At 39.5% G+C, this 72,089-nt stretch overlaps 1 protein-coding gene and 1 long non-coding RNA gene across 3 annotated transcripts; one reads left to right on the forward strand and one right to left on the reverse strand.

The window, feature by feature from the left end:
- Positions 1-5,044: 5,044 nt before the first annotated feature.
- INSIG2 (insulin induced gene 2) lies at positions 5,045-25,967 on the reverse strand. Of its 2 annotated transcripts, none has more exons than XM_043488017.1 (6): positions 25,855-25,967; positions 18,530-18,924; positions 11,851-11,975; positions 8,491-8,657; positions 8,211-8,310; positions 5,045-6,882 (listed from the first exon to the last, which is right to left on the reverse strand). In XM_043488017.1, exons 2-6 carry the CDS (start codon positions 18,771-18,773, stop codon positions 6,841-6,843), a joined length of 678 nt encoding a protein of 225 aa, XP_043343952.1. In that variant the 5' UTR covers positions 18,774-18,924; positions 25,855-25,967; the 3' UTR covers positions 5,045-6,840. The 2 variants fall into 2 exon arrangements, with proteins under 2 accessions (XP_043343952.1, XP_043343950.1); XM_043488015.1 differs by lacking the exon at positions 25,855-25,967 and adding an exon at positions 25,429-25,698.
- Positions 25,968-26,008: 41 nt separating this feature from the next.
- LOC122453818 lies at positions 26,009-30,569 on the forward strand. The gene is made up of 3 exons (XR_006273189.1): positions 26,009-26,433; positions 27,496-27,652; positions 30,514-30,569. It is a non-coding gene; the product is annotated as an uncharacterized LOC122453818 (long non-coding RNA).
- The last annotated feature ends 41,520 nt before the right edge of the window (positions 30,570-72,089 follow it).

The raw sequence follows: 72,089 nt of genomic DNA on the forward strand, positions 1-72,089 counted from the left end.
CATTTCCGGAAGATCTAGGAGTGACATGTGATGACTACAAAGGGAATGGAAATGAGTTTCATTCAATGGCAGAAATTTCCAGGGAATAAATTTTAGAAACTTTCCTTCTAAAACAAACAAATTCAATACTTAGATTCTTTTGTCTGCTCGGTTGATCATCACAAGGAATTGGTCCACAATGACATTCTGTATGTTACGCAAAACATGTTTCAAAGAGAGACAAAATCCTGCGAATGGAGCAAACTCATGGAAACACGGTAGTACTAAATGAATTTATTAATTTCAAAACAGTAATAAAAGGAATGGAAATGTTTTCTATGTGCTCATTACTTTTAAAGCCCACCTTTGGGGGAAGCCACAGAACAATTGGCAGTTATAAATCCTACCATGGCAAAGCAGAACAGAACACTCTTGCACTGGCACAGAATTTTGATTTAAAATAAAAACTGTCCCTTGTTCACAAACATCCTCATAAACACCACAACCAGGGCAACAGTGAAAGGGAAAAATTGCCCATACATGGCAATCAGTTTCAACACAAGGCTCAATAGCCCAGTCTTTCACAAGGCACATCATTATCTATCTGATCTGCCAAAGCTGATCCTTAACAACATTGTCTTCAGAACAGTTGACATACCCTGGAAAAGTCTGTCTTGTAAATCACAAAGAAAGATGACAGGTTTCACAGATTTCATCAGTGATAAAAAGAAGGGAGGCATAAAGGAACTGATATCAGGATACTTACCCTTCCTGGCACAGTGATCTCAGTGAACTCAATAAATGTATTTCAAGGGGGAAAAAACAAAACTTCCATACCCCAATTTTTATTGAGACCAAGAAAGAAACCACTGACTTAACCCATTTATCTCAGTTCCCAGCTAAATTGAGTTTTTGAAATGTAAAGACAAATGATCAGGCAGACGGTAAGATTTTATGGTATAAAAAATGGTGAGGAAGATTGAATCAGGGGAGCAGACTGGTCAAGTTGTAGCCTCTCCCACCTACGCCAAATCCACAGAAACAACAACAAAAGATTTTCAAAAGGAAAAGGAATCCACTATACTACTAGGTAAAGAGAAGTATTCTCCGTGGACTAGCCACTACAAGGAATCCATGGAAGCAAGAAAACAACTGCGTGCAGACAGACAGAAAAACCACAGTTCCAACACTCAAGGAAAGGATGTGCTAAAAACGAAACCAGAGATGGCTAATGCATGGAGCCCAAAATACCAAGGGCAACAGACCTTGTGGGCTCGCAGTCCTCCTACAGAAGTAGCCACGTGGCCAACCCCTTCACACTTCTACTGGCCGCCTTGGACCAGACAGAGACACAGTATCTGTTCCCAGATGCAAGCTGTGTGAGCACCGAGTTCAGAGAGGCCTGGGAGCGGGCCTAGGGCAGACCAGGGAGCGCTCACACCCACAGACGGACTGGCACAGGCTCATCCTGCCCTTCCCTGCTCTCTGGAAGAGTTTAGAGCTTTAGATTAATTAATATCCTCAGCAAATCCAAGAATGACCACATACATACACCCCCAAAAAGCAGATCTTGAAAATTTAAATTGTCATCACTGAAATTAAAAATTCAGCAGATAGGTTGAACACTGAATGGGCATAGCTGAAGAGCCACTCACTGAGCCGGAAGCTCCAGTTAAGTAATTCTTCCAGAATGTAAGCACAAGAGAGGAAAGCTAAGGGATATATAGAAAACAGGAACATAAGATCAAAGATCTCCCAAACAGAAGAGTTTTAGAAGACCAGAGAAGGTGAACAAAGGAATAGTAACAACAAAGAGAGAAAAAAAAAAGTATCCAGAACTAAACAGACGATCTCTGATTGAACAGGATCAGCAGATGATTTACTCCTAAACAGCCTGAGTTTTTAGATCACCTAGGATGTTGAAACAACTAAAAATGAGGACATAAAGAGGGGAAAGGACTCTAATTAGAATTCCAATACCATCAAGCATTTGGATAAGCTGTTTCACTCAAATGGGCATTAGGACTACAGATGAGACCTTCCTTTCCACCCAGCCTCTGGGATCAATCATTTCAGTAGCAACCATACTGCTACCAACAGCTGGTCACCCAGGCCTTGGACCTCCACCCACTTCTGTGAATTATGTAAATACAGTTGTTCAGATCACATCGTGGACCTTGAGATCTCGAAATGAGCCACTAAATTCCTGTGACTACAAACCCCAAGCCAATCACCCTTCCCATCAAACAGGGTCTTTGGCCTCCTCAGACTTGCTGTCCCTTCACCATCACACTGTCCTCCCATGCTGTCAAGTTAGCACTGCTGATGCAACTTCCTTCCTCAGTTTGTCTGGATCCCACAATAAATCTCTTGATGTTGCATTAGGAGCCTCCATTAATCTTCCACAAAGTCTTGTGCCATGTCTACCAACAAACTCTCCACTAGACTCAATATACTCCATCACAAATGGCCTAACTCCTGGGCTACTAGCCCACTTGGACATGACACAATCATGTCAATTGGCTCTGCTGCAAACATCTATCTGATCTCTAGCCTATATATGGCCTCAGAATTCTCTGAAAAGTCTTTCTTTGCTTCAAGTCAGTTCCTAAGCCCATTCTTCATAGTTATATCCCAAATCTCCACCATTCTTCCAAAGTTCTCTAGTTGCCCCAGCTCCCCTCACTCAAACAAATGACAGTACATCATCAGTGTTAGTCACTCAGTCATGTCCAACTCTTTGAGACCCCATGGACTGTAGCCTGCCAGGCTCGTCTGGCCATGGAATTCTCCAGCCAAGAATACTGGAGTGGGTAGCCATTTTCTTCTGCAGGGGATCTTCCCCAACCAGGGATCAAACCCAAGTCTCCTGCACTGCAGGCGGACTCCTTACTGTCTGAGCCACCAGGGAAACCCCACATGATCAGGCTTTTCTCAAATATGTTTTGTGAGTTATTAGGATACAATGATATCCTTTGTTAAGGTAAAATAGGTTACGAAAAAACTATTTGTCAACATAGAACAATAAGGTATTACTTCCTGTTCTTATGAAGTCAATTATTCCTTTCAATTGCACTTCATCCTACCAGTTACCGCGCCTCAAATTCCCTCCTATTTATTGGCTTCCATATCACTCTTCTGCTTTCCTTCCCACTTCTGACCACAACCCTTTCAACTCCTTCACCAGCTTCTCTGCCCACAGGCCAGTATGCCTCAGATCTCCTTCTTTTCACTGTAACATGCTCCCTAGGTGATCTCATCCACGCCTACAGCTGCATTTATTACTGTCATATGCTGATGACTCCCTCATTACATCCAATAACACAGACTCAAATATCCAACTGCATATAATCATCTTTACCAGTTGCCCTCTACACATCTCAGCCTCAATATATCAAACTCTTATCTATTCATCTGCTTTTCTGCATTTCTCTTTTGGTTTATGGAAATACCATCCACTTACTTTTTCAAGAAAGGAAACTTAAGTCACCTTTCACATTTCTTCTTCCTAAAAACTTATACCCAAGTAAACAAGTTCACATGATCTAATCCAAAATGTAATTCAATGCGTTCCTCACTTGTCACTTGCAAAGTCATTACATCTCTCTCACCCAGAACCTCCACCTTGTATTACATGTATCTACACCTGTGAGAGGCAACCTGGGCTGCACATTAGAATCACATGGGGAACTTATGCAACTCCTAATACTCAGAGCACACCTCAGGTCAATTATAATATATTTAAGAGTCTCTGAGAGTGGGATTCATGATCAGCATATTTTTATAAGACTTCAGAGGACTCTAACATGCACTCAGACTTTAAAATTTCCAGATATGAGCCCACAGAATGAAAGTGCATACTGAATACTAACCAAGAAAAATGAAAACAAATTATAAAATGAAACAAGTAAAAGTGAAACTAAATAACTTCAAGGATAAAGGGAAACTTATGAAAAAGCACCTAGGGACAAGACATGTTAGTGTCAGTCGCTCAGTCATGCCAGATTCTTTGCAATCCCATGGACTATAGCCCACTAGGGTCCTCTGTCCATGGAATTCTCCAGGCAAGAATACTGGAGTGGGTTGCCATTCCCTTCTACAGGGGATCTTTCTGACCCAGGGATTAAACCCAGGTCTCCCACATTGCAGGCTGATTCTTTACCATCTGAGCCACCAGGGAAGCACCAAATAACCTCAAGGATAAAGGGAAAGTCATGAAAAAGTTCCTGGAAAGACAAGACAGATTACCTACAAAGGGAAGAAAATTACACTAATAGGAGACTTGTCATCTGCAACATTAGATGACAGAAGACAAGTTAAAAAAAAATCTTCAAAGTGGTGGGACTCGGGGGAGACTGTGAACCTAGATTCTATGGCCTGCTAAACTGCTCTTTAAGAATGACTTTTTCATACACACAAAGCTAAGACTCTACTATTCATGGACCATCACTTGCAGAATTACCTTACAAAGAACATTATGTCATTATCCAGGTAAGTGAGCCAAAAGGTTACATAAGTATTTAATGATGTTGACCAAACCTGGATTTCCCCTAGATGTGTGAAATAGATGCACCACAGAGAGGACCCAATGACCTCAATGAGAGTAAAGTAGTTTAGTGCAAACAAAATAAAGATTATAACAAAAGTATGACCAGGGTTCTTGCTAGTTACTTTTAATTATTTGCGCTTTCATAGAATTTAAGTTTCAGTTTTCAACTAGTCAACATTTGAAACCTTAAATAATAAATGCCAGGAAGCACTGCCAATACACCCGTATTAAAATACATTTACCATCTTCTTCCACTGCCAAGAAAAAAATATAATATACTTATCAAAATATCAAAACAATTTTATTTTTGTCAGAAATACCTTTTCTTGTTTTCTAGGTGATAGGAAAATAATTCAAGAACTTAAAGTAATAATCATTCAGTTCCTGTAATACTAAACTAATACTAGTTTCCTTCATTTTTCTTAATAAATTCAACCATGCATGTTAAATTTTATTAAATTAATCCTCAGTAATAAAATTCTAAGATTAACCACAAAGAAGAAAAAGACTCTTAACCAAGATGATAATTATATATTTAATACATCTTGCTTTAAACAGCAATTTCCAAAGTAAACACATCATAGACCTTATAACTTATTAAAGATTTATAGTGCTTACAAAGTTGATTCTAAAAATATACCTTATTTGTTCTAAATGAATAACATTATCTGGAAGATAGAATAATAAATTATAGTAGCATGTTTACCACCACTACAGTTAAGATTGTGTGCATATATTCAATATGCAATCTTAGGATTTTCATACTTTCAGCCTTAAAACATAAGAGCAGATTAAAGTTTGGCATATAAGATCTCAGTCTGATAGCGATGGTTTTAAAATCAAAAATGAAAAAACATCTAGTCGACATTACAAGAGCAGGAGCACATGCGCACACACATACACACACACACTCACACACACACACACACAGACACACACACACACTCTCCCTCGTTCAATCCAACACATAGCCAACACAAACAGACACATACAAACAAAAACACACACACTTCCAGAGTAAGCAGAAGATTTTGCCCTTGTGTATCAGATAAATGCCATCTATTTAAAAAAAAATAAAAATTGGGGAAAAAAGTTAACTAAGAGTATGTTTAAATCATACTTCAAAGGCTCCAGCTGTTGGAAAGATATGCATGAAACTAATATCAGGATCTTTAACGTGCACAGTATGCCATCCCAATTCAGTCTTAAATAATACATTCCTGAAGTATTCACTAATGAGTACATGAATACATAGGACATTATGTGCCCATCCACTCCCCAGATGGCAATCCGCTGACAATAAATCATATGATGCAGCCCAGTTCAAATGGTTTACTTTATAGAATCCAATAGATTATAGAACCCAAGAGAATTAGAAATTTCATTTGGACCTGTTTGGGATTTCTTATACATTCCATGTACAAAAGTAGTGGAATACTACATTGTAATTGACAGTTAATATCACTTAACACTGTGGCACTGCAGAAGGTCATTTTGTATTTCTAAAGCATATTTATTCCAGTTAAATTTTTCAATGGTCCCTACTTTTAATTTCTAGATTTAGACTCAAAACAGTTTAATGCTGATAAATTCTCCCACTTGTCACTTTTTACCTCCAGTAAAATCGGTAAAAACAAAAAATTACTTTGAACTCTCTCCACTAATTCAGGTTTGCAAATATTCCAAGGAAGTTCTTTTTCATTATCTATTTAAACACCCAAAGCTCTTTGAGATGACATTAAAATAGAAACTAACCACACATTAGGCACCCATAACTCACACTGCTGTAATTAGAAAATAAAAAGGCACAACAGTAAGTGAAAGAGAATATACCAGCTTTCCATTTGCCTTTTTTTTTTTTTTGGCTTTCCTCATATTTTATTTCATCAACTTTATAAATTGCTCAAAGCACTCTTATAGTCTGCATGACGGTAACAATTATTTTGGCACATCAACACTGTGGTACGATATATGGTATACCTAAAAAATTAATTTAAAAATGTCATCTATTAATCAACATGTTTTTAATGTAGCGTACATATATTTTACAGTTATTTAAGTCAAATACATAAAGGCTTGTACTTGATTTACAGATGAAGCAATCACAGATTGCAGTAACATATGTATGTGTGTATATATATGTGTATGTGTGTGTGTGTGTGTGTGTGTGTGTGTATGTGTATATATACACACCAATCAAGGGAAAAACTGCATCCTGGCAATTTTATAGTCCGAAGTTTTGTTGGTCTATCTATCATTTGCATGCCTTTTTCATCTTGCTTTTCTGTACAAAAGATATATTTCTGCCTTCTTCATTCTTGATGAGATTTTTCTGCAATAACTTTACATTCATACTGTAAAAATTAAAAGGTTAAAAGGTTAACAGAGTAAGTTGATTTTGAATAGCAATTACCATATAAACTAAAAAGGTCTAAATGTAATAGTTCATTAGCATATGCCCACTGTATTCCTCGAAGAATCTGAGAATTGCACAACTATTAGGATTAAATAACCATTATGATAGGAAAAAAGAAAATTCACATTCTAGCTGCTGCTGCTACTGCTAAGTCACTTCAGTCATGTCTGACTCTGTGCGACCCCATAGACGGCAGCCCACCAGGCTCCCCTGTCCCTGGGATTCTCCAGGCAAGAACACTGGAGTGGGTTGCCATTTCCTTCTCCAATGCATGAAAGTGACAAGTGAAAGTGAAGTCACTCAGTCGTGTCCGACTCTTAGCGACCCCATGGACTGCAGCCTACCAGGCTCCTCCGTCCATCGGATTTCCCAGGCAAGAGTACTGGAGTGGGATGCCATTGCCTTCTCACATTCTAGAGGCATAGCCAAAAGCAGGAAAAAGAGATTTCTGCATTACAAGCAAATGACAACAGTATATAATTTAGATCAATCCTACAATATAAAAGGAGGCAAAATTAAAAAAAAAAAAAAAGGAGGCGAAATATACTTCTTTGTGCGCTCACTAAGGTATACAAGCAAAGGAAACATCACACACTTAAGGACAGGACTAATATCGTAAATTCAGATATTTTTTCAAATAACTTTAAATTTGAAAAGAAAAAAATCTACTATATTAGCAAAAGCTTCAAATCAAAACAATATTTTAGAAATAGAGCTATAAAAATGTATACTCATAATTCAAAATAAAGTAAACCAATGGATTTAGGATAACTTGGAGATTAGGTTACCAAATCTAGCACTGTAAACCACTCAATTCTCTCAGCGGGCTAAAACGGTAAAAGTGACGGCACTTACTCACGGAAGTGCTGTGGCATCTGGACGCTACCCCTTACTTGACATCTAGGCTGGGCTTACCAACAACGTCCTCTTCCTTCTTAACTAAAGTGATCAAATATCTTGATTTGCTGAAATAGTCCTAATTTATATCTACTATAGCAACATTACTATAAATAGTGCCTCTTCTCACTTTTAAAACTGTCCCTTTTTCATGGAGTAGAAATGTATAGAGGAGTAAAATAATAAAAATTGGAGGATAAATCATATCACCTATCAGTAACATATTTTAGATTTTCTATCCAGAGGTTCTTTCTATTTTTTAATATACTTGTGATTAAATCCTTCCAAGTGATTTATTCCACTGCCCTTTGGAGAAAATTTATCTTACATCTCAAAAACAAAAAGGTGACTAAATAAGCATGAGCTTACCATTGCCAGTTGTCGACCAATGTTTCCCATTGTTATGCCTCCAGCAAAAAATATACATGGTAACCAAGAACGAACATAGAGAAAATCTGGAGATGTATATCTAGAATAACAGAAACATTTTTAACAACTCACAAAGGAAGTAAGCACAATGACACTATTAAGATAATTACAATGGAAGTAAGTTACTCTGAAAATTAAAGTGGCTAATGCAATTTTAAAATCTCAATTCCGAATTCACTTATCATTATTTTAGCAAACAAGTACCAAAAAGAATACTTACTGATAAACACCATTATAGACTAGCAGTTGAGTGACCAGAGTTGCCAAGAAAGCAATTCCTACTCCAAGGCCAAAACCACTTCTAGATCTATCAAAAGTCCACCACAATCCAATGGATAGTGCAGCCAGTGTGAGAGACAACTGTATGTTGTTATCAAAATCCACTTTCTGAGGTCAGTGTTAAAGAGTCATCTTAAAATTGTAAAGTAAATATTGTAAAGTAAAATAAACAAACAAATAAATTTTAAAAAACAAAGTATTCATTAAATTTGTTACAAAAAAAATTTGTAACTAAATAATATCATCTGTTCATTTTTCTAAAATAAGAGATGTTAATGATGAGACTGGAGTGCATTCAATTTTTTAACACAATGTACAAGACTAGACAGGATTAAAACTATGATGGCATGATACTTCACTAATAGATCTTACTGATGTGACATGCAATCTCTCCAAAAAATGGCACAGTATATACATTTCCAATTATCAGATCAGACCCATTATTTAAGAAATGCTTTCTTCGCAAAATATGTAACTGGAAGCTTCAAAATACAAGTATTGCTAAAGGCACACACTTTTGCTAAAATGGAAACCACTATTACTTCTCAAACAGGTTTAGAATTGTTTGAGAATCATACAGGAACTTGAAAATAGAAGAGTTGACAGCTATTTAACAGGGTACCACAGTCTCTATATGATTTACTGACAGACACATTTTATAATAATGCAGTTCAGAAACAAGAGTACCAAGGACACACTATCCCTTTCTATTATGTCAACTGTTCTAGTTTTAATTTGTTGAGGAGAAAGCCTTGAAGTGAACATTATCTTCCAACCTGCCAAGCTATTTTGGTTCCTGAGACTTTCTGGTATAGGACAGTTTGCTCAAATGATATTTTATTTCCATCACCTACTTAAGCATCTATTCACAAATATACAGCCCTTTTCTGCTCCAAAATCTCTGGGCAAAATGAAGCTTTATAAATTCAATTTTCTAATTTCTTTGCTAGAGGATTACACTAAAGGAATTAATTTCAACTATCATTAAAAGGGCATTATCTATGTCCCAAAGGCCACATCTTGGCTCTATATTCACTTCCCCAGAGGAGACTACATATCTTGCCAAACTAACTGGCCATGCTGCAACTACAGAGAAGAGAGAACAAGCTCCAAAAATGCATATAAAACTATTTTCCACTTCCTTTAACACTGTGCTGTATACCACCATCCCCTCTCTCCCACTCAACCAGTGGGTACCCTGAACACCCAGCCTGCTTATGTCTCAGCAGTCACAGACCACTCAAAATCAGTCCTTGTTTAGGCTTGATTTATAAAGAAACCTATAGTCCATGGGTATGCTTTCTGAAAAAGCTTTTATTCTTTAGAGGCTTTTAAACCTCCAACTCCAAAAAAATGCTTGAGTTCTCGGATTTCTCTATGTAATAAACACTCTTGTAATGAATGGAGTTCGACATTAACTGGGTTCTATCTTTGCTAACTAAATTAACTTTGTTATAAGAGTCAAAGCAAAATAAGGAGACTTCCAGGGAACAGGTAAAAACATCAATCTTAAAAATATTATAATGTAAAAAAAAAAATATATATTATAATGTGACTTTCTATAGTCTAAGCAACCTAATACTAAGTCTGTGTTATAAAATTTGTAAGCATTTTGGATTTTGCTTAAAGGATGAACAGAACAGGTGAGACGGCTATATTTAAGGATTTCATTTAGCGAGAAAGAAAAGAACCACCAAAGCAAAGAATTTAAAATAGACATATAAATCTTTCAAATTCCAGAAAAGGTTATTTAAATTTCTCAACTTAAGAAGAACTGAACTGTCTAGGCTAGAAAGGTCTAATCCAGCAGACAGAGATGAATTTACACACTTGTAGGGCTCCTGGGTCAGAAAAGGAAAGTTCCTAGACTCACCAGGATCTCCAGGGTCTGGCCTCGGCTCTGGCACAGCCTTGCAGTATGAATTACTTAGCCAAGTACCGAATCTCTAGAGCTTTCATTTCTCTTAATAAAGAAAACATGGAACTAGAAGATTTCTAAGTTTTCCTCTAGATATAATATTCTATGCGTCTGCCTTCTAAAGCCCTAACCACTAGATTTGTTTGTTATAAAATCCTAATTAAAGATTTCACAAAACTAAACATATTGAGAAACTCTTTTAAGACAACAAGAAAGGGAAAAATCAAAAATAAGAGCCACTGAGGCATTTTCCAGTAGCTTCACAGATCTCCAAGAACCAACACAACTGGGAACAGAAAGATAAGATGTGTTTTCAGAATCTAGGACTCAGCTTCTTTCCTTGGTTCCTCTTCTCCAGCTTCTCCCAAACAATCACCTTGATACTTTCTGTTAAAAGACACTGGAATCTCCTTGCCCCATGACACATCCTCTCTTCAGCTAACTAAGCCCAGAACAGAGTTCCAAGAGGAAACCTCACAGTCTGAGTCATAGGTCTTCTCTTTACTTCACCTTCTAAGCCGTATCTTCTAGAAAAGGGAAGACTGAACTAGCATTTCCCAGATCCTCTTCTACAGAGGGAAGCCAGGGACAGGGGTTCAGGTAGGAGGCAGAGAGGATGACAGGATAAAAACCTTATGAGGGCAAAAGCTTTTGTTCTTGGGGGGACATCTTTTGCTGGGGAGGGGGTAGAAGGCAGAGGAGAGATGGGAAATAGAGGTTACTTTATCCTTCAAGCCAGAACATTATGAAAACACTCATGAATCAGTAAATTAAAATGTCAGAATCCTTAAAATGATCAAACTTTAAGAATATGTAACTTAGGAAAAAGAAGTTCTTTTTGAACACAGTCTATAAATTGGTTACTTCTACTTCTGCCCCTTTTAAGAACATTTATGTGGTTTGTGGGTGTTGATTAACACCAACAAATGATAGTCTTTAAAAAAAAGAAAGTATATATACATATATATATTTCAAATTAAAAAAAAAAAAAAAACAAAAAAACAACTAGTACCTGAAGTCACATGTCCTTACTGGCAAATCTTAAATAAAGAAAGAAAAGAAATCCCTTTGAAAATGTACCTGTTTCAATGTTAGAGTTAGCAAAACTAGATGGAGGTAATTAAGTAACCTAATTGAAAGAAAAATAAGTAAATTTTTTTTCATATATAAAGTTTCTGAGTATATGGAAAAATATGGATTGAAGTGAAAGGCTGGACCCCACACTGTACTTGCACAGGTGCTTCAACAACGCGGCACGTGTTCTTTCTATGCCTAAGTGGGTATATCCCAACTCGACAACAGGGAGGGTGCAGGGTCTGCTGGGCCTTCGGCCTCTCGGAAGCTGCCCGGTCACGGCGCGTCTCGTCGCGGCAGAAAGGATACAGCGCTGGCGTGATTTATGCCAACAAAGACGGCCACGCACCGCATCACACTGGACCACTCTCTTTTAAACTTATGTGGTTCTCCCAGATGCCTGTCAATGCAGGGGTATAATAACCCAATCACAGCTGTGGGGGAGAAAAGCAAAAAATGAAGTCATCTCCAACAGTTAAGCCAAGGGTCACAACAACCATCATAAGCATTTGAAAGATTCTCTAGAAAAGCTTTTCAACTTACTTAACATTAATCATTGATACTATAAACTTACCTCCCAAAAGAAAAAAAAAAAAAAGTGAGGATAACATGACTGAAGACAGCACTGTAAATGATTACAACAGCAGTCTCAATTACAACAGACAAAACAGCATTTCATTGTACGATTGAGAATTCAACAGACTGGACTAGAGATGAGTCACACCACTGTTCTACTACTAATATCTCTGAGACTTGGGAACCATCAAACCAGTTAGCAAGTACGTAATGTTCTCTTTAAGCTATATAACCATGCAACATGCCATGAAATGACACAAATCTAAAGAGAAGCCTGAAGCGTAAACACGTACAAGCTCATCACACACGTACTACTAGCTGGCTATGGCCACACTGCCATAGGGAGGACCCTGTCCCCCCATCCAGTGTCTTGCCCTGACACTCCCTTCCAACCTGGCCCTCTCATGAGACTCTAGGTCAGCTTGTCAAAGCAGGGCAACTCACCACAGAAATCTATCCTAAGACTCATCCTGCAGAGGGAAAATGGAGAAAACATGGTATACGGAATCACAAGTTTTCAGTAAAAACTGAAATTCACTGTTAAAAAGATCAGAAGAAATCATTTTAGAATATTTCTTCATTTTGGAAAGAACATATTGAAAGCTAACAGTGCAATTAATTATGAGTAATTCAATTTTTAACTTAAATCCTTGTCAAACCTCAACATTTTACTCCTTTAGTGGGAGAGGATTTAAAATGCTAAGTTACTCATTTAAAAAAAAAAAAAAAAGAGTATTTCATGAACCAAAACATTTTTCAACAAGTTATGAAGAAAATGTACTTCTACAGGCTAAATTTAATAGGAAATATCTGGGCAGCTTTAGTCTGATAATCTTCCTAAAAACAGAATGTTTATGCTGCCATTTGGTAATAAAAACACAACTGTCACAATGGTTGAAAAGTATGCTTAAGATGTCCAGTATTACCTACAATGAATCATGAAATTATGGTACCCAAACTTAAGTGACCAAAGGGTTAGAAGCCCTTGCCTGGGCTGGTATTGGCTAGCTCTAGCCCACAAACAATGCATTCTATCTTCAAGGAAAAATAGAAATCGATTAATACAAAAAAAAATCACAGGCTAGCAGACAAATGGAACAGCATAGAAAACAGGCCACATGGCCACCATGCCATCTGGATTTGAGATGCTGCAATGATATATACATTTTCTAATCCACAAAACTGAACGGGCTCTCCCGATTAGGCTTTTGCTGAGGATAAATGGTTCACAGACCATCAAGACATGAGCAACACATTTCAGCAATGCAGAGCTCCAACAGCTACTAGTAAATTTTAAAGTTTCAAATTATATTCCTTTTTAAAAGGTTCTGCTCTAATATCCTGTGAGACTGACTGACAGCGTTTCCAAATTTCTACAAAGTTAAAGTGGCAACAAGCATGCCTAACAGTTGAAATACATCTGAATGAATACTAGCTCTTTTTTTGTTCTCAAGGGGTCATGAAACTAGCCGCTCAACGTGTTGTTCCCTGCTCTTGCTCCCTCTTCCCCTCCTTTGCCTGTTGCTGAGGATATCAACTAAGATCAGGCATTCCAAGTCAATTTTCCTCAGCAGCTGATGCCATAGGTAGAGAATTATCACATAGAGAGTACTGACATGTGTGGGCAAAGACATAAATAAGTAAAATTGACTATATTTTAATGCATGTGATGTCAGACTCACAAGTGAGAGACAACTGAGGAGAGAAAGTGAAAACACAAAAAGAAATTTAAACTGCCACGCTGCCAACCTTGGGATTTGCCAATAAAAATCAAATCCATCGAGTCTGCATGGTTCTCGGATGCTCACTGAGAGGGAGAATTCGAGGGAGCTTGTCACTTCCCATTAAATGTCTTTCTTCTTTCCTTTAAATAAAGGCCTGGCAGAGCCTGAGAGCAGCGTCTCCAGCACAGGAAGGCTGCGCTGCCGAGAGCTCGGCAGAAACGTGTCCGGGCTTCCTGTCCTCTTCCTCCACTTTCTTATTTTAACAAGAGAGACTAAAAATCATGCCTGTGTAAAACCATATGCAAACACAGATCTGCTTAATCAGATGGTTCTCTGCGGCAAAAATCACACTTCTTGGGATATACTTCAGTTATTTCCCAGTAACTAATTGTAGGCTACCAAGACCAAAAACAAGGGAAGTTCGTAAAACATCAAGTCATTATTTTTCATGGTGATGCGTTTAATGCAGCACTCCACTCAAAGAAAAAGTGGAGTCAAACATTCTTCAAGGAAAGGGAGCTGAACAAGCACCACCACGGAATGAGACACTCTCACGGAAAACGACGACAGTGTGTTCATCTAACAAGCAGCAGCAGAACCCACAACATGTCTGGTTCTTCATATTTGCTGGGGATTTGAACAGGGTAAATGAGTACGACGTGACTCAGTCCCCAGGTGACCACAGAAACAATCTGATCAAGTAACGTGTTGGCGCAGCACGGACAGGGCCCAAAGGTCCGGTCTCTCCTGCCATATGCCAGGGGAGGAGGGGGTAAGCCTGCTAGGACAGCAACACAGAAGAGGAGACCCTTAAGGCAGAGTGTTCGGCGGCTGGGTGGTCTGGACAGGGCTTTCTAATCAAAGGGAAGCATCTGAGGAAAAGCACAGACAACAGAAAATTCCTAGTATCATCTAGAAACTGGTAACTTTAGGCAGAAAGAGTTTTAGAGTAGAGGAATTCTCTGAGAAGGATACAAGCTGGCAGGGGTCATGTACCAAGTCACTTCAGTCGTGTCTGACTCTTTGCAACTCATGGACTGTAGCCCGCCAGGCTTCTCTGTCCATGGGATTCTCCAGGTAAGAATACTGGAGTGGGCTGCCATGCCCCCTTCCAGGGGATCTTCCCAATCCGGGAATGGAACCCATGTCTCTTACGTCTCCTGCACTGGCAGGCAGGTTCTTTACCACTAGCTCCACCAGGAAAGCGCACAGGCCATGCAAAGAGACTTTTCCCACAGTCACTGGGAAAATAACACCATCACACTTGTGCCAGATAGAGGGACAAATGTTCTTCCAGCAGTGAGGGTCTAACACAGGACAGGAAAGGAGGGGCTTGGGGGAGGGGGGCGGTGAGGGAGACAAAATCCAAGGCAGAAAAAAAAATGACTGAAAATTCCAAGCAGAGCGGTTGAGGGCCTAGACCAAGATGAGGCAAGGGAGAGATGGAAAACTTGGAATCCAGATGCGGGCCAGGAGAGAGAAAGGGAGGGGCCTGTAAGGCTCTCCAGTAACTGCGTGCGTCAACAGAAACGATGTTTGTTTTGCATTTTTAAATCAGATATTCACTTCATAGGCATGGACACAGTCAAGTTACTAATAATTTGTCAGTCAAGTTCTCCAGTTATTTTAGCCACATAATCTTTTTCCCTATTTTTTCTTCAGAAATACTCCTTTGTAGCTCTCAACCACATTCAAGTGGTTCTTAACTCCGATTCTAACACTCTGTGCAAGTTAAAAAAGTTAACCAACCTGAAATTCTGCCCATTATTAAACTGAAAACAGAGAACCAGGAAAAGGAGAATGGAATCCAAAGGAATTTACCAGGGTTCTCTACTAGCTGCCCCTCCCGAAGCACCACTAGTGAATTTCCCAGAACAGGGTTTACATGTACAAAGTGGTGATTTCGGAGAGGCTCCAGAAGGTAGCTGCTCGGTCTACAAATATTTATTGGACAGAAAAATCAAAGGATAATCATCAGTTTTTCTGATCTGAGATGATAAGAGCCAAGAGAACTTTGAAAATGCACACCAACATATATACACAAAAATATATGCATACCATATATACACATAAACTGTACACAGTTTCTCATAGCATTTACCGTTTTTAAACACTTTCCCTAAAATTGGAGCTGGGGTGTGGGGGAGGCAGCAATTATGTAAGAATCTATTTTCCATCTTTGGCAGCTTCCACAAACCTGATATACTCGTCCCCACCTACTAAACACCATGACCTACCCATCACCATCAAGAGTGGATTTAACTGGAATCTCTCCCTTCATTTGCCTGGGCACCTCATGGAATGTACCGCTTTCAGAAGAAACACTTAAGCAAGAAGTGTAAGTGTAAATACTCCACATGAAATGATATGCGGTTAAGCTGGTAACTGTGACAAGCCAGGGGTTGGGAAAAGGCAGGAAAGTGGGACAGAGTGACTGAAACATAGCATTACTGGTAGAAATCTTCCTTCCTAAATGTGAGTCTGTGGCAAAAGCGACCACATCACAGGGAGAGACGGGACCCCTGCTCCCCCCACGAGGGAGGCACGGCGAAGCCTCGGTCCAGCTCTCCTGCCCTTTCCCAGAGGCGCGGCACCGGCCAGTGTACTGACACCGCGGAACCTTCAGGCCAGGCGCGGGGCAGCCCAGAGGGGCGAGGGTAAGTGGCTCCCGCTGCGCCCTTCCCCAGCAGGCGATGCAGCGTGTCCCGAGGCCGTCCACTCCCTGCCCTGGATCCCTGGGCTCCCTGACACCCTCTCCTGTTTCCTCACCCCTCAAAACAGGCACCGTGCAAACCGCTCATTCCAAGGCTGCCCTACAGGCCCCAGTGGTGAAGGACAGCCCAAACACTGAAAGACGCTCGGTAAAGCAAGGCTTTTCCTCCTGGGCGGCTCCTTCTGTCTGTTCTCAAAAGACATGCTCCTCTAAGGCCTGAGCAGCTTCTACTATGGAGGGACAGCAGCTCCGCCACAGCAGAGAAGAAAGGAGGAAAAAGCTGCTGGGAAACTTTTTTCTTCTGAATGTAAATGAAAGGGAAAATACATGAGGACTGGTAGATACTGAATACAATAGAGAATAATAAAATATAATTCATGCTTTCTTCTCTTTGTCTATTTGAACTATCACCTGTTCTCTCAGAGAATAATAATAGCCCAGGGGAAATGAAGAATCATCACCTTTACAAGTTCTCTTTTAAGGTAAATACTATAATAGTGAGACGTCAGTATATAAACCATGCTGAAACCTTACCACAAAAATGCCTTTCTATCCATGCAATGGGATTATGTAAGTGTCCAATAAGTTTCACATGATCATTTTAAAAAGGTCTCACACCTAACTCCTCACCCTTGGCCCTCTAGCTCTAGGACACAAATCAAGGAAGATCTACGTTATATTGCAACGTAGTGATAAGTGTGAAATACCAAACAGACATTCATAAAAGAAAGAATTCTCTTCTACCACATGACTATGGCTTTCTTTTGCATCTATTACTTTAGTACATAAAATAGTAGTAATCTACTGGTCTCACTAGAAAAAGCCAAAGAGCTACCCATTATAGAAGTGCAGCATCAATACAACATTCTGATATGCTCCACTTTATCCGGTATGCATTTCCCACAAAGAGAGATCTAAACTAACAGAATAATGATTTTAATCAATCTGCCTTACTTCTCTTTAAGAATTTATTATTCTGAAAGTATATCTAAAAACAAGATATGAAGGAAAAAAACACATACAAAAATCTAAAAAATAAATGAGGCTTTAAATTTGTATAAAATTATAATCAACCCTTGAACAACATTGAGGCTTAAGGGCACCAACCCTTTGTTTAACTGAAAATGCGCCTGTAACTTTACAGTTTGCCCTTTGTATACACAGTTTTGCACCTGCAGATTCAACCAATCTCCGACTGTGTGATACATATTTATTTAAAAAAAAAAAACAAACCCACACATAACCCTTCACACTTGTGCTGTTCAAGGATCAACTGTCTTTCATTTTTCAAGTTTTCATCTACTTTAAAAACTAGACAATAACACACATCAAAACCTTAAAACCAGTGTCATCAAAATAATTTCAAATGAATTTAAATGAGATGGGTTGAAGAAAGAACAAAATTAAGAGGTTAATTAAAGAGGTCTTTCATCCCTAAGAGAATCAAGACTGCTTTTGGGACTGAATTTTTAAAGGTCATACGGGTCAGTCACATAGAAATCAGACACAAAAGAATACAAACTCTATGATTCCATTCATACTAAATTCTGGAACAGGTGAAAATAATCCAGATTCAGCCTGAGGCTGGTGGTAGGATGCAAAAGGGCACAAGAGAATTGAGAGGGTACTAGAAATGTTCTATGGAGAAGGAAATGGCAACCCACTCCAGTATTCTTGCCTAGAGAATCCCAGGGACAGCGGAGCCTGGTGGGCTGCTATCTATGGGATCGCACAGAGTCGGACACGACTAAAGTGACTTAGCAGCAGCAGCAGGAATGTTCTATAGCTGAACTGTGGGGGTGGTAACATGAATGTGTGATTCGTCTAAACTCATTAAACTGATCACTTAAAACAAGTCAACATGCTGTATTTAAAGTACAACCCAGGAGCGCTGACTTTTCAAGTATTCCCCAGACAACAGCCACAGTCATTTACCCCAATGTCTTTCTGGGCTACAGAGGCAGCCCTCACATACCTGACGCTGTGCCACAGCACGGCGGAACCCACCACGCTGAAGAGAAGATGCTTGTGATTACATCGGGTGGAAAGAGCGTCACATTTCTCTGAATCTGAAGTAAATTTAACACTAATGCAAGAAATACTCCAATAAAAAACAGCACTACTCCTCGAATCATCAAGTTCACACTCCGGCTAGTGACAGACGAGATATATGGACCACGCTTTTTGGGCCCAGGTGACTCTGTCTCTCCTTCTGCCATGGTTTCATAAGTTCAGTAAGTCGGCCAAAAAAACAAAAAAAGAGGAAGAAGAAATGGTTTCCCAGCTGAAAAAGCTAATTGTATGGACCAAAGCTGACTGGCGTTTCAACAGTACTGCATCTCCGTCCTAAAACAGGACCTACCAGAAATCCTGCAAGAGAGAAGAAAAAAGGAATCAATGTATGCCTAATAAATGACTATACAGTTTTCCTGATTTCTATACTAGTTCATTTTAAAGAACAAATAATGAAATGACAAGTTTAGATGCTTATTTAAATGAGTTATTTATGGAATAAGAAGACGTAAAAAGCATTTTTATATGAATAATGTAATAAAAAAAAAGTTCTAAATTTATATTTACTAGGCCAGAACTAGTGACCTTGCTTGCTCCACATCAGTGAGGAAAGCGGCTCAGGCTATGAGAGACACTTTTACTATTGGAGAAAGCACAAGATCAAACTCCAGGCTTCTGTTTCTTCTACCCAAATCTCCAAGCCCATGTAACTGAAGGGCTTGGAGATTCACGTAGAAATTTTTATACTTTATAAAGAACTTTACAGAAAATAGGCATATTCTGACTGTTAGTGTTTTAGTGTTCTCAGTAAAATGTGACTTGCTCATGAGGACGATCTCCATAGGGGAATAAAATGACTCTTTTAATGTTTAATGCTTAAATATGTGAATTTCTGCACAAAAGTGCCCTATAAAAAAACAGACCACCACCCGTTCACTCACATATACATCAAACACAGAAATCAGACCTGACCCACTGTCCCCAGGGCCAGAGTTGTGTCTCACCCCTGCCGTGACCCAGTTCACCTTTGTTGCAATCATGAGAGCTATTGTGAGAAAGCTGGAGTAGGACGCATACGAAAGGAAGCTAAGAAAACAAAGAATAACCTTTTGGCTAGATTCTAAGGAGTTCGAGGCACAGGGCGCCTGATTTCTAAAACCTAGAAAGAACTTTGCCAAGTACAATCACTCTAGGTATTCACTCACCATCACTCCCCGCCCTCGCCAAACCAAAGTGATCTTTCCTTTGTACCCAGAAGTGAGTTTTAAGAGCAGGCATGCATGCTCAATCATGTCCGACTTTTTGCAACCCCATGGACTGTAGCCCACCAGGATCCTCTGTCCATGGGATTTCCCAAGCAAGAAATACTGGAATGGGTTGCCATTTCCTACTCCAGGGGATCTTCCTGACCCAAGGATTAAACCCATGTCTCTGGAGTCTCCTTGTCTGTTTAAAGCAAATAACACTTGACACTATCCATGGCACTGGTGGTAAAGAACCCACCTGCCAGTGCAGGAGACATAAGAGACGCAGGTTCGATCCCTGTGTGGGGAAGATCCCCTGGGGTGAGGGCATGGCAACCCACTCCAGTACTCTTGCCTGGAGAATGCCCATGGACAGAGGAGCTTGGCAGGCTGCAGTATTAGGGTCGCAAGGAGTTGTACACACCTGAAGCGATTTGGCACACATGAGCTATCCTCATTTAAGTCTCACAACCCTCACAGGTAAGTGCAGTCATGTCCATTTACAAGCGAGGCAAAAAGCAAAGAAAGGCTGTCACTCAAGCTTCCACCCTTAGTAAGAGGGCAAAATGGAATTCAAATCCACGCAGTCTGTCTGGCTCCAAAACCCTCACTCACACCATCATGTCCAGCCTCCCAAACTCTTACAAAGTCCCCTAGGTGTTTTGTTTTGTTTTTTTCTATAAATACCAATTTTTTTTTAATGGGAAAGTACTACACAGACAATTTTCATAACTTACTATTATCCCATCCAACAGTGTATCTTGGGCATTGCCACCTCAGTACATAAATGATATTTTCTCTCATCTTAATTTAAAACAAATATGGCACTTCTAATAGCAACATTATGTTGACATGTATATTTGTTTTATGAAATACAAACTTTGTATGTACGTCTCACTCACTATCAAGTTTCATTGTGCCTACGAACCCAGAAAGGTACCTACGGAGCCCATACTGGGAGCTCCACAAATTCACATTTGTTTAATCAAATTGGGTTAGCTCTTTCTGAATCAAACTATACTGGGTTAAGCAAGTCTTTTGGAAGGTGAACCTAACCAAATATTTAATCATTTAAAATATCTTTCCTCTAAGCGTCCAAGTTTCAAACTACCTTACAAATGAATTTTGGAATAAAGCCCATGTGTACACTGTAGGGAGTATGGGGGAGTTTATTTTAGAAATAAACAGTATAAAAAAATGAGAACATCTGTAAGTACTAGTAACTTTCACAGCCTATCACTTCCATGCAATAAACACTGACAATAGACTTTTTTTTTTAACTGCTTCTACCACACTCAAAGCTCTATGCCCAACACCCGGGGGGCTGGAATTCTATCCTCAACCTCACAGACCTACTTAAGTCTACAGCATCACTGACCTCTATAGCTTAGTCACCTAGAGAAAACAGTACACATTACAGTTGATTCACAGGAAAGTGTCATGTGTTCTAGTGTTCAGTAGCTACAGAATTCATCATCATCATCACCATCATGACAAAGTACCCATTCATGGAGGGACTACATTATGCCAGGCACAAAGTAACTCTAACCTTCAAAATAATGCTACAGGTAGGTATTATCTTCCACATTTTACATGTGAAGATATAAAGTCAGAGACTTAGCAACTTTCCTATGGTCACATGACTGGCAATATTAGAACTGGAATTGTACCCTACATCTGACTGATGCCAAAACCCCTCCTCTATCTTATAAACCTTGAGTCCCATTCCAGCCCAACTCCTCAGACTTCTTTTTTGGCACATCTCTTACAGAAGGGGATTTGGTTACTGAAAAGATGGACAGACACTGAAAACAATCTCAACTGTAAACATTCTAATGACATTCAGTTCAGTTCAGTTCAGTCGCTCAGTCATGTCCGACTCTTTGTTGACCCCATGAACCGCAGCATGCCAGGCCTCCCTGTCCATTCCCAACTCCCGGAGTCCACCCAAACCCATGTCCATTGTGTCAGTGATGCCATGCAACCATCTCATCCTCTGTCATCCCCTTCTTCTACTGCCTTCAATCTTTCCCAGCACCAGGGTCTTTTCAAATGAGTCAGCTCTCCGCATTAATGATAAAATGACATTATTAATGTCAATTAATATCCAAGTAGAAAGATCATAAGAATAAATGTACAAACACCTTGTGATTTTCTTTAAGAGTATCAGATCAAGGAGTAAAAAGATATCTTAAAGAAAAAAACCATATGGCCAACTTCATACAATATTCAACCAACAGTCAACTCTTCATTTCCCAAACTTCAGTAGATACAATACCCCCTGCCTTCTGCTGTTAAAGCAGCTACTAGTGCACTAAGAGTAAATACACATTTTCAGTAACCCAACTGCTCTAGTAAATCACTTGTTTCTGTCTGAATTTTTCCAAAGAGGGAATTTTATGTCAAATAATATTTTTAAAAGAACAAAATAGCTTCAGTTTTTAAAACCTGTTTCCGGTGTAGTACACCCCATCTCACATCACTCACCAATTTTTGTCAAAGAGCAGGACAGGACAGGGCAGGACAATTTCTGGTTGCTTGGAACTGCCCTCAGCATTACAAAACATTGAGCAACCCTGGCTCGTGCCCACCAAATGCCAGCGCATGCCCCCTCCCCACTTGCAGAAAACTAAAAAAATGTCCTTACGTATCTCCAACCACCCAAACACCCACAGGGAAGCAAGGCGCTCCCACCGGGAGCCACTCACTGCCAGACTCCGTCCTCATTCTATTTCAAGGCTGCTAGAGACTTTCTACACTGTTTATGTTATTCTGCCACAGCTGTTTATTCAATCTTTCCTGAAAGTGCTTGTTTATAGTTTCCTACTTCACCACAAAAGTAGTTTTTTTTAAAATAACACAACACTGGTCTGATGTTTATTTGAAAAGTTTTTTTCAGCTACTTTTTTAAGACCAAAAAGCTAATTTTGTGACTACATAATAATACAATAGCATATAATTTCTGGAGACAAAAATAAAAGTTAAAATGCTTTAGAATCACACTATCCTAGAATTTAAGAAATGGAAGGGAATTGGGAGTTCATCTATTTCAGAGGGTATGTAAGTCTGATGCAAAACAAAAGCAAAGAAGTTGTGCATATAAGCATTCTTCTGAGAAGAGAGTTTGGACATTTTTACATCAAGTCCTCAAAAAAAATCCATGATCCAAAAGAAGTTAAGGATCAGTGATCTAACAGTTTCCTGGCAAAGCAAATGAGAACCAAAGTGGTTAAGTGAAGTGACAAGATCAAGAAAGTATATACTGGATCTTCCTATGACAAACAAGTATAGTGACCTCCTAGAAATGGCCAGACTGACTCACTCATCAAAGGGATAAAACATTCAACACCCTCTACTACACAACAATTACGTTCCTAAAAAAGCATGTTTATAATAGTCACTCTTTAGGGGAGTAGGTTATTTTAAAGCGAAAGCTCTTGAAATAAATTTTATTATTTTTTTAATACATTTTAAAGTTCGGTTTTCTGATTATTAATTGATAATATCTTCCTACAGTGTATCTATATCTTTAAATGTTACTATTACATCAGTGATAAATTTGATTCTGAAAAAATTTTTAAACACCTATATTTGAAAAATTTAGGTTACCCAAGAAATACTTTTCTGTTCAAGACGTCTCCGGTATAAAAATACCACTTAAAAGATAATACCTCAATAGATCCTCAACAATAATCCTAGTAAGTAGGCAGGTGTTTTTAAATCCTTAACCTTTTCTATTTTACAAAATAGCATAGGTTAAGTAACCTTCTGCGAGTATAAAACTGTTGCCAGGTAGTACCTGGACTGGCCCCAAGCACGCTGGCCGCTGGCTCCCTGTCCAGAGTGCTTCTTCAGCACAATTGCCTTTTCTAAAAACACCATACAAAAACAATTTAGTGCCACACAAGAAATAATTTTTAAAGCCATTTTTTAAGCAAAAAAAAACAAAACTTTTTTTCCCCAAAAACTGACAAAGAAGAAACTTCCACAGAACATGAAAAATTCTACTTTAAGCACCTGACCTACAATTTCTATAGAGTACGTTACTGAACAAAAAGAAAAATAGTTCAAATAGTTTGGATAGATCAATAACAAATCATCAAAACTGGGAAACATTACTCCCAGTCTATGGCTGCCAATCAATGGGTTATTATTACCATCAGATAAATAAAACGGTGTTGTAACTGATTCTCCGCTTTGTGGATGAAAATCAAAGTTTACATTTGCCACTGAAAAAACATCCGGGCAATAGGCATTTGAAAACAAACACACAAAATCTTCTGAGGAACCGATTAAGAATCAATTGTATTTTAACAAATGCAACACCCCCAAAACCAAACAAGATCATTAGCCTTCAGAGGAAGAGCAGTCACAGAAGTGTGTTTATTACCCTGTCTCTTCAGGTACTTAGGTCAGAAAGGTTACTAAATAATAAAACTAAATTACTACCTTCCACTTTCTTATCCTATGCTCTAGTAATTACAAAGGCATTCTCAGAATAGAATAAATGTCACAATTAGGAAAAACACAAATCAATGAAACTCTCCTTTAAAAAAAAGCATACAGATGTGATTCATAGGCTACGGACACTAAGAACTTCTAGGAAGAAAAACATGTTGGCCTTGAAGACCCTGCAGCTCATCTTTCCTATCAACATTAAAATCCAAACACAGAAACTATTAAGCAATATTTGCATCCCATTCCTGCTTTAAAATAACAAATCTCAGTCCATAAAAAGGTTACTCCATCGTTTCAGAATAATTTTCTGATAACGATGAAAATAAGCTCTGTCCTTAAAGTACTGAATTGCTTTCCACCATTGGTAGAAGCAACAGTTGTCAGTTTAAAAAGAATTAACCTCTTTTCCCAAATAAACATACATGATTCATAGTTTGGTCACTTTATATCAGATATGTACTGAGAACTGTAACAAAACACTACTCAACCTATTGTCCAGAGAAAGAGGGAACAGGAAGAGTACATGGCTATTAAAGGGGGGAAGGAGGGGGATATTAATGGGGTCCCTCCATTCATTTTCACTCAACTGTTCCCTATCAAGGCCAAATCCCACAATAAGAAGATACAAGCTGGCCACTGCCAGGCTGCCTTCATTCCTCCCGAACCCAAGGCTGGAGCCTGACTTCCCTGCAACCCTCAGTTCCACTGCAATACTGATCCCTGCCAGTCTCAGTGGCCCAGCTGTCAGGACTATTCATTCCTTCTTGAAGCATTTCCTCAATAACCCTACAGAATAGTCAGCTCTCCTTGGTATATTTTCCTAGACTATCTAGCTAACGCCATACTTCACTAACTTTTTGCCAATGCTAACTGAACACGGGTCGTTATCACTTAAGTTTTAGCACCCTTTCCCCCTCGTCCCCCATTATACCCACACTGCTTTCCTTTTCTAGATTGCCAATTTTCAGTGACCAAGCCTAAAATCTCGGAAACTATCACCAACTGACTTCTAGGTCCTGGCAAGAGTTCTCTTTGGCTTTACCTCATACCTACTCCAGAGGTTTCCAATTAAAATCCAAAATGCCAAAGTCCCACTCCTCAACCCAATATCTACAAACCTTTTGGCGGATTATAAGCGTACTATCAATACAATACCAACCTTTCCAGATCCTTTCCTCTCCTAAACCTGAGTCTGGTCTCCTTGGCTACGAGCCTACCAAGTCCTGACAGCTCTAAGCTTGACAGCTCGCCGACTCTACTCCTTCAAATCTCCGGGGTCGCCCTTCCCGCCGTCCGCCAGCCTTCTTTCCGCCCGGGCACTCTTCCACTGTCCAGGGAGTCTCGGCCTCTCCTAGGCCCTCTCCCTGACCCAGCCGTCCCCTTCCGGATCTCGCCGACCCTCCTCCAGGTAAGCGGAGCCCCTCGCCCTTCAGGCCCCATCTGTGGTCCTGGCTCCTCACACTTGCCAGGAGGGTTCCCAGGTTGCAAAAATGCAAGCGATTCCTCTCCCCGACGGCACCCCTTTCCTCAGGCTCTTTTCCTCAGCATCAAGTCACTGGCGCTTCCCCAGGGGACCCCAACTCACCCCCGCCTCCGCCATCTTCTGGGACCGGCCCCCGCCCCCCTCCGCCGCTTCCTTCTCCCCTCCCACAACTCCGCCCGCGCTCCACTGCGCCTGTGCGGTCGACGCTCAGACGCTCAGACGATCGGGGCAGAATAACTTCCGGTTCCCACAGGCGCCAGGTGGAAGGCCGGAGAGCCGGGGCAAAAGAACTTCCGGTCTCCACGAGGGTAGTGGCACCTGTAGGCGTGGACCGTCGATTGGTGGAGGCTGTTGTTTGCTGACCGGGCAGCCGTGGGTTGTGAGGATTGCCCAGACCCTGTGGGCGGTGCCAGAGAATCGCGCAGCTACTCACGCAAACCCTTGGCGCGTCTCTCTGCTCCGAGCTGAAATCGGAGTTCTGGAGCGCAGGTCGCTGGTCCTCCTGCTAGGGATGCTGACAGTATCTTTTATGATTTCGCCGACCTTTATTCTTTACCTTTCTTCGTTCCTTTCTAAAGTCATTACGTCTTTGGGGAGAGAGCATAATTGATAATTCTCTCTTCTCCATCCCACAGCACTTTATGCGGCATTCATTAATAATCGTTCCCCAAGTTTGACCAGGTAAAGCGGCTTGGGGACAGTTTTCATAGGAAGAGCTTTTGAGGTTTACAGCGAAGTAGATTTTGCGAAGTACAATACAAACTACAAAGAGGAAAATACAAAGTAGAGAAATTACAGCCTTTTATTTGTGTAGTATCACAAATAGTAGTAGTATTTGTGTAGTATTTGAAGTAGTATCATAATATGATTGTGGTCAGGTTACAGTGTTCTTGTGGAAAGTTTTTTACATGAAGTTTGGGCCTGAAATTATTGTTTAAGAGCTGTGCAAAGGAGTGTTAATTGGTGAAATTCCTTTGTTTTTTTTGTTTTTTTTTTACTTTGAACTGATTAATGAAACTTTGTTTCTGACCTTTTTATGGGTACGTTTATTTCTGAAAAATTTGAAGGTGACATTAAATTTGCACCAGAATACACCTAAGCAAGTATTTACAGGTCTTTCTAATTTTCTCTATGGCCTTTCTTATTTTCTCTAATGTTTCCTAAAGGTCGTAAATTCTCCTGTAGGTTTTCACACTACCAGTAGGAAAAAAAAAAAATGGATAAGGATGAATTATACTGAATGGATGAACAATTTTTAAAAGAAAAGAGAAAAGCACCCAGAAAAGAGACAGTAACTTCAAAATGTCCTTACATCCGGGGCCCTCTTTAAAGCAGCATGAGTCCTATTCATCAGGGTTTTGCCTTTTTCAAACACTTCAAAATTGTCTTCAAGAAATTGCTTATGGAAAATTTTATCCTGGAGAGACTTTTGTTTTAGTTTAAATATTTATTGATTTCAAGAAGAGACAAGACCTAAAAAGCATGAACCACGTGGCACCAATTTCTAAGTTTCTTACATCCAACAGTCATTCCTATTGCGGTATAGGGCAGAATACAAAGTCCTCAGGAGAAATACAAAGAACCACTGTCTTCTGATTAAGTTTGGGGACAGTTTTCATGGATTATAAGGAGGTAGATATGGGGCTGTGCATTCTGATGAGAGCTCAGAGATGGGAAAACTTGAAATAGATGATGGAGCCTGGTGCATGGACAAATGTCTTTTTTTTTTTTTTTTTTGGACAGATGTCTTAAGACATGAGATCTGAATGTCATACTCATAAATTTGGACTAAGCATTTGTTATTATCGTGGAAACGTGAAAATCACAAATTACTTGATGCCAGAATATAAATTGATGAAGAACTCTGAGAAATTGGAATAACTGCATTACTTTGAAACAGGTATAATGTGGCTGAGAGAACACTGGTGAAGGATTCTTGAAACCTGGTGCCCTGACAGCACGTGCATAATCATGTCCAAAAAATTCACTTTTTTTTGGCCTTTTTTCTCGTTTGTAAGATGAGGGATTGGTCTAGGTTGTGTCTAAGGTCCTTTTTATAGGCAAATGTATCAATGATTTGATAATTCTGTAACATAAGAAAACAGGTTTTTTCCATTAACCTTACATGTTGTTTGGCTTTCCAAGTGAATAGGACAAAAGGCAAACTGGAAAACAAAACCTTTCTTACTAAGCTAACATAAACACCCACAGAAGTTTATTTACCTTGTTAAAGTGAGATGTTGTTAGACTAACATTAATTAGAGTTGATGACTAAGAGTTGATGACTAAGCCTCTAAGAACCTGGACTTGGAAGCCTTACCCAAATTAAAACCATCTCCCTGGGGGAAAAAAAAAAAGGTGTTACAGTTTTCTTAGTCAATAGCTAGAAACTGGAACAGTAGTGACAGTAGTACTAGTTTTGATGGTGTTTTGATGTAGGAATACATATAGTTCTGGGACACAAAAAGTCAAGGATTTTTGCCTTTTTGAGAGTCCAAGATGGATCATTTATTCATCCATCCTTTAACTACTATCACCTGAATATCATACACACCCCAGGCACTTGGCACTGAATCCCAGGAGGAGAGCGACCTTTTCTGCTCCTGAAGTTTGCAGTACGTTTGGGGAAACACACAGTAAATATTTAAATTAATATATAATTTCAAAGTGAGACAAGTGATGATGAACATCTCCCTATGCAATAGAAAATAAAGGGAAAAACCTGGAGGCTAGGTATGACTTCAGGTGTGACCTGAAGATAGGAATCTTGTAAGAGCAGGGTGAAGAGCAAGAGTGAAGGTGCTGAAGCTGCAAAATCTGTGAATCCAGGAATTGAAGGCAAAGCAGCCAGTGGCTAGCACTTAAGAAGAAGGTTACAAATTGTGTATTAACATTGTGACTTACTATATGCAGTGTGTGTGCGCATGCTCAGTCACATCTGACTCTTTGTGACCCCATGGACTGTAGACCTCCAGTCTTCTCCATCCATGGAATTTTCCAGGCAAGAATACTGGAATGGGTTGCCATTTCCTACTCCAGGGCATCTTCCCAACCCAGGGATCGAAACTGCGTCTCCTGTTTCTCCTGCATTGGCAGGTGGATTCTTTACCACTGTACCACCACTATGTGCCAGGCACTATGCTGAATTCCATTTCTTTTCAGATGCTCCAAACCCCTTCAAAACAGATGCTACATAGTAGATGAGAAATTAAGATCAAGAGCAGTGTTCTCAACCTTGGCGGCATAATAAGATCACCTGTGGATCTATTAAAATTTCTAGTCCCTGAGCCTCACCCTCCATATATTCTGATTTAATTGGGCTGAAGTAGGGGCTTGGGCCCTTCTAATAAATCCCTTGTGTAATCTTAACATGAAGCCAGAATTGAGAATTGCAGTCTTAAAAGTTAATTTGCCCGGGGTCAGTTAACAACTAAGTGGCAGAGGAGGCAGAAATTAAACCTAGATCTGTCTGATTCTAAAACCTGTGCTCTTAGCCACTCATTAGTGCTTAATATTCAACTACATGTAGCACTAGTTACGTACTAAGAATTTTATAAAACACAGAAATAAAAATGAACAAGACAAGAGGCCTTGCCTTCCAGAAACTCACAGTCTTTTAAGGCAGAAGTCTCAGTAAATGAAGCTTGGCCAGCTCATGTAGGCAGAAGCAAGCTATCTGTGGACTCTGATTGAGATTAGTTATGTTCATATTTCAAGCTAGATTGGCATTGAAGGTAACTGATGCATCAGGGAATCTACGTGGGTGGATATTGCAGTCATCGTTTGAAAGGTGGTACAAGCCTAAACTAAGACAATGGCTAGGGTGCAAAGAGAATCTGCAGGACTCGCTGATCGCTGATGTAAGGGTGAGGACAAACAAGAAAGAAGTGGAAGATGAATTCAGAGTTTTGAGTTTCATGGACTGGTTGGAAGTGAACACCACTGATCTAGAATAAGAACACAGGACTGGCATCTGGAGTTCAATGAGTTTGAAATACTTGTTGGACATTTAGGTAAAACTCTTGATGAGAGTGTTGGAGATGTGTGTCTGAAATTGAAGTGAACAAATGGGTAGAAATAGAGTTCTGGAATCATTGACTTCCAGGTGATAGTTGAAGGCATGCTTTGCATAGTGTGTATGCTGTGTATGGAGTTTTTTAAAAAGATAGCAGACATCTAGAGGGAAAAAAATCCACAAAACCTGATATTGCTATATTTGAACAGTTCAATAAAGCTATTTTTATCTACAGTGATATTAAACCAGTCAACTTGTGATCATCCATGATGAAATTTTAATACTTTGCAGAACTTTTCTGGCCATACGGCCAATTTAACAGATGATGCATAGCCATGGAATGCAAACCCATTTTAAATATTGGCCAAATATTTAAGACTGCTATATGATGCATTCAAAATGTAATAGAAATATCTTACAACAGTGTTTACATACATAAATAATTTGTATGTAACCCTAGTTTTGACTTTGATTATTTTAATATTACTTAAACTCAAAAAAACTGTAATGTTCTAGATATAAAACTAGTTAGAAAATTCTTAGGCTTAACTCATACCAAAACATTTGCAAAATAAATATGAACAAAGGCTTAAAAATGTAATCTTCAAGTTACAGAATGTGAAAGATATTTTTGAAATTGAAGCATTTCAATAAATATTGACATGGAACAACAGACTGGTTTCAGATTGGGAAAGGACTATATCAGGGTTGTAAATTGTCACTCTACTTATTTATCTTATATGCAGAGTACATCATGTGAAATGCCAGGCTGAATGAAGCACAGCCAGAATCAAGATTGCCAGGAGAAATATCAATAACCTCAGATTTGCAGATGACACCACCCTGATGGCAGAAAGCAAACAGAGCTAAAGAGCCTCTTGATGAAGGTGAGAGAGGAAAGTGAAAAAGCTGGCTTAAAGCTCAACATTAAAAAAAAGAAGATAGTTGCTTCCAGACCTATCATTTCATGGCAAATAGATGGGGAAACAGTGAAAGACTTTATTTTCTTGGGCTCCAAAAGCACTGTGGATAGTGACTGCAGCAATGAACTTAAAAGACGCTTCCTCCTTGGAAGAAAAGCTATGACCAAACCTAGACAGCATATTAAAAAGTAGAGACATTACTTTGCCAGCAAAGGTCCACATAGTGAAAGCTATGATTTTTCCAGGAGTCATTTACACAATGTGAGAGCTGGACCATAAAGAGAGTTGAGCACCAAAGAATTGATGCTTTCAAACTGTAGTGTTGGAGAAGACTCAAGACTCTTGAGAGTCTCTTGGACTGCAGGGAGGTCAAACCAGTCAATCCTAAAGGAAATTAACCCTGAATATTCATTGGAAGGACTGATGCTGAAGCTGAAGCTCCAATAATTTGGCCACCTGATGCAAAGAGCCAAGTCATGGGGAAAGACCCTGATGCTGGGAAAGATTGAAGGCAAGAGGAGAAAGGGATGGCAGAGGACAAGATGGTTGGATGGCATCACCAACTCAGTGGACATGAGTTTGAGCAAGCTCTGGGAGATGGTGAAGGACGCAGAATCCTGGTGTGCTGCAGTCCGTGGGGTTGCAAAGAGTTGGACATGACTGAGCAACTGAACAACAACAACAATAAATATTGAAATAGTTGTTACCGAATGAATTATTTTTGAGGTAAAACATGCTCTTAATTGTAGTTTATAATGTGATGACTCAATTCTTTTAATATTTCTCTTTATTAAACCTTTATTTGTACAGGTATCCCTACCATTACTTGACCTTCATTTACAGCAAGTGATAATTTAAGTTCATCTCTGTTTTTTAATCAACGTGAGACAATTAGAAGCAAATCTTAAGAGAAATCATGTAGTAGTACTGTTAGAATGTTTTACCGACACAATTCAAACATGCTTGAATTGGTATTTGAAGGTTATCATGTAACTAAAAATCACATCATTTCAAATTCTCCAATAAAATTATATACTAATGAGAATATATTCATGTCCTCTAAAGATCTGCAAACACTACTTTGAAAAAACTATCATAATCTATCCAGTGTTTTTGCTTATTTGTATCTTATAAAGTTCCTTAGCATAAATCTCCAATTCTCAAAATGTATTCCATAGAATTAATAGTAACAGGAATATGTGGGGAAGATAGGATTCTGTGCTCATATTTGGTAAGCATTCAGTTCAGTTCAACCGCTCAGTCGTGTCTGACTCTTTGTGACCCCATGAACCGCAGCACACCAGGCCTCCCTATCCATCACCAACTCCCGGAGTCCACCCAAACCCATGTCCCTTGTGTTGGTGATGTCATCTAACCATCTCATCCTCAGTCGTCCCCTTCTCCTCCTGCCCTCCATCTTTCCCAGCATCAGGGTCTCTTCAAATGAGTCAGTTCTTCACATCAGGTGGCCAAACTATTGGGAGTTTCAGCTTTAACATCAGTCCTTCCAATGAACACCCAGGACTGATCTCCTTTACGATGGACTGGTTGGATCTCCTTGTAGTCCAAGGGACTCTCAAGAGTCTTCTCCAACACCACAGTTCAAAAGCATCAATTCTTTGGCATTCAGCTTTCTTTATAGTCCACCTCTCACATCCATACATGACTACTGGAAAGACCATAGCCTTGAATAGACGGACCTTTTTCGACAAAGTAATGTCTCTGCTTTTTAATATGCTGTCTAGGTTGGTCATAACTTTCCTTCCAAGGAGTAAGCATATTTTTAATTTCATGGCTGCAATCACCATCTGCAGTGATTTTGGAGCCCAGAAAAATAAAGTCAGCCACTGTATCGACTGTTTCCCCATCTATTTGCCATGAAGTGATGGGACTGGATGCCATGATCTTAGTTTTCTGAATGTTGAGCTTTAAGCCAACTTTTTTACTCTCCTCTTTCACTTTCATCAAGAGGTTCTTTAGTTCTTTTTCACTTTCTGCCATAAGGGTGGTGTCATCTGCATATCTGAGGTTATTGATATTTCTCCTGGTAATCTTGATTCCAGCTTGTGCTTCATCCAGCCCAGCATTTCTCATGATGTACTCTGCATATAAGTTAAATAAGCAGGGTGACAATATACAGCCTTGACGTACTCCTTTTCCCATTTGGAACCAGTCTGTTGTTCCATGTACAGTTCTAACTGTTGCTTCCTGACCTTCATACAGGTTTCTCAAGAGTCAGGGCAAGTGGTCTGGTATTCCCATCTCTTTAGGAATTTTCCACAGTTTATTGTGATCCACACAGTCAAAGGCTTTGGCATAGTCAATAAAGCAGAAATAGATGTTTTTCTGGAAATTTATTGCTTTTTCAATGATCCAGCGGATGTTGGCAATTTCATCTCTGGTTCCTCTGCCTTTTCTAAAACCATCTTGAACATCTGGAAGTTCACGGTTCACGTATTGCTGAAGCCTGGCTTGGAGAATTTTGAGCATTACTTTACTAGCATGTGAGATGAGTGCAATTGTGTGGTAGTTTGAACATTCTTTGGCATTGCCTTTCTTTGGGACTGGAATGAAAACTGACCTTTCCCAGTCCTGTGGCCACTGCTGAGTTTTCCAAATTTGCTGACTTATTAAGTGCAGCACTTTCACAGCATCATCTTTCAGGATTTGAAATAGCTCAACTGGAATTCCATCACCTCTGCTAGCTTTGTTCATAGTGATGCTTCCTAAGGCCCACTTGAAGGTAAGCATTGGATTAGAAAAAACTAAACAGATGTTGTCAATATGGGGATTCTGAGATCCTATAGTATTCCAGGAAAAAATTTGTCCCATAAAACATTTTTTCCCAAAAACAAAACAAAACAAAACATTTTTTCCCCTTTTTGGAGTATCTTCACTGAGCTCATAGTTGGCTATGTTTATGCACTGTCAAATAAACATCCCTCTCTAATATGTTTAGAGGCACCATAGTTCAAAAGCATCAATTCTCCGGCACTCAGCTTTCTTTATAGTCCAACTCTCACATCCATTTAAATTTAAATTATTTTAAATTTAAGCCATTTAAATTATTATTTAAATTACTTTAAATAAAATAATTTAAATTACTATTTACTTTAAATTACTTTAAATTTTATTTAAAATTACTAAACTACTTTAAAATTATTTTATTTTAATTATTTAAAATTTAAAGCTATTTAAATACTTTATATTTTTATTTATACTTAAATAAAATTTTTATTTAAATAAAAAATATTTATACTTAAATTTTTATTTATACTTAAATAAAATTTAAGCTATTTAAATTACTTTAAATAAAATATATTAAAAATTCAGGTCCTCAGTTGCACTAGCCACATCTCAAGAGCACAGTAACCCCACGTGGATGAACACTGAAGATTTTAAAACTTTTCTATCATCACTTATTTTGCTGGAAAGCACTGTATTAGATGATTTATGTAAATCAGTCTTCCTCAAAATACTGACCAAAAAATTAAGAAAGAAAGACAAAATCATTATCTACCACCAATTTATCCACCTAAAATTTATTGGTTCTTTTAGCATGTTGGAGACAGAATTATGTAATGCAAAGCTGCTGCACTTAATTGTGGTTTTTTAGTTTTACTTTGGGAAAAAGTCTGAGTTATGGCATTCTAAATGTTCAGACTTGGCACCAGCTTCTTCCAGAGGGACAGGCCAATTTCAAAAGGCAGTTTGGTTTCTCAGCAAGAATCATGAGTACGTGACCTGTAGAAAGGCTTTAACATGTTAATATGGACCAAGTTATAAAAAAATAAAAAGCCTCCCACTGGAAACAGTGTTTATTTGAATGTATTTTAAGTATTCCCTTAAAAACATCGAAGAGCTAAAAAGATAAAAAGAGATTAGCAGGCAAAAATCTAACGGAAAATGAGACCCCGGGAAGGTAAGCATAGCAAGGAAGCTGCTCTTGCCCAAAAATTATTTGCTGACTGGGAAAAACTGAAATTCTGTCTTAACAGACTTTTCAGACAAGAGACTATGTAAAATCATGGAGTCTGCTAAATTTGGGGTCAGAGACCTCAAATTTCAAAGACAAGACCCTGGGACCTCCCCAGTGGTTAAGAATCCACCTCTTTCTCATATTCTTTTCCAATATAACTTGTCACAGGACATTGAATATAGTTCCCCGTGTGATACATTAGGACCTTGTTGTTTATCCATCTTGTACATATAGTCTGCATCTGCTAATCTCAAGCTCCCATACCTTCTCTTCCCTGCCGTCCCCTGCCCCCAACTCTTGGCGATCACAATCTGTTCTTTATGTCTGTGATCTGTTTCATGATCTTCCTACATCCTTTGTCAGTGTTTTGAGGTGACAGGAGTCCTTTCACAGAGGGAGAGGATGAGCCCAAGGTTTACTATTAGTTGAGTCAGAATAGAAATCAGATCTTCTGATTCCTAATTCCTTGCTTTAAAAAAAAAAAAAAAAAAAGAATTCATCTTGTTCTCAGGACCATGCTTTAAATCTTTTAGATCATGTAAAAGAAATTTTTTTCTACTGTAGTAGCTTAACAGACAGTAATAGATAATTAGCAGTGACAATAATGGATAATTCTTGGTATATTTGTAGGCAAAGCTTTTATTCATTTTCTTGATAATATGCCCAGAATATTAAATATAAATTATTTATCTTTTTGTAGCTTCATACACTGAGGTCACCCACTATTCAGTAGTAGTTACAAATGTGAGCTAATGTAATAATAGGGACACTTATCTTTTTGGATGTAAACTCGGTAAATGTCTTCTGCAATTACTGACCTTAGCTTGCTTGTAATTTTTAAATTGAGGATAAGCTCTATACCACTCTCAAACAAACTGGAAGAAAAAAGAAATGACGGAGGTGCTTATAAATCAGTCTGGTCACAGACAGGTAAACTAACCTGAATTCTCATGGTTGAATTGCTTCCATCTGTGATGATTAGTAAGATCAATTCTGGCTACAGAAAAAAAATGTGGTCAAAGAGTGGGGCAGGATGGGGAACAGGGCAGGTTAAACCTCCAATCTTCTGAAAGAAGGCAGTGAGAAGAGCATTTGCCATTTAGATTTGGCCTTGATGTAACCCTTTCAGGGTGCTTTTTGGGTTTGTTAGGAAGCAGTGATGACTAAAGTCAATAAATTGAATGTATATAAAGTCAAATGGTCCCTGTAAGGCTTGGTATGTATCATCAGGCAACAAATAAACTAAACAAAGCCCAAGCAAGGTCACCATGGATGAGCAAGCAAATGCAAAACACAACTCTGAGACAAAGTCACTGAGGTATAAAACATCAGGGTGAGAAGACAACTGGAAAGATTATAGACTATAAACTATTTGTCAGGCAATGATAGAGACCAAGAATAAAGAGGCGACACTAGCTATTAATTATTACAAAGGCCCATACAATTTGAGGTCAAAAAACACAACGAGGTGCTAAGAGATTTCTCTCCTGCTAATTCACCACATGGTCGTTCTAGCTCTGCAACACTCTTTCATTCAAATGAACGCACACATGAGGGCTTATACAGCTTTCAGCCTCCCAAAGGCAATATGAGTATTCTAAGTTCTAAATGAACTTAAGCTAGACTCACAGTTGTCTAAAAGTGTATAGTGCTTTTACAAGGGGATGAAAAAAGTAGCAGAGAATTTCCTCTGGCTTCCCAATTATATATATATATGGAGGGGAGGTACATCTATATACACACAGCAGCAGAATATTTTATCTGATACAGATGGAGGACATAAATGATTAAATAGTTCAAAATTCCCTAAAAGAAGTATGCATAAGTCGAGGTGATGTAATGACTTCCCTGGTGGCTCAGAGAGTAAAGCATCTGCCTACAATGTGGGAGACCCCGGTTCAAACCCTGGTTTGGGAAGATCCTCTGGAGAAGGAAATAGCAACCCACTCCAGTACTCTTGCCAAGAAAATCCCATGGATGGAGGAGCCTGGTAGTCTAAAGTCCATGGGGTCGCAAAGAGTTGGACACAACTGAGTGACTAAACTTTTGACATAAAATACATCTATAGAAATTCAAGGGCTTGAATTTAGATTCCTTTGGGGAATTGTTGTTCAGTTGCTAAGTGTCCGACTCTTTGTGACCCCATGGACTACAGCACACCCGGCTTCCTTGTCCTTCACTGTCTCCTGGAGTTTGCTCAAACTCATATTCATTGAGTCAGTGATGCTATCTAACCATGTCAACCTCTGCCACTCCCTTCTCTTCTTACCCTCAATCTTTCCCAGTATGAGAGTCTTTTTCCAATAAGTTGGCTGTTCACATTAGTTGAACAAAGTATTGGAGCTTCAGCTTCAGCATCAGTCCTTCCAATGAATATTCAGGGTTAATTTCTTTTAGGTTTGACTGGTTTGATCTCACTGCTGTCCAAGGGATTCCCGAGAGTCTTCTCCAGCACCGTGGTTCAAAAGCATCAATTCTTCGGTGCTCAGCCTTCTTTACAGTCCAACTCTCACATCTGTAAATGACTACTGGAAAAATCATAGCTTTGACTATACAGACCTTTATCAGCAAAGTGTTGTCTCTTCTTTTTAATATTCTGTCTAGGTTTGTCATAACTTTTCTTCCAAAGAACAAGTGTCTTAATTTCATGGCTACAGTCACCATCTGCAGTGAATTTGGAGCCCAAGAAAATAAAATCTGTCACTATTTCCACTTTTTCCCCATCTATTTGCCATGAAGTGATGAGACTGGATGCCATGATCTTAGTTTTTTGAATGTTGAGTTTGAAGCCCGATTTTTCACTTTCCTCTTTCACTTTCATCAAGAGGCTCTTTAGTTCCCCTTCACCTTCTGCCATTAGAGTGGCATATCGAGTTATCTGCATATCTATAGTTGTTGATATTTCTCCCAGCAGTCTTGATTCCAGCTTGAGCTTCATCCAGTCTGGTATTTTGCATGATGTATTCTGCATATAAGTTAAATAAGCGGGGTGACAATATACAGCCTTGACATACTCCTTTCCAAATTTTGAACCAATCCATTGTTCCACATCTGGTTCTAACTGTTGCTTCTTTTCCTGCATACAGGTTTCTCAGGAGACAGATTAGGTGGGACCATAGATTTCCCCAAAACAGGAACAATCAAAATAATTTCCCATACAAATAAACTATCTAAAATAACTTTAAATTCAAAAAGGAAGGGAAGGGGAGGGATAAATTAGGAGTATGAGATAAACAGATACCAAATACTATACATAAAACAGATAAGCAGCAAGAATTTACTTACAGTACAGGGAACTATATTCACTGTCATTTATAACCAATAATGGCAAATAATCTGAAAAAATATACATATATAACTGAATCACTTTGCTATAAACCTGAAACTAAAACAGTATGGTAAATCAACTATAATAATTTTTTTCAATTAAAAAATTAAAAGTTTTAATTTCCTTGATATTTGAGAAACATTGCTTTCTTTTTAAAGCTAGGAACTAATGCTTTAATAATGATTATAGAGAATTAAAAGAACTTAAAACTTCAGAAAAAGATCTTTGATTAATAAAATTGATTGTACTATTGATGTATGACAGAACCATCAGTAGAAAAGACGTTCCAAACTGAGTAATATCATATGTTGCTCAGTGATGGCCTGGAGAGTCCTGGTGATGCTCAGTACTCTCAGAGGGTTTATTAGATACCTTAGCTCCAGAAGATCTCATAGCCCCTCTGTTATTTTAAAGAATGATCCTCTCCTAGAGCTTGCTTTTCTTTGAGGAAGTGTGAGCCAGTGGAAAAGCATGAGCATTGTTTAAAAGGAGGCAGATTTAGGTTCTGATCTCTGCTGTCTATGCCCAGCTGGGTATTCTTGGGCAAGTTGCTTGACTCCTCTGATCCTCCACTTCCTCATCATTAAAAGCACTTCTTGTTGTAAGGAATACATCTTATAAAGTCCTAAAAAATCATAGTTTTGTGGGTATTATTACCAATAACTTTGATATTCTCCACGACAAATGACCTTCGTATTTCTGTTGAATGTCTCCATGATTGCAGCTTTCTCACATCTTCATCCTTGAACAAACAGCTCTGTGTATGACAGAGTTCTCCCTAGAGTTCAACTGCACTCATCTTTTTCATTGCTCCTGCCTCTTGGCTCCATTCTGTGTGACAGCTTTTTGTTCAATTCTCCTCCCACTCCACACTCCCCACAGATTCTTGTCCTGGCTGAATATACTGTTTCTTTAGTCATTTTCCATATCACAGGTCCTCTGTCCCCTTACCATAACGTTGCTTTCTCTGGACATACTCCAGTCTGTTAATACTCTCCATAGGATTACTTCCAGAACAAACACCAGAGTTGCATCATCATGCCCCTTGTTTTGGATCCTTCTTTTAACAAAATGTCCTATCACAGTAGCATTTTTGGCAACCACATCCCAGTATTAAGTTGTGTTGAGTTGTTAAATTTAAACAACTCAAAATTCTTTCCATGTGCACAAACCACATTTTCTCTATCCTGTTCTTTTATAGTTGTGGGTAGAATTTTGAGTTGTTTGGATGTTTCCACATTGTCCATTGAGGGTGAGGGGTGGATGCCTAATCAAAAGGGTTTATAATTTCCCTGTTGAATTTCTTTTTCTTAAACCATGTCAGTAGTTACTACCTGGAAAGATCTTTGGGGTACAAATTCCACCAATTAACATAATGATGAGCCCTTTCAGCTTCTTGTTACCTACAGCCTGTATCTGCATGCCATGATGCTCTCATAATCTTATTCCAAGTCCTTAGTAAACATTTTGGGTAGTGTAGCACCAATCCCAGAGGCCTGTGGTTGGCTCTAAAGAGAGCCCTGCCTTTTAGTTAACATAACTCCATTCATCCGAAATAATTCTTTTCCTACTATATGCCTAGTTCACCTATAAAGGCTATCATTAGAGGCTGGTAAATTCATGTATAAATTCAAGCTAATCACTTCATCTTCACTAACTTATGCTGATTTATTTGCTGAAGGCTTACAACTCATCACCTTAATAATTTTTTCTAAAAGATTAACCCAGATATCAGGCCAGTCTCTGGACGTTGTCCATTTTCAGTCTTCCCTAATTCTCAAGATTCTTCAAATATTATTGACAAGAGTTCCTCTGTTTTACCCCAGAGTTCTTTCAGTGTCCAAGAAATGCACCTCACCATGCATGTCAGGTAATGTCTATACATTTTGAAAAACAAGCACTTGCAGATTCTTACAGATTCCCCTCTTACTTTATTTTTTAAATGAATTTAATGCTGCCCTCCTCTCTCTCTCTCCTCTCTCTCTGTCTCTCTGTCTCTGTCTCTCTTCTGTCTGTACTCAAGAGATACGAGTTCAATCCCTGGGTAGGGAAGATCCCCTGGAGTAGGAAATGGCAACCCATTCCAGTATTTTTGCCTGAAAAATTCCATGGAGAGAGGAGTCTAGCAGGCTATGGTCCATGGGTTCACGAGAGTCATGAATGAGCACACACTCACACTTTTCTCTCTGCAATCTTTTAGCTGGAGAACACATAGGAATTAAAGCAGATAAGCGGTTCTACTTTCTTCCCTTTCTCTTTTAACATTGTAAATGTCTGGGTCTACCAGGCTCCTTAAATTGTGGTCACCTTTCTGGGCCACCTGTGAAAATGTTCCTTGCATGACTCACCACATCAGTCTGAACCACTTACATCTGTGTTGCTCATAACTTAACCCTGAATGCTTGCACTCTACAGCCTGACCTGTTTCCAATCTGACTCTGACTTATTTTTACCTTTCACTTCTTTTTGCCTCCTTAGACCTGAGAGTTTCTCATACTTCGGCTTTTCTCTTTGCTCCTAACCCTTTGACTGTACCACTTTGGTCTCCCAAGGGGCAGTGCTTCTTCTCTTTCCTTGGGCTGATGCGCTTGGGTCTGACAACCTCACCAGGTATTCAGACAATTCATTGCTGTGGATCCTACGAGGTAGCCACGGCATCGTCTTTAAGTCACACGGCATTACTTCTGCCATACTCAGTTGGTCAACTGCTCACTAGGGTTAGCCCAGATTTGGAGAGAGGAGACATAGGCTCAACCTCTCTATGAAAGCAGTGTCATAAAATTTGCAATCAAGATTTTAAAACATCATCCCAGGTTAGCAGAGACCAGGCAGCAGGTATTTGCTCTTCCTCACTCACATAAGTGGACAAGTCCTTCTTGATGACATCATATGTTTCACATGGCTCCCTTCATTCTGGACATTATGTAACATTCCTACAAGCTTACATTGCTGTTTAGTCTTTAAACATGACTGACTGTCTATTTTCTATTTGGATTCGGATAAGACCCTCTGAACCCAGGTCAGTCTATTAGGAGCACTTCCATTGCTCCCACCTCACTCTATTGCCAAAACTTTGATATTTAATTCCTTTCCTCAGCATCTGTATAAATGAAATGCTACCAATCTTTTCCTTCTTTTGTCTGTGTAACCCATGTCCACATACACACATATACACACTAGATATTTGTCTGTTGTGAAGGCTTGTCATCCCTCTCTTAGGGTGGGGAAGATATAACGGCATGGTCAGAGACAAACAGACCTGGGCTAAATTCCCACTCTTCCTTATTAGCTATTTAGGACTGGTTGGATCTCCTTCAGTCCAAAGGACTCTCAAGAATCTTCTCCAACACCACAGTTCAAAAGCATCAATTCTTTGGTGCTCAGTTTTCTTTATAGTCCAACTCTCATATCCATTCATGACTACTGGAAAAACCATAGCTGTGACTAGATGGACCTTTGTCATTGAAATAATGTCTCTGCTTTTTAGTATGCTCTCTAGGTTTGTCATAGCTTTTCTTCCAAGGAGCAAGCATCTTTTAATTTCATTTTACTTCTTAGTAAAACTTAGTAAGTTTTATGTGCTACATGGGGATGACAGTGGGGTTAAATGAAAGAATACATGTGAAGAATCCAGCACAGGATAGGCACTCAAAGAGGGCTTCCCTGGTGGCTCAGATGGTAAAGAATCTGCCTGCAGTGCAGGAGACCTGGGTTTGATCCCTGGGTCAGGAAGATCCCCTGGAGAAGGGAATGGCAACCCACTCTAGTATTCTTGCCTGGAGAATTCCATGAAGAGAGGAACCTGGCAGGCTACAGTCCATGGGTTTGTAAGATTTGGACACAACTTAGCAACTAATGACCAAACCACCACCAGGAACTCAGTGAACATGAATTTAAGCAAATTCTGGGAAGTAGTGGAGTACAGAGGAGCCTGGGTGCTACAGTCTGTGGGGTCGCAAAGAATCAGACACGACTCAGCAACTCAGCAACAAGACACTCATTAAATGGTAACTCAACATTATTCATTTCTTATTCTTTTAACCATAAACTACAACCATCTCCTCCATCCTGTACTACAGTTCTGCATAAAACAGCACATATATATCTGTACAAAACACCTTGGCAGGTGACTTTATAACATGTGTTCTTTGTGAGTTTTTGCATGAGTTTTTGCCTGGTTTCATCAGCAATTTTTATAAGATCCACCAGGATCACAGTCATCCGTTTTTCCTCTTCTTTTGTAACCCTTCTAGCCCCTGGCTCAGCCATGAGCTGCACCGTCCTGAGGTGCATGCTAGATGACATAAACTCCATATGCTGAACAATTGAAAGCAGGAGCCAAGACCGTTGCCGCCAATTTCTCTCTACAAATAGCTCTCAGACACTTTGTTAAAGGGAACCTAATGTAGAGGAATGCTGCTTGTCTAGAGTGATTGCAGTGCTTACAGGTGTATAATTAGTCACTGGGCAGTGTGTAAATACTCTGTAAATTGCTTTATTTGTGAATGTGAAAAGCTCGGCAGAAATACAAGGTATTATAGAAACCAGGGCTGAGCACAGGAGATAAGGTACTCTGGCGGGAGAATGAGTGAGTGAGGTATCAGTGTGTGTCGTGCATCCCTCGGAGGGAACGAAGCTTCTGGGATTCCCTGCTTGCTTTCGAAGAACACTGACTCCCCTGGGTGAATAACTTAAAGGACAAATTACCCCTCTTCTGGGTACCAAAGCCAGCCATAAGCTGAAATTAAATCATAAAGCCCTACAAGAAAGTGAGGAAAGAGTCAGAAATATGAAACCAAGGGAATCCAGAGCTAAGCATGAAATATTAGAGTCAGTGTGATGTCCTTGCCTTTCTGTGCTGATGAAGGGAAAAACTGAAAACCACCCCGGTTCGGACTTAAAGGACCACCATCATATATCCATTGTTAAGTACTTGGCAGTGGCTGTTGCCGTGATTTCAATTCCGATGGGGTATTAGAGGGAGGTGGGAGAGAGAGCACTAGATCAACTGCAAGTCCTTGCACTTCAGCTAAGTAGCTGGGTGACCTTGAGCAAGTCACTACCTATTCCGAACCTTACTTTTCTTCATCTTTGAATTGAGAAACATGAAATCAGACTTTGTGCTTCTAAAATCCTTCCCCCCAACCATATCAGCTCAAAGATTTTTTTTTTCTTTTTAAAAAGTTGATTTTTTTTAAATGTACAGAATTTGCCATCTATTAAATGTTTTTCTTTGTGTTGCATGCGTGCTCAGTCATGTCTGACTCTTTGCAACCCGATGGACTGTAGCCCTCAAGGCCACTCTGTCCATAGGATTTTTCAGGCAAGAATACTGCAGTGGATTGCCATTTCCCACTCCAGAGGTTCTTCCTAATCCAGAGATCAAACCCCTGTCTCTGGCGTCTCCTGCATTGGGAGGCAGATTCTTTACTACTGTGCCACCCGGGAAGCCCATTCAATACATATAAAAATATAAATACTAAAATATGCAACAAAACATCTATTAAAAGTAGGAAGTTCATGAACCTTTTTCACAGCACCTGCCCTCGGATGACATTAAAATGTCCTATATGTAAGGGGCCAGGAGACACATGGGCAGCTATAAAAACAGAGAACCGTAAAGTTTTGTACTAAAACACAGTGTCGCCACAAGTGTATTCTCCAGAAGGAAATGAAAAATTTACATGGTGGCTTAGGGGGGGGTGGTCCCATCCTCCTGTATATCAGAGAGAAGGGACATTTTGAATACCCAAGAATGGCTTCTGAGGAAGGAATTCTGCTTGTCTGTACTAAAATAAAACCCAACGATCAGGAGTTCTCCATCAATGGAATGAGACAGTGTTGTGAAAGAGCTCTTTTATGTAATCAATACAAAGCAGGGACTTTGGTAAACAGGCTGGCAGCTCTTCTGCTGCCAGCATGGCGTGGAGCTCTAAAATAAAGTCAAAGTCAACAAAGCAGCTGATGTTTTCTAGGGTGCTATGTCATTGAAAGACCTGGGACATGTCCTAGATCCAACAAAACAAGCTTAACTCTATCAGCATCATGGCCAAGTCTGCTCAGCCTTTACTGCCGTGACAATAAAACAGGAGATAAAATTCTAAAACATAGTGGTCCTTACCTCTGCTGGAAAGCTGTCCTGCTCACTTTCTGCCTGTATGAGGCAGGGAAAAAAGACTGGGCTTCCCTGATGTCTCAGATAGTAAAGAATCTGCCAGCAATTTGGGGGACCCAGATTTGATCCCTGAGTCAGGAAGAACCCCTGGAGAAGGGAATGGCTATACCCTCTCCAGTATTCTTGCCTGGATTACTCTATGGACAGAGAAGTCTGGCAGGGTACAGTCTATGGGGTCACAAAGAGTCTGACATGACCAAACAACTAACCCTTTCACTTTGACTTCGTGGTAAAGGCCACAACAGGAAATGCTTACCTAACTGGGGTGACTAAATCTTCGGATTCCATCGCCCAGTAATATTTCAAAGGGAAAGAGAGAGATCAACAAATGGAGGCCAAATTTGATGCCCTTACTTCACAAAATAAAAAGCATCTGCTACCCACAACCACTGTCATTTTACAAAAGGGTTCTTGCTTGCTTAGTTGCTCAGTCATGTCCAACTCTGTGCAACCCCATGGACTGTAGCCCTCAAGGCCCCTCTGTCCATGGAATTCTCCAGGCAGGAATACTACAATGGGTTGCCATTCCCTTCTTCAGGGGATCTTCACGATCCAGGGATCAAACCTGGGTCTCCCACATTGCAGGCAGATTCTCTACCATCAAGCTACCAAGAAAGGTAACACTAAACGAGGGAAAGACACTGTCTCAAAATGAGTCCTCTAAATTGCTTATATTTAGTTTTCAGACACGCTTATTACATTGCCCTTGATGTTTTTTAGTAGTCACGATTAGTAAAAACTTCATCTTGGACCAGAATGGGCCTTAGGCCTGCATTTGGAAATCCTGCTGTTTATAAGATACTCTTAGAAAGTCTCTTCTTCCAACAATTCCACCCATAAATGTCCTCGAGGTCAAACTTTTAGCCCCATTTCTTCTTTGAAGCTTTTCCTGATTACCTCTAACTATTATGATCTTTCTACTTTCTGAATTCTTTTAGCACTTATAATTTTAATCTATAATTTAACACCTTTACTTTGTGGGAAAAGTTTTGGAAATTGAGAATATTCTGTAGATTATTTATTTTTAGCTATAGAATTTTTAAATTTTCATTACTAACTGAGAGAACCACAGTTAGATATTGCTGAACATCCCAGTTTAGGAAAGCAAAAAAAAAAAAAAAAAAACCAGAAACCTCAAACATAAACCCTCCATTATTTAAGTGCATCTGAAGTTAGATAAGGTCTTTTTAAGGTTGACAGTATGGAATCCAATATATTTTGGTCAGGAGACTGAGCATTTAACAGGTTGTAGTCGTATATTAAGAAAAGTTCACTAGATCTCTGGTTTTAACATTACCCCTTTTTTCATCAAGCTCAGTAATCATCAGGACAATCGCTCACCTACTTCTTGTTCTAAATGGTCCCATATTCTAATTTACATAGAAAACCAGAATTCTATATGTAGAAAATTATCTTAGCAATTATTTAATCTATCCCCTTAGGACTTCCCATGTGACGCTAGTGGTAAAGAACCCACCTGCCAAGGAGATGTAAGAGCTGTGGGTTCAATCCCTGGGTCGGAAAGACCCCCTAGAGGAGGGCACAGCAACCCACTCCAGTATCCCTACCTGGAGAATCCCATGGACAGAGGAGGCTGGCGGGCTACAGTCCATGGGGTCGCAAAGTCAACATGACTGAGCGCAGCGCAGTACACACACAGTCTACACCCTTGTTTCACAGATGAGGTGTCTGAGACCCAGCTAAGTGAAGCACCTTGCCCCAGATACCAAGGAGACCAATATTAGAGTTGGAATTCCTACTATGATGTATGATCTTGAAAGTATTTTAAATATAATAATCTTCTATCTTCATATCTCCACATATGCAGTATACTATACATCAGTGCAGTCCCTGAGAGGAATTATCAGGAAGACGAGGTTTTCCCAGTACCATAGACTCTCTTTTCTTCTTTCATTTTACTCTTGGCTATTTCTTCTTCCTTTCTTTGGTACCCATAACTCCTACCCTCTCTGTTCATAACCGTACTTCCCCTCCAAACTTATTAAAACCTAAGTTCTCAAGAAAGGATATGGTAAATTTATCCACACAAGGTAAATTCCTAATCCTTATGGAGTGGTTGCCGTGTGCCAAACATTATGCTGGGCATGGTTTAACGTGTTATTTCTCCTAGTTGTTGTTGCTGTTTGGTAAGTAAGTTGTGTCCAACTCTTCGTGACTCCATGGACTGCAGCACACCAGGCTTCTCTGTGCTCCACTAACTCCAGGGGTCTGCCCAAACTCATGCCCACTGAGTCAGTGATGCTATCCAACCATCTCATCCTCTGTTGCCCCCAACTCCTCCTGCTCTCAATCTCTTCCAACATCAGGGTGTCTTCCAGTGTGTCAGCTCTTCACATCAGGTGGTCAAAGTATTGGAGATTCAGATTCAGCATCTGTCCTTCCAAAGAATATTGAGGGTTGATTTCCTTTAAGATGGACTGGTTTGATCTCCTTGCTGTCCAAGGGACTCTCAAGAGTCTTCTCCAACACCACATTTCAGAAGCATCAGTTCTTTGGCACTCAGACTTCTTTATGGCCCAGCTCTTCTTTATGGTCAGCTCTCCATACATGACTACTGGAAAAACATAGCTTTGACTATACTGATCTTTGTTGGCAAAGTGATGTCTCTGCTTTTTAATACACTGTCTAGGTTTGTCATAGCTTTCCTTCCAAGAAGCAAGCATCTTCTAATTTCACCGTCTGCAATGATTTTGGAGCCCAAGAAAAGAATATCTGTCACTGCTTTCACTTTTCCCCCTCCTATTTGTCATGAAGTGATGGGCATACTTGCAATTTTACAAAGTAATGAGATAAGTCAACAGGTTTCCTGTTTGCCTGAAACCTTTACTTGCCTTGAAACCATGTATAGGCAATAGTTTACTTCCAAAGTCAGCCAAGCTCTTCAGAGTTGGAATCTTGTCTTTCTTTTGTCCTCTCAAGGCAATTATCACAGTCTTGATACTTAATAATATTTATAATTTATGTTGACAACGTAAGAGAGCCTTCATTTTTCTTTTTCAGTGCTGGTCTTTTCTTCTTTAAGTAAAATCCAAGCTTTAACCTTTCCACTTAAATGCATCTTGAAATATTATAAACATTCTTAGATGTTATTAGCAAAGCTACTCACATCCTGGAGTAAGAACCTGGAAATAAGGATTACCACTTCTGGAAAAATATACCAAATGATCTCTGCCAATTCTCTAAACTTCTCTGGGATCAAGTTTTCACATGAATGAAACAGAAAAATTGTCCTTAATAGAGACTGCACTATAGGAGCACTGGGATCACAACTTTTAATCTCCCGTCTGTTTCCATACACAGCTTCGTCTCCAGCCCTGCCCATGCAGATGCTCCGGAAATGCCTGCTAACTGAAGATTTTTATGATCGCTGGTAGAAAGACACATAAATGCAAAACACGATTTTTCCCATGCCCCGAGTTACCCGGGAGCATCATTCTCATTCAGAGATGACCACACTTCAGAAATTGGGTCTCATAAAACATACAATTTAATGAAGCCATCTGGGAAGGTGATCGTCGTATAAATGCAAGGTATTGATATTACCTGGCTACTTGGGGAAATACCATGTAAATGAAGGTACAACCCAGCTCCATAATTCAAATCAAGTATTGATGTACAAGGTCTTTGGATAATGGACTTGGAAGATTGATATTTCTCTCAGATCTGACGTTACTTTTCTTCCCTCCTTTGCAATTTTGATATTTTTGCAATAAGATTTTATTTTATTTTTTGGAAAATATCTTTTCTGTTGAACAGGAATCTATTGGTGTCAACTGGGACACTTGAAACAGAAATTTTACATCTGACTTTATCATTTTTTAGTTTCTCTTCTTTAGAAGCAAGAAATGATGCAAACAATACAAGCATTTCTGTCCTGCTCCAATAATTATGCAGAATGTCATTCAGTAATTCAGCATCCCAATTGCCTCAGCTGCTGTTATTATTATTATTTTAGCAGAGAGGTATGTTCTACTTCTGACCTTGTCCTGAGGGCTATTCTGGATGGAATCACCCTGTGATTGTTACTCTGTTTTAACCAATGTTACCTCCCTTCTCTGAGAGACAATTGCTAAAATAGTGCCAAGCTCAGTCATGCCAGTAATCACAAAATGAACTTCCAGCCAGCTTCAGCACTCAGTTTTTTATATGGTTGGGGAAAGGGGCAGAGCATTTTTTCTACACGTGAACTTGGTCTTCTACCTCTGCTGAAGGTATCACACCTTGCATTGAGGCAGCGGCTGCCCCCACTGTGTAAACCAACGTTCCTCTGGGTTTCCCAAGGTTTCTGCAGGACAAAAGGGTTGCAGTATTTGTGCCCACTTTTCAGAAACCCTGAGTCCGTTTAGGCCTAGCTATCCTCAACCTCAGGCTTCCTGAGTGGCACAATGGTTAAGAATTCGCCTGCCAATGCAGGAAATGCAAGAAACATGGGTTCGATCCCTAGGTGGGGAAGATCCCCTGGAGGAGGCAATGACACCTCGCTCCAGTATTCTTGCCTGGAAATTTCCATGGACATAGGAGCCTGGAGGGAAACAGACCAAGGAGTCGCAAAGAGTTGGACCCAAACGAGCAACTAAATACACACACACACACACACATCCTCAACCTCCCCACTCAACACACAATCATCAAATAATAATTAAATACAGTCAATCACAGCATGGCTCCCAGGGGTAGATGGGGTTCATTGATATGGTCTGGCTCTATCTGTGATGGGTTTTCTGGTCCCGGGGGCTACACACAGTGTCCTTCTAGAGAATGTGCAGGGCTTGATAAAATATTCTCAGAAAAATATTAATATGTCTCACTATGATTATATATTTTTTCTTTTCCTGTATAATCCTTCTGATTTTTGCTTTATGTATCTTTGTTTCTTTGTTGTTAAGGTGTCCAGTGGTTTATGATGTCTATCTTTTTTTGTGAATTGTACCTTTTATCATTAAAAATATTCATCTTTGTTTCATTTAAAATAAATAAATTATTTTAAAAAAAAAAAGAATGTGTAGGGATGGGGGCCTGGAGATAGAGAGGTTGTTCTACTTGCTTTGCCTGGTTGATGACTCAGATGGGATAGATAGGGAGCTAATGCTATATCTTTGATGTTTAATCCTTTTCATACTCACTGAAGAAACTCCTTCTCCCATTGCTCAACTTTTTGCATCTCTAAATCACAGCCTGAAAGCAAGTGTGCCCAGAGCTGAGGGCCAAGACATGGCCTGTATCCCAGGGACAAATTTGCATATCAGAAGCAGGATAAGGAGAATATACTGGCCTTTTTCCCATCTCACACTCTGCCAGGTATATCACTGTTCATCCCTGATAGAAAAAGAATATTCTGAGTTTCAGCCTAATGGGACTGATGGGAAGTCTAGAGTCTTGGAAGCCACATAAGCAGGCTCATTTAGTGAGTGCTATGGGCCAGACTGGGTACAAGCATGGGAGTATAAGAAGGAAGAACACCCAATTTGTGCCCTCAAAGGGTTCTTAGCCAGGTAAGGACCTCGTAGTAAATTTGACTATACATACATACATGCATGCATGCTCAGTCATGTCCGACTTTGCGAGACCATGGACTGTAGTCCACCAGGCTCCTCTGTCCTTGGAATTTTCCAGGCAAGAATATTGGAGTGGTTGCCATTTCCTACTCCGGAGGATCTTCCCAAACCAGGGATGGAACCCGTGGCTCCTGTGTCTGCATTGGCAGGCAGATTCTCTACCACTGAGCCTCCTGGGAAGCCCAAATTTGACTATGTGAATCTGTTTATATCCTCAACACTATTCTCAATTTTAAGAGCCTCCCAAGGTTTTTTTATGTTGCAAAACGAAAGAAAATTGCAAAGGTGATGACAAAAATAGTCTGAACATCCAAGGGATTGGAACTCTGACTTCAGAGATAACAAGTAGAAATCAATCCCATCCAAACAGCTAACAGCAATGGGTCAGCAACTAACATGTTGAGAGAAGCAGCAAGCAGATTTGCTGCAAATACAAAACAGATATACTGAGGAAAGCATTTCAGTTCCTCGTAAAACATTAGACAATTATGGGAACTAAACATTTATTTTTAAAAGGTCTCTTTATGTAGAGAAATTAGTCTTTCAGATAACCATATGTTTTCTTAGCTGACTTCTGCATGTTCAGAGATAGGCAACCACAATATGTGAAGACAAAGAAGTGTGACACAGTCCTTTGAGTCACAATATTGGTGGGAACATGAGGTTTTGCCCAGGGAAGAATTAAAGGGGTATTGATTCCCACTGTAAAAGACTTTAAAAACCCTTTACCTAACATTTGAAGACTCTGTGGATGGAAAAGATGTATGACCATAACCAAGAAATAAAAAACTGGGTTTAGAGGCTTTTTGTAGTCAATGCGGTGCAGTGGGAGTAGGGATGACAAAGGACTTGAGGTTAGGAACACAGGGAGAGCTGATAAATGTTTTTCTGTGCAAACAAAAAGCAAAATCCTTTCTAATGAGTTCCCCCCAAGTGATTCCCCGCCCCCACTTTTTTCCTTATTTTTTTTACATTGTCTTTTTTAAAAAATGTATTTATTTATTTATTTTACTTTACAACATTGATTTTCTGTAACCATCAAAAGTATTTGACCAATAGAGTTTCATACTCAGTCATTAAAATGTTTGGGAATTTTTAATCTAAAAAACTAGAAATTGCTTTTCTGATTATTTTTCTCCATAGCAAAACATTCAGACTGTATAGGAAATGATTGAGAGAAAAACAAAATCACCCATAATCCTACTACACAGAGATAATCAATAGTAACATTTTGGTAGATACCCTTCTACATATTTCCATGTATGTGTACACATATGTTAGCATATGTTTTTATAATAATGAAATCATGTTAGGCATGCTGCAATTTAATGGGTTTTTATTGATTCTCAATAATATATGGGCTTCCTTGGTGACTCAGAGGTAAAGAATCTGCCTGCCAATGCAGGAGAGTTGGGTTTGATCCCTGGGTTGGGAAGATCCCCTGAAGAAGGAAATGGCAACCCACTCTAGTACACTTGCCTGGGAGATCCCATGGACAGAGGAGCCTGGTGGGCTACAGTCCATGGTGTCTCAAAAGAGTCAGATATGGCTAAGCAATTAAACAACAAAACAAACAATATATCATTTTATATTTCAATAAATATAGGTTTCAATTAGTATGGTGAGTTAAGTAGTGTTCCCCCTAAATTAATGTCTACCCAGAAAGTGGCTCAGATGGTAAGGAAGTGAAATGAAAGTTGTTCAGTCATGTCCAACTCTCTGCGACCCCATGAACTATACAGTCCATGAAATTCTCCAGGCCGGGATACTGTAGTGGGTAGCCTTTCCCTTCTCCAGGGGATCTTCCCAACCCCAGGATCGAACCCAGGTCCCCTGAGTTGCAAGTGGATTCTTTACCAGCTGAGCCACAAGGGAAGTCCAGCAATACTGGAATCATCAGCCTATCCCTTCTCCAGTGGATCCTTCCAACCCAGGAATCGAACTGGGGTCTGCTGCATTGCAAGCAGATTCTTTACCAACTGAGCTATGAGGGAAGCCCCAGATGTTAAAGAATCCACCTGCAATTGCTGGAGACTCGGGTTCAATCCCTGGATTGGGAAGACCCCTTGGAGAAGGGAATGGCTACCCCACTCCAGTATTCTTGCCTGGAGAGTTCCATGGATAGAAGAGTCCATGGAATCACAAAGAGATGGATAAAATGGAGCAACTAACACAGAGAACCTCAGAATGTAACCTTAGTGGGAAATGGTGTCTTTGCAAATTTAACTAGTTAAGGGTCTAGAGATGAAATCATCCTGGATTTAGGATGGGCCCTAAATCCAATGACTGGGCCCTAGATCCAAGAAAAAGGAGAGGGATATTTAGACACAGAGAGAGACAAGGAGAGGGCCCTATGAAAATGAGATCAAAGATTGGATGGGTGCAGCTTCAAGCCAAGCAGCACCTGAGGCCACCAGAAGCTGAGAGAAGCAAAGAAGGATGCTCTCCTAGAGCCTTCAGGGGGACTCTGACCCTGGTGATACCTTGATTTTGGACTTCTGATCCCCAGAGCAGTGAGATAATAAATTCCTATTAAGTCACCAAGTATGTGGTAATTTGTTGTGGAGGCTCCAGGAAACCAGTACTGTACAGTTAGCATTTTTATTGGCTACATGGTATTTACTGAATCCCATTCTTCATGGATTTATTACCACATGGAATGGAATACAGTGATGGACCTTGTATCATGGAAGGGAACACAAGCTAATGGTTAACAGCATAGGATCCAAAGTCAAAGAGACTACCTGGGTTTGAATTTTGGTTTCATCACCTACTAGCTGTTACTCTAAATTGGTAGTTGACTGGTGACTTGCTGTTATGGAAAATATTTTTTACAGTGTCTGACACATATTAAGTACTAAATAAATACTTTTTATTTATAATAAATGACTAGAGATGGATAATTCTTTCTATGTCAAAGAAGAGATATATTTTGAAAAATCAAATGTAAGTATAAAAGTCTGAATAATAAGCATCAGAGTTCTCATTTGCTCACAGGAATACACATTTTCATAGAAAAATTATAGTTGCCAAAGGCAATAAATTCTTAATTTCTACTATCTCCAGCAAAAAAAAAAAAAAAGAAAGAAAGCACATTAGTAATTTACTTTTATTGTCCTTGAAAAGGCAACTGTTAGTTGTTTAACACATTGGCATTTAAGTCAGACTACATATAATTTCAACCCTGATTGTGCCACTTTCTAATATGAAGGAAATTACTAAACTTCTATGCTCCTTACTTTTTCAACCACAGACTGTGATCGTTTTCCCAGACTTATTAGGATGATTATAAAATTTAACTGAAGCAATTTATGCAAAGTGCCTAGTTCAGAATGGAACATAGTAGAGGCATAAAATACTGTGTTATTATCACTAAAAGGAAAAAAATTAATGTCTAAGAAGATGGTAAGGAATAGTCTATTGAACAAAAGAGACAAAACCTAAGTTGTCTGCAACCACTTCATAGATGAATAACAAATACAACTGGTCTACAAGTCTTTGGATACTGAATGCCATAAGCAAAATATCTGCACCATACCCCCCAGATATGTGTATTTATAAATTATAAACATATACAATGACAATCATATGCACATCTTAAAACTTAAAAATAGAAATTGCAGAGAGATGAAGTAAAAAATTTTAAAGCTCTGGCATTTCTTTCCTACACTCTAGTGGACCATCTGGAATGCCCCTCACCTGAGTTCACATGCTCCAGTCTGGAGATCTTTGATGGTACAATATTTTCAACTGTAAGATAGTATAGCAATGGAGTGGGTCTAAGGATTTGCTGATCATCCTTCACATGGAACTAACCAACAGCTGACGTCAATACCGAACTGTCTGATATGTATCCAAATTTTTCAGATTTGATCCTAAGACCATTCTTTATATGAAACTTCTGGAATTTACAGGTAAAACTGACAACTGCATCCCCAATCCCTATAGAGATATTCACAATAGCATCTAAACCCTTGATTGCATTTATTAGCTTCTGGATGTTTCTCCCCATGTTGAGTATCAGTTTCTCAGTGATAAGGATCATGTCAAATTCTTCATTGATTTACTAGTACTTGTTGTGTGTGTGTGGGCTGTCTCTTCAGTCATGTCCAAATCTTTGCCACACTATCAACTGTACCCTGCCAGGCTCCTCTGTCCATGGGATTCTCCAGGCGAGAATACTGGAGTGGGTTGCCATGCTCTCCTCTAGGGGATCTTCCCCACTCAGGGATCAAGCTGTGTCTCCTGCATCTCCTAAATTGCAGGCAGATTCCTTACGACTGAGCCACTAGGGAAGCCCAGTGCTTATATAGTAGATACTTAATAAATACATACCAAGTGAATGAGATGACAAAACCATATAGCAATACAGTGGATAAAATTAGGATGTTTCACAAGCATATAGAGGAAAAAAGAAAATGCTTTGAAATGAAATGCTAACTAGAGCTTCTTCAACATAGGGTTACATTTAATTAGATTGTAATGTCTGACTTGTTTGCAGCAAATTGCACAGACTTTCCCAGTGAATCTTCCAGATATTTCAACAAAATTCTTGGTTGCCTCGCTCCTCTGCACAGCTCTTCCTCTTCTCTACAGAGGAGGGGAGTTGGGCCCGGATGGAGTGTTTATGTACTTGCTAATCATATGTTTGTGTTCCCTCTAAACTCAGTTCTGCCTGTCATGAATAGTTCCAGATGATAATCATTTTCATGCTTTCAGTCAAATAAAGGCTCCAGAAGGACCAGGAAGAAGGGAACACAGCCAGAAGTTCAATATCAAGAGCAACAAAAAGAAGAAGAAAATAAATTTAAATATTCTGCTCCACATTTTTTGCGATGTTATCTCAATAGTTTAGTACTCCTGTTTACCTGAAATTAGAATATTGCAGTAGGTTAGGACAAGAGTTCAAATGTGTGTAATGTGTGTGTGTGTGTGTGTGTGTGTGCATGCGGGCGCGTGCGTGCTCAGTCATGTCTGACTCTTTGAAACCCCATGGACTGTAGCCTGCCAGCCTCCTCTGTCCACGGGATTTCCCAGGCAAGAACACTTGAGTGGGTCGCCCTTTCCTACTACAGGCGATCTTTCTGACCTAGGGATCAAACCCTGCTTGGCAGGTGAATTCTTCATCAAAGCACCACCTGGGAAGCCCTGGGAAGACTTCAAATGGGTATTAATACAAATAAATAAGAAGGCTAAATTCTACCCCATACTTACATCTCTCAAGAGTCATCTGAATTTTTAAAATTTTCTCTTTCTCATCACCCACTTTGTCTTTCATGTTAACTTGAAGCCTCTACTAGTAACTGTTAGCAATATTTATTTCCACATTTGTTTCCCTAAAGCACTTTCCAAAATGAGTTCCATGAGATGTTCATAGACGCTCCATGGGAAAATGTTCTGTAGTCAAATGTTTGGCAAATTTATGGTTATTACAATTTAAACAGATTGCTTTCAACAGTTCTTCTTGTACACTTTAATTTACCAGTGGACTTAGTCAATCTCTAAAAGGAAGCACAGTTTTTACCACAGAACCTTCTTTTTCTGGAATCATCCTACCAGAGTAGTGATCTGATTAATACACTTGAAGAAATACCACCCTTTGACATATAAAATGTGAAAATGTTAATCGCTCAGTCATGTCCTGCTCTTTCCAACCCCATGGACTGTAGCTCACCAGGCTCCTCTATCCATGGAATTCTCCAAACAAGAATACTGGAGAGGGTTGCCATTTCCTTCTCCAAGGAATCATCCCAACCCAGGGATCAAACCTGTGTCTCCTGCTTCACAGGTGGATTCTTTACCATCTGAGCCGCTGGGAGCTCATGTCATCAGAGACACAGACATTCAGAACTACCTCAGTTCCTCAGATTGCCATGCAACTCTCTACCACATTGAGAAAACATCACCAAGGAACTATCCCATCTACTCATACAACAAATTTCATTCTTCCCGTGGGCTAACAACCCCCACCCTGGGGCCTGAAATGCCAATTCTGCAGAAAGAGATAGGTTAGAATTATTGCTGGGTGGAAGGGCAAAATGAACTAAGCTGGACACCATGGCTTTAGGAATATGCATCCCAGGGCCTAAATTGTGCATTTAATCTGTCAGCAGTCACACACCAGAGTGAAAATGCCCTTCTCTCTTGGGGTGCTTTCATAGAGAAGCTCAATTTTTACTATTTTTACTCCCACCCACCCTAACACAAAACCTTTTTATTACACATGGCTTTTGTTTACACTGTGCTCCCACCAAGAATACCACCTCTCTACCTAATTTCTACTTAGTCTTCAATCTCCTCCTACTGCACAGACTTCTCTGTCTACACACTGTTAAACCCTCTCAGTTCTCTGAATACCCAACTACTTAGTGTCTATGCCGGAAGTCAACAAGGCATCCTCCTTCCAAATTCAGCCTGCCATCCATTTTGGTAGATAGAATTTCATTAGAACATGGCCACAGGCCATTTATTTGTAATTGTCTACAGTGGCTTTCTCTCCATAAGAGCAGGCTTGAGTAATTCACTTGAGTTGAGCCATATAAAATGCAAGCCTAATATAATTACTATCTGTTCTTTACAGAAAAATTTACCAAACTCTTGCCCACACCATTTCTTTAGTATTATCAAAAGCTTCACATTGGGATCATACTTTGCTGTTTCTGTATGTATTCTCAATGAGTTTTAAGCCCACTGAGGGCATGGTCTATAATTTATACTTACTTTGAATACTTTGTAACACAGCTCAGAATAGGTTATTAATAAACATTAATTAATCATTCAATTTCTTCTTGATTTTCTTTGAGAGAGCACAATTTACCCAAATTCTCTGTAAGATGTCCCTGGTACTAAAAGGAAAGAATAAATAGCATCTCATTGATTTCTTATGTTTCAGATTAGTAATTTGTGATGAGAAGTGAGCATAGCCTATTTACGTTTGTTAGCTTCAAATTTTTTCTGAAAGTAAAGTAAACCTCAAAGGGATGGCTATATCTTTCTTCTTGGTAGTTCAGAAAATATTATCCTTTCTATACACAAATTATATAATTGTAATACTTTCCCTGTCTACTGTATACTGATTCCAACAACCTCAAAACAGCTGCAACACACACGCACATAACAACACTACAGTACTAGCAGATATCATTTGGATTAGCAGAAACTGATCAGTACTGTTAGTAAGTAGACAAAAGGCCCCAAATGGAGTCACTTTTGCTATGCCCCACATCATTAAACCAAGACTTAATACTTAACTTAATTACAGTTTCAGCTTCTCCCAAGAATGGAATCTTAAACCAGTCAATCAGGAATTACCTGGGCAGCACTAGTGAGGTAATCTGTCTAATAGACCTCCCATAGAGGAAGGTGACCTTGCCACAACCAGTCCATTTTTTGCTAATATAACTTTCTTGTCCTGCTCCTTTCTGCCTATAAAAATCTTTTATTTTGTACAGTTCCTTGGAGCTCCTTTCTGTCTGCTAAATGGGATGCTGCCCCATTCATAAATCATTGACTAAAGTCAACAAGATTTTAAAATTCACTCAGTTGAATTTTGTTTTAACAATACTGGTGGCAGCAGTGGTATTTGAAGGAAATTTCTTATGGCTTCAGGGATGATGAGAAACACAGATCCTATACCCATGAACCCTTTGAGTTCTCTGTCTTCCTCACCATCTCCAAGAGCTGTAGGTAAGCTCCTCTCAGTTTTGAGCTCTGCTATCTTTGCATTGACCTCCTAATCTAATTGGCTTTCCAGTCCAGGGCAGCTTAGCTTAAGCTAGGAGACAGTTGAACCCAGGCCCCTAGTCCTTGGTTCAGTCAGTAATTCCCCAAATGATTAGAATCCCAGCCCTTGGTTAAGACTCCAGATTCCGCATTGGTATCTCCTGATGGTTCAGTCTGCAATTACACTTTTAACTGAAACCCCAGTCTGCAGTACCCTTTCATTGGGGTCTTTTTGTTCAATCTTTTCCCCATTGCCACATTGGGAATTGTTGGAGGTCCACACAAGGTCTTCTATTGATGGGTTTACAATAACATCTTTCTCTCTCTCTCTCTTTTTTTTTTTTTTTTTGCAATAGAGATTTAAAGTACAATGAAAATGGAAAAACTAGCTGTGGTTCTGAATATGTTTGACAGGTGTTCATTTCAAAACATGAATTAATTACTCAGAATAAAAAGTAGCTTGGAACCATGAATCTACCAAAGAAAATAGAATATTCTATTAACAGAACCACCTAAGGTTTTCAGCACCCTGGAATGAGCATCTAGGCAGATGGATAGCAATGTGTGAATGAAGGTAATTCATACAAGAGAATACTCATGACAGTGGATAAATGTTTAATGTAACAGGAAAAGAAATGGTATAACTGAAAAGAATGGTATAACTGATTCTAGGAGGCTGGAAAATGGGCCAGGAAAAAAAAAAAAGTAAAAGTGGTTATCAAGGTAACAAGAAAAAAAACAACAACAAACAGATTGAATTCCAGGTAGGAAAATTTTTTGAGAAGGAAAGAGTAAGGTGGACCCCAAGTTTTGGAGACTGCCTAGTATCTCAGATCCTTTTAAGACAGGTCTGGTCAGAGGTAATGTCATTGAAGATTGAAATTAAGTCTCCATATTAGACTTACTTACATTTCAACATGGATCCAGAGTTATTTTATAATACAGTCTTAATTTTTAAAGTTTCTTCATTCTTGCTCACCTTCAAAACTACTAAAGCTATTTAGTTGTGTCTTTAATGACCAAGGCCAAAGTATTTATCCAAACTCATTTAATGATGTTTTATTACAGATATTACATAATCCCCAAGTAACAGTGCTTGTTCCTATACATCAGGACAAAGTATCTCTCAAGTTTCTCCAGCATCATTATAAAGCAAAAGGCATGAAAATATTCAGGAAACTAATCCTATGTCAATCCACAGTAGTCAGTCTACATTTTGTTATTGTTTAGCCACTAAGTCGTGCCCAACATTTTGGGACTCCATGGAATGTAGCCCACCGGGCTCCTCTGTCCATGGGATTTCCCAGGCACGAATACTGGAGTGGGTTGCCATTTTCTTCTCCAGGGGATCTTCCCGACCCAGGGATCGAACCCAAGTCTCTTACATTGGCAGGAGAATTCTTCAACACTGAGCCACTTGGGAAGCCCTACTCCACTGCTCTGGGATAATGTATTACATTTTCACTAACAGCAATGTACTTTCTACTTGGTGATTATTTGTGATCATTAAGTACACACAGATATTCCTGCCAAGTAAATGGTATATAATGTTTCCTGTTTGTTTATTTATGTTAATCCACACAAATCACTGACTTTGAAATGTAGGTCATAATTTAATTAACTTGGAGTATATTATGGAGTCATAATATACTTAAGACCAACAGTTAATGCAATTGCCAATTTCAAATTATTTCCTGACAAACTGAGATATCTGCTAATAGTAGTCTGAAAACCAAAATCACTTTGGCCCAGTTCATTAAATTATGACATCTCTTTGATTACTGCTGGTGTGTGACAGTGCACACCGGGTAAACCTATTGCTATTGGGAATCTCGAAAGCCAGAAGCTGAAAAATTGGTAGATGCCAAGCACTTAAAGGGCTTCCCTGGTGGCTCAGACTGTAAAGAATCTGCCGCAGTGTGGGAGGCCCTGGTTCAATCCTTGGGTCGAGAAGATGCCCTGGAGAAGGGAATGGCAACCCTTCATCCAACTCCAGTATTCTTGCCTGGAGAATTCCATGGACAGAGGAGCCTGGTGGGCTACAGTCCATGGGGTCACAAAAAGTCAGACACAATTGAGTGACTAACACACATTAAGCCCTTAAAAGCCATTAGAACACTTGCCATCTAAGACTCCTGTGTTAAGATAAGTTGGTCACAGAAAGGGTTAGATTAACACTAGGTCACCTGCAACCTCAAGAAAGTTTCCATGCAATGAGGTCCACTGTAAAACCTCACACGACCCCCAGCTCAGTGGTATTTCTCTCCTAGGTATGGGTTTGGTCCAGAGAAACCTAAAGCTTAGCTAAAGAAACGAGATCCTGAAGTTCCAGAGTTGAGATGCTACCTTCCAGCATACCTCCTTACTTTATAGCTAAGAACTATGGTTCCCAAAGCTGTGTTTGCATCCATGCTTAGTCACTTCAGTCACGTTCACCTCTTTGTGACTCCATGGACGGTAACCCACCCGGCTGCTCTGTCCATGGGGTTCTCCAGACAAGAATACTGGAGTGAGTTGCCATAACCTCCTCCAGGGGATCTTCCCAACCCAGGGATTGAACCCTGGTCTTTTATGCCTCCTGCGTTGGCAGGCAGATTCTTTACCACTTGAGCATTTGGGAAGCCCTCCCAAAAGCTGTAGATATCTACAAAAATGTCAAAATATCACAAAGACAACCTAGACATACAATGGCCATGAAGAGGAGCATTCCAATTAGAAAAGATTATTTAAGAAGTTTACTTGAAAGCAAGGACTACCAAATCAAACAAACAGAATGGGACACCTATTTTAATTGACATGCAAAGCCTCTAAAAAGATTCAGAATTTCAAAACAGCTTTATTGAAAGATTCATTACAAATGACTAGTAAAAAATTGAAGACATGATAGGTACCTAAATCAAAGGACTGTAAGACTGATACGATTCCTACTACTCCCCTCTATCTTTCTTTACTTGAGTATTCATTCTACTAATCCTTTTCTGAGTTGTCTTTATACCCCAAAGAGACTACTGCTAGACTCAGTTGCTTCAGTCATGTCTGACTCTGAGACCCCATGGACTGTAGCCCACCAGGCTCCTCTGTCCTTGGAATTCTCCAGGCAAGAATTCTGGAGTGAGTTGCCATTCCCTCCTCCAAGGAATCTTCCTGACCCAGGAATCAAGCATCTCCTGCAGACAGATGTCTCCTGCATCACAGACAGATTCTTTACCACTGAGTCCCCTGGGAATCCCATAAAGAGACTACTGCATGACTATAAACAAAAGTCTGCCAAATTAGTGACCTTACAGATACTCCCATAACTACCCTTAAAAGAAGGTCCCTAGCCTGGGTCCCACACGGAGCAGCTGTAACCTGTCCCCTGTGGACAGAGACTCCATGATAAATACAATGGCAGGAGGGGGAAGGAGCTGAGTCCTACTTTGATAGAAGGTAAAGAAACCACATATTTCTCATTCGTGGGGTCAAGGAGACCTCCCAAAGTATGCATATGCAGAAAGGTTCCTCAGAGGTCACAGAAGGGAGGAGGCACCAGTCCATAACATGTTCTTCTTCCCAGAATCCCTTGCGCTGGAATCCATTTTGGCTAAAAGATGTGCACACACGCAGGGGAGGGCCCTGAGTTAGACCAAACAGGGACTCAGAGCCAGGCTAAGCAAGATAACTGGGCAGAGAAAATCTGTAAGAATCGCCCCGTATAAATGATTCGAACTACTCTAAGGACACAACTCTTTCTCTAAGCCCGCCCGCGTGTGTCTATCCACATGCTTTTTTCCTAATAAACACTTTCCTTCTGGTACTATTGTCTGTCTGTTGAAATTCCTTTCTCCACAGTAGATGAGCCAGGGCTTTGTCACTAGCCACTGGTGCTCATGGTCTAGTGGTTAGGATTCAGTGCTCTCGCTGCCTCAGCCTGGCTTTGATCTCTGGTCAGGAAACAGATCCTGCTTCTAGTGACTGTAGGCGGAGGCCACCCAAAAACACCCAGGATTGGCAGAGCTCTGAGAGAACTTATGGTGAACTGCTCCATCAGTCCGTTAGCAACTGTTGCCAAAATCTTGGCTCTCTGTGCACCAATGCCAAACAGAAATACGGAGACAGAATTATGGAGGAGAAAGAAAAAGTGGCTTTATTACTTTGCCAGGCAAAAGGGGAACAGTAGGTTAGCATCTCAGAAACTGACCTCCCCTCCTTGGTGTGTAGGGAAAGGTTACATAGTCAGGCAGAAGTATATGGAAAAGATCAAGGCAGTAACAGTCTTGTATTCTCCCTTCTGCAGTTTCAAAAGGGTTGTGTTTGCTGACAAGACTGGGGCGTGTGCAGGGTCCTAGGTGGTCTGTCTTCTATTCTTGATGAGTCTCAGCCTCAGGCAGTTTCACTGCTGCTGCTTCTTTGATTAGCAACTGTTCTGGTTTTAAACCCCAGAGAAGGTCATGGAGGCTGGAGTCTGGCCTACAAGAAATGGGGGACAAGAAGGCCTCTGTTCCCAGGAGTCCCACAGGGCCCTGCTTGGCATCACAACCAAGGGGAAACTAATATTAAAATTAATGGAAAACCTTACCAAATTCTGGGAGATGCAACAGCCTGAAGATGAGATCTTGGAAAAACTGGTAAAAGTGAGAGAAGAGTGAGAATTCTTACCAGGGTCAGCATTCCAGAATCTCTAGTGTCCAATTGAAGAGAAAAATTAAAGTTCATGTTGTTCCTTTATTTCCAAATTCAGGCCCACTGATTGTTGATCCTGTGCCAGCTGCTGCCTTCTTGCTTGCCCTGTTTTCTGTCCTGAGAACTCAGTTTGGTAGCCATCAAAAATGTGGATTGAACTCCATTTAGAGCTGGATTCTATTGCCAGCATTCAGAGCAATTTTTTATTTGGCTATGTATGGGAGTGGCTCTGGATCTTAGAAGCGTAATATTTTTGCATCCTCTTTGGAAACACCTCTTGGGCCCATGGAGTTGTGAATTAAAAATGCTGTCTGCCATATCAGTAAACAACATCAACATCGTTGCAACCATCAAACTACTCTAGTAGCCCCCAGGGGTGCACTGGGGGAGAACTCAGGTTGGGAAAGAACAGGATACTGGCTCTAGATAACTAAGGTGCTTGTCAAAGGAATGATTTTGATGAGCCCAGAATTTCGTATCTTCCCATACATGGAAACATGCTAAATTCATTAATTTGAGGTGTCAGATTTCTTTAATTAACAGTAACCTTTTGATGTTCTAACTACTGATTTTTGTTGCAAAATTCCTATATATCCTGCCTCCCCCCTTCCCTCTTCAAATCAGTCTTTCAGAGTTATCTGAGAGACTGCCTCCCTGGCTTGAAGTCCTCAGAAAATCCACCGAATAAAAACATAATTCTTAACTTTTAGGTTTTGCTTTTTTTTCAGTCGACAGCATTATTCAATACTCCCAGAAATATTTTTTGGCCTCTTCCCCTAAACTAAACCAAAACTATGTACCCAGAGGAACAGAGAAAACTTCTGAAGCCTTTGTGAAAGAATTTACTGAAACATCCCAAAGACAAACAGTTCTAAAATCAGAACATAAAAATCTTTTTATTTCAATCTTAGTTGGATATCTTCCCCCTGATATAAAAAAGCAAATTAAAGATGATGATGTGGTTGGATGGAAGAAACAGCCCTTTGATATCATATCAATTCTTTGAAAAGTTAAAGGCAACTGTCCTTATCTTACAAATCTTTGCAAGACCAGAAATGAGGCTCCAGAAAGAATTCAAAATTTACCTATGCTTTTTACCAAGCCCCAAACCTCCCCAATACTTTGGTCACCTGATACGAAGAGCTAGCTCATTGGAAAAGACTTTGATGCTGAGAAAGATTGAGGGCAAGAGGAGAAGGAGGCGACAGAGAATGAGATGGTTGGATGACTACACTGACTCGATGGACCTAAGTTTGAGCAAACTCCAGGAGATAGTGAAGGACAGGAAAGCCTGGTGTGCTGCAGTTCATGGGTTCATGGTGCTGCAAAGAGTTGGACAGGACCTACTGACTGAACAACAAACTTCCCCTAATTTATCTCAAAAGGCTTGTAAGTATTGTAAAAATTCTGGCCTTAGAAAACAAAAGTCCTTCCTGAAGACTTGCATACTTTCCCTGTGCCTGTGAGATGTAAGTGTTCTATCTGGCCTTCTTCAGGAACTTTTATCTAGACCATCTCTTTGTAATAAAAATTTTAGGAAAATAATTTTTATCAGAATGAAAAGGGAACAAGTTACCTGGAATTCAGGTAAATGACAAATCCTAAGTGTTTTCTTCATAACTCTTAGTAAAAAGGTTTACTATCTGAGTAGGTAAACTTATTCCATTTGCCAAAACACAATTTGAATCCAACTTCCTTTATAAACTCTGTATTATCATACCCATCTCACGGCTATGTTTTTAAGAAAAAACTGTAAGATCTCTGTTTGTGTCTGTATGTTTATGTATGCCTATGAATGGGTGTGATAATACAGTTTATAAAGGAAGTTGGATTCAAATTGTGTTCTGGTATATGGGATAAGTTAAGGTTACTAACTCAGATAGTAAAGCTTTTTACTAAGAGTTATGATGGTAAAGAATCTGCCTGCAGTGCAGGAGACTCGGGTTCAGGCTCTGGATTGGGAAGATCCCTGGGAGAAGGAAATGGCAACCCACTCTAGTATTCTTGCCTGGAGAATTCCATGGACAGAGGACCCTGACAGGCTCCAGTCCACAGGGTCACAAAGAGTCGGACATGACTGACTAACACTTTCACTTTAATGAATGGATCTTAAAGATGTGTGTTGCTAAAATTAATTTGTGAAGAGCTCTATTTAATTGATTTAAAAACAAGCACTGTATAACTTCAGTATATTCTCAGAAATATAAAAACCCTCCCAAATATTTTTCAAGTTCATGTGATTTAGGATAATCTTCAGGAAAGGAAAGCTATTTTAAATTTGTTGGTTTAATTAAAACAGACATGTCTTTAGAGTTATCAGCATTGAAAATAATGCAGACATACAATTTTTATTTACCTGGGTTTGTTAGTCAAATAAGTTCATGTTTTCTCTGTTACAAAATGTTTCAGCAAGAATAATAGCTTGGGGTGGGTGAATGCTGACTTAGTCTATCTCATGAAGGTTTTATGGGTAGTCTAAATGTAATTGTTGGGAGTAAGTAAATTAAGTAAGTGTGACAGGACTAAGAATTTTTAGGTGAGCTTTGCAGCAATAATTGTTTTTTATGGTATGTCTACTTTGTTTCCTTAAATCCTTTTAGTAACTTGAAACCTTAAAGTTTTACTAAGTTAAATTAAATTATGGATAGTCTAGATCATTTCCAAATAAGCTAAAATATTGAAACATTAATTGCTGAACATAAGTATATCCAGTGTTGGCTTCTTATTACCAAGAAACTTCAGGTATACAGTTTATTGGTAAATGTTTTATGCCACATTGAAAAAATTGTGCTATGAGAAAGCATGTTTCTAAAAATTACTAGATGTTTTTACAAATTTGCCAAGTCACAGAATGCTAGTGTAGCAAACAGTCCACAATTACTTACATTTTAGCTTTCAATGGGAATTAAGGATTCTAGGGTTAAGAATTTTAATTAATATGTGTAATTAAAGCTACTTAGAGGTAATAAGGGTTAAAGGTGAAAACTGTATGAAAAGTAGGTAAGGAAAGCAAAATGAGTGATTGTCCCAGAATGAAAAAAAGGAAGAACATATGATAAAATCTGAGGAAATATTTTAATAGTTGTAGAAGTTTTGTGGAAAAGAATCTTTGGAAAGGAATTTTATCTGTGGTCAAACTGGCTAAGACTGTGACAAATTTATTTGTTTAAAAATAAATTTTAATATCAAAATGCACTACTGTGAAATTAGGATTTCATGCTCTCTCTCTGTTAAAAGGACAAAGGTTTTGCTGGTCTTTTGGTCTGTTTTGATAGGAAAATTGTGAAAGTTTGTTTATCTTTTGAGTAATCTGCCTAGACAGCAAAGATTTTCTGTCTTATCAAAATAATTTACTGTGCTTCATATTATCTTTATCAGCTCTATGATTACTTAAGAAAATTGAATCTTCTCAATATTAAAAGAGCTAAGTTTTGTTCACAGCTATGTGGTCTTCTGTATTTGCCATTAACATCTTCTATTGTTACTTTGTTGAATGGATAATTTAGTATTGTTTCATAATTGTCTCTGATCTTTTTAGTCAAGTGTCCAATTTTTCTTTATATTTTTGATACTCTTGCCAAAATCAAATACCAAATGAAGTCTTTTTGACCTGAAATTAACTTTGCAATTTTCCAGAGGGCTCCTGGAACATCTCAAAAGAACTGTTCTCTTATAAAAAGAGAGAGAGAAACAGAGAGATAAAGAGAGAGGTTAAGCTAATAAAGCTTATTTGATGTGTTAAATTGCATGGGAAGTGTCCACTAAAAAAGACACACAATGTGAGAGCTGCAAGTTAAGTTTTATTTGGGGCAAAATGAGGACTGCAGCCCAGGACACAGCACCTCAGATAGCTCTGAGAGACCGCTCCAAAGAAGCAGTGGGGGAAGGTCAATCAATATATAAGATTTTGGTGAAGGGCAAGTTCAGCGCAATCAAACACTCATTTTACAAAAGATTTGCAGCTAGTCACGAGGAGCTGATGTCACCTGAAGGGATTTAGTGAATTTTAAGAAATGAGGAGATGCAAGGATTGGGATCATGAATCGATTCCTGAAAATATCTAACTATCCAAAGACCTGTTCCAGTTTGGAAAAGGAGTACATCAAGGCTATATATTGTCACCCTGCATATTTAACTTATATGTAGAGTACATCATGCAAAATGCCAGGCTGGATGAAGCACAAGCTGGAATCAAGATTGCCAGGAAAAATATCAATAACCTCGGATATGCAGATGATACCACCTTTATGGCAGAAAATGAAGAAGAACTAAAGAGCCTCTTGATGAAAGTGAGAGTAGAGTGAAAAAGCTGGCTTAAACCACAGCATTCAGAAAACTAAGATAGTATCATCCAGTCCCATCTCTTCATGGCAAATAGATGGGAAAACAATGGAAACAGTGACAGACTTTATTTTCTTAGGCCCCAAAATCACTGCAGATGGTGACTGCAGCCATGACATTAAGCGATGCTTGCTCCTTGGAAGAAAACCTATGACCAACATAGACAACATATTAAAAAGCAGAGACATTACTTCAACAACAAAGGTCCCTCTAGTCAAAACTATGGTTTTTCCAGTAGTCATGTATGGATGTGAGAGTTGGACTAAAAAGGAAGCTGATCACCAAAGAATTGATGCTTTTGAACTGTGGTGTTGGAAAAAACTCTTGAGAGTCCCTTAGATTCAAGGAGATTAAACCAGTCCATCCTAAAGGAAATCAGTCCTAAATATTCATTGGAAGGACTGATGTTGAAGTTGAAACTCCAATACTTTGGCCACAGTGAAGAACTGACTCCTTGGGAAAGACCTTGAAGTTGGGAAAGATTGTAGGCAGGAGAAGGGGACAACAGAGGGTGAGAAGGTGATGCCATCACCGAGCAAGCTCCAGGAGTTGGTGATGGACAGGGAAGCCTGGCGTCCTACAGTCCAAGGGGTAGCAAAGAGTCGGACACTGAGTGACTTAACTGAACTTAACTGAAAGACCTGTTCCACCAGTTTCCCTAGAGCACAGAGTGCCTCATTCTCCACCTTGAATTAATTCCCTTCAGGGAGTGTTGAAGGTTAGCAGCTGCAGCATCATAAGCAGATGGCAAATGTTGATGTTGTTCTTCAGTCACTGGCAAATGCTCTTGGCAAGTGCCAATCTGTAGTCAACACTTCAGTTCAGTTCAGTTGTTCAGTCATGTCTGACTCTTTGTGACCCTATGGACTGCAGCATGCCAGACTTCCCTGTCCATCACCAATTCCCGAAGCTTGCTCAAACTCATATATATTAAGTTGGTGATTCCATCCAACCATCTCATCCTCTGTCATTCCCTTCTCCTCCTGCCTTCAATCTTTCCCAGGATGAGGGTCTTTTCTAATGAGTCGGTTCTTTGCATCAGGTGGCCAAAGGATTGAAGCTTCAGCTTCAGCATCAGTCCTTCCAATGAATATTTAGGACTGATTTCCTTTAGGATGGACTGGTTGGATCTCCTTGCAGTCCAAGGGACTCTCAAGAGTCTTTTCCAACACCACAGTTCAAAAGCATCAGTTCTTCAGCACTCAGTTTTCTTTATGATCCAACTCTTACATCCATACATGACTACTGGAAAAACCATAGTTTTGACTAGAGGGACCTTTGTTGTTGAAGTAATGTCTCTGCTTTTTAATATGCTGTCTAGGTTGGTCATAGGTTTTCTTCCAAGGAGCAAACATCGCTTAATGTCATGGCTGCAGTCACCATCTGCAGTGATTTTGGGGCCTAAGAAAATAAAGTCTGTCACTGTTTCCATTGTTTTCCCATCTATTTGCCATGAAGGGATGGGACTGGATGCCATGATCTTTATTTTATGAATGTTAAGTTTTAAGCCAGCCTTTTCACTCTCCTCTGTCACTTTCATCATGAGGCACTTTAGTTCCTCTTCTCTTTCTGCCATAAGGGTGGTGTCATCTGCATATCTGAGGTTATTGATATTTTTCCCGGCAATCTTGATTCCAGCATGTGCTTCATCCAGCCTGACATATCGCATGATGTACTCTGCATATACGTTAAATAAGCAGTACTCCTTTCCCAGTTTGGATCCAGTCCGTTGTTTCATGTCCAGTTCTAACTGTTGCTTCCTGACATGAATACAGATTTCTCAAGAGGCAGGTCAAATGGTCTGGTATTCCCATCTCTTGAAGGATTTTCAACAATTTGTTGTGATCCACACAGTCAAAGGCTTTGGCAAAATCAATAAAACAGAAGTAGATGTTCTTCTGGAATTCTCTTGCTTTTTTGATGATCCAACGGATGTTGGCAATTTGATCTCTGGTTCTTCTGCCTTTTCTAAATCCAGCTTGAATATGTGCAAATTCATGGTTCACATACTGTTGAAGCCTGGCTTGGAGAAGTTTGAGCATTACTTTGCTAGCATGTGAAATGAGTGCAATTGTGTGGTAGTTTAAACATTCTTTGGCATTGCCTTTCTTTGGGATTGGAAGGAAAACTGACCTTTTCCAGTCCTGTGGCCACTGCTGAGTTTTCCATATTTGCTGGCATATTGAGTGCAGCATTTTCACAGTATCATCTTTTAGGATTTGAAATAGCTCAGCTAGAATTCCATCACCTCCACTAGCTTTGTTCATAGTGAGGCTTCCTAAGGCCCACTTGACTTTGCATTTCAGGATGTCTGGCTCTAGGTGAGTGATCACAACATAGTGATTATTTGGATCATTAAGATCTTTTTTGTGTGGCTTTTCTGTGTATCCTTTCCACCTGTTCTTAATATCTTCTGCTTCTATTAGGTCCATACCATCTGTGTCCTTCATTGTGCCCATCTTTGCATGAGATGTTCCCTTGGTATCTCTAATTTTCTTGAGGAGATCTCTAGTCTTTCCCATTCTATTGTTGACAGGAAAGTACCAATTTGTAGTTGACAGAAGCATTGTCAAATAAGAAGTAATACTAGCTCTTCTTTAAGTTATATTTTTCCAGGTATATAAGTTTCAGAAATTGTATGAAATTTCTGGAAATCTGATATATCCCATTATAATATTATCTGTCATAATTCCAGTTATCTTATAATATTGTATATCACAGCAATAATTACATTTACTTATCAAATGGCCTCTCATCAGATCCCTAACAATAGGCATTTTGAACCTTTTTGTCATTTATAGACATGCATGCTCGGTAGCTTCAGTCATGTCCAATTCTTTGCAACCCCATAGACTGTAGCACGCCAGGCTCCTCTGTCCATGGTATTCTCTGGGCAAGAATACTGGAATGGGTAGCCATTTCCTTCTCCAGGGGATCTTCCTGACCCAGGGATTGAACCCAAGTCTCTTGCATTACTTGAGGACTCTTTACTGCTGAGCCACAAGGGAAGTCCTTTTATAGACAGTTATTGTTTTACTCTGATGTTCTTGCAAAAATGATACTCATGGAAAGAGCCTTAACAAGGGCTCCTGGCCATTGACACTACTGTGGAACTAGAAGGCTTTGAACCTGGGGCACACATCTCACAGCTGAGGAAGACTCCACAGATATTTGGTCCTGTGCAGAGACCTCTGAATCCAATTGATTAGGAAGAGAAGTAGCTGACATTAAGGTATACTGCATCCACCCAAGACACCAGGTCAAGACTTCATACTTTACTTAAACATGAAAATTTTCCTTCTCTTTCTTTCCTTTACTCTGGCATTGAACTGGAAAGATAATACCATCATCTGTGACTCCCAGGCCATTATTGAAGGAGAGTAACTTTTCAGACTGCTGGATTTGTCATCAAAAACTCTGTCCTTGAGGCTAGAGACCCCCTGGTCCTTCCTGTGACAAGTTTTTCTTCTATTCCCAGTGTCTCATAAACTATAATTGACCCCCTTTAGACATCATCTACAGAGTCTGACTGTTATAGCCAGAATATCCAATGCCTTGCTCTGAACTTTTCTTTATTTTAACTGTACTTGCCCAATTAGACACAAATATCTATGCATTTGCAATTTCATATTCTTATGTTATCTGAAATTCTTTTATAATATGATTTAGATCTGGCCTCAATCATGAAAAGTCTCACCAGCAGCACCAATCTTTGCAAAGAATTTAGAACAACTTTTTATTTCAGACTAGGAGATTTACTTCCCAAATGTACTGAAAGTCTCATTGACCCCTGGCTTGACTGGGCAAAAACAATTACTGCAAATAAATCCATTAACAGCATCACCTTAATAGGAATGGTTTGTACCCCTATAGGATTTCTTTGTCTGTGGTGGTTATCATTCTCCTTGAGCCTATGTGTGCTTAGATGGCTGATTAGTAAGCATGTAGATTTGTAGGTTATCTTGCAGGTTATCTAACTGTGCCCTTAACTGTCCAAAAACAAACATAGATACATCATTGGTCAACTCCAATACATTTATATTGTCAAGTTAAAAAGGACCTACCAGGAGGTATTTCTGATCCAGAATTCACTTCTTTTGACAGATCCCTACTTCCATGTTTATGTGTGAGTATGAATGAAGCTATTATCAGGAAACTCTCATGTCTCCTTAATTCTTGAAGATATTGCAGAATCCACTGCTAAAGTAATAGCTGTTCAACAAAAGTTCTTCGACTTTCTGGTTAAGTTGTTATTAATAATAAAATAGTATTCGATTATCTTTTAAATGAGTAAGGATGTGTCTGTGTTATGGCCAACACCACTTGCTACTCCTGGACTAACACTTCCGGGCAAATTGAGTGAAGAAGCCACTTGTTTAACAAGTCAGTGGCTTCAGTGGAATCTTTCTCTGACTTATTTGATCGTGATTGGTTTGGAAATTACCCTGTTTATAAATAATCATAGTAATCACCTTATGAAAGAATAAAATGTGCTGTATTTTCCCAAAAGCTTTCAAAGCATGTTCATAGCCTCCACAAAGCAGACAAATGATTGCCCTAAAACTAGAAGGTCAGAAAAGGAAAGAAGAATGAACAACTGAAAAATGTTGGCCTGCTGGTTGGGAAGGGAGTCTGGGGGAGAATGGATACTTGTATATGTATGCCTGAGTCCCTTCGCTATTCACCTGACTATCACAACTTTGTTTATTAATCGACTATGTCCAACTCTTTGCAACTGCATGGACTATAGTCTGCCAGTCTCCTCTGTCCATGGGATTTCCCAGGTAAAAATACTAGAGTGGGTTACCATTTCTTATACCCCAATATAAAATAAAAAGTTAAAAAAAAATGTCAACCTGAAGCTCTGACCTGTAAATACCACAAAGATTCAGCAAAAAGACATCAAGACCTGTAAATACCACACAGAGGATCAACTAAAACTGCAAGAAGTTCAGAACAGTATCTGGGAGTGCTGCTAATGCCTTACATTATGATCACGTCTCTCAGACTGAGAGTCTGATCAACAGGATGAATTATTTAAAAAGATAAAACAGCCCCCAAATGGAGTCACCTATGCTAAGCTGATTGTCACCAAACCAAAGCTTGTTACCCAATTTATGGTTTCAGCCTCTCCCAGGAATGGAATCTCAAACCAGTCAAACTGGAATTACCTGGTCCACACTAGTGAGGTAATCACCTGATAGACCCTGCTGTCTCCTAAAGGAAGGTGACTTGGCATAACCCAGCTGATCTTTACTAGTATACTTCCTTGTACCTATAGGTACTTCCTTGTACCTATAAAGCTGCCTTCTGCCTATGAAAGTCTTTCATATATATGTGTGTATATATACATCCCTGAAGGAGGACTTGGCAACTCATTCCCGTATTCTTGCCTAGAGAATCCGAGAATCCCGTGGACAGAGAACAGTCCATATTTATAAATAATTCAGTTCTCTGATGGCCATGATGCTAGGTTTTCTAATGGCCACTTGCTGGACTGAGTGGCCTGAGACCTCTGGCCACGAGCAGGATGGCCCTGCAATGGCCTATTATTCTAATCCTGGAGGTGGCCTACATGATGAGCCTCTGCTGGATCCGAACACAAGAGGCAAGCTC

The sequence above is a fragment of the Cervus canadensis genome, chromosome 15 (genome assembly GCF_019320065.1).
Source record: "Cervus canadensis isolate Bull #8, Minnesota chromosome 15, ASM1932006v1, whole genome shotgun sequence".
Taxonomy (NCBI): Eukaryota; Metazoa; Chordata; class Mammalia; order Artiodactyla; family Cervidae; genus Cervus; species Cervus canadensis.

Bases quoted from the DNA above. Each gene is read 5' to 3' on its own strand.
- INSIG2 (XM_043488017.1), bottom strand. From the start codon at position 18,773: ATGGCAGAAGGAGAGACAGAGTCACCTGGGCCCAAAAAGCGTGGTCCA. The intron at 11,976-18,529 runs GTATGTGAGGGC...TCTCCCCCACAG, and splicing joins GTGCTGTGGCACAGCGTCAG to CTGTGATTGGGTTATTATAC. The intron at 8,311-8,490 runs GTAAGTATTCTT...CTGTTATTCTAG, and splicing joins GTCTATAATGGTGTTTATCA to ATATACATCTCCAGATTTTC.